The 72089-nt window shown below is 36.3% G+C and overlaps 3 protein-coding genes across 3 annotated transcripts; 1 reads left to right on the forward strand and 2 right to left on the reverse strand.

The window, feature by feature from the left end:
* Window positions 1-9859: 9859 nt before the first annotated feature.
* On the reverse strand, window positions 9860-31078 carry LOC135118365 (uncharacterized). The gene is made up of 5 exons (XM_064040196.1): window positions 30781-31078; window positions 14293-14751; window positions 13326-13493; window positions 12786-12921; window positions 9860-12375 (listed from the first exon to the last, which is right to left on the reverse strand). The coding sequence occupies exons 2-5, from the start codon at window positions 14516-14518 to the stop codon at window positions 12240-12242; spliced, it is 666 nt and encodes a 221-aa protein (XP_063896266.1). The 5' UTR covers window positions 14519-14751; window positions 30781-31078; the 3' UTR covers window positions 9860-12239.
* Window positions 31079-31434: 356 nt separating this feature from the next.
* LOC110374306 (serine/threonine-protein kinase pelle) lies at window positions 31435-36569 on the reverse strand. Its single transcript, XM_064040195.1, has 9 exons — window positions 36254-36569; window positions 35257-35550; window positions 34235-34309; window positions 33660-33816; window positions 33439-33570; window positions 32902-33028; window positions 32373-32528; window positions 31949-32151; window positions 31435-31663 (listed from the first exon to the last, which is right to left on the reverse strand). Exons 1-9 carry the CDS (start codon window positions 36371-36373, stop codon window positions 31494-31496), a joined length of 1434 nt encoding a protein of 477 aa, XP_063896265.1. The 5' UTR covers window positions 36374-36569; the 3' UTR covers window positions 31435-31493.
* A 664-nt stretch (window positions 36570-37233) lies between these two features.
* On the forward strand, window positions 37234-53630 carry LOC126056439 (serine/threonine-protein kinase pelle). The gene is made up of 10 exons (XM_064040176.1): window positions 37234-37446; window positions 37825-38056; window positions 39492-39571; window positions 43412-43495; window positions 45532-45691; window positions 46157-46294; window positions 47253-47379; window positions 51175-51339; window positions 51939-52132; window positions 53337-53630. Exons 1-10 carry the CDS (start codon window positions 37327-37329, stop codon window positions 53513-53515), a joined length of 1479 nt encoding a protein of 492 aa, XP_063896246.1. The 5' UTR covers window positions 37234-37326; the 3' UTR covers window positions 53516-53630.
* The last annotated feature ends 18459 nt before the right edge of the window (window positions 53631-72089 follow it).

Consider the following 72089-nt stretch of genomic DNA (forward strand, 5'->3'; position numbering starts at 1 on the left):
AGTTCTAACATCTTGCAGAAAAATAAGCACCCTTACTTTTCCTTTTATCCCCGTAAAGAATCAATAAGCTCTCGATATTCTAGAATAGGACATTTAGGCCAAATGACAGGTAAGAAAGAAGGTTAAAATGTAATGTTTAGAGAGAAAGAACCTTCAAAGTCTGAAATCCGCCTTTAGAAAATATGGTGATTAACGCTCATGAGAAGGTTGATGGATAAAGTCGTATAGTAACAAAGTTGATGATGATGACGAAATCTTAAAGAAGAAAATCTTAGCATGGGGTAGCTACAAGTTTTTCCCCATGTGTAGCTGTCAGCAATTAAAGTTTCCAGCGTCTAGTGAGAAATATCGGTCTTCAGCATAATCACTTTTTCGACAACGGTAGCCAGCAATCAAACTCCCAGCACAAGTAGACACGTGGTACCAAAAAAATATATCTGCTCAGCGATTTCAGCAGAGTTCTGTGATGACAAGAGATTTGTCAAAAACTGCATATATTTGATTTATTATCAGCATTTTTATCGTACCACTGCTGGGCAGGGGCGTAATGCCTGTGGCTCACACAGAGAAGGATTAAGTGTTAATCACCACGCTTACACAATGTGGTTTGGTATATTTAAGTAGGTATACATATTTAGCTAATCAAAAATTATCTCAGATATGTAGCTTCACCGCCGAATTTCCCCAAATTAAACTTCTGTTCCTATAAGACATGATCAAAGTCTGCCAACACAAAGGGTATCTTCGTACTCAATGGACAATAGACTTAGCCGACATTAAAAATGAATCAAACTAGAATATTTGATATAACTCTAATATTATATTTTACGTGATTTCCATTTATTGTGGAGAAGATAATATTAAAAGGTTCGTATTAGGTATTTTTAGTTTTGTTTACCTTGGGGTTTTATTAGAAAATGTTATAACCATAGAATTTAAGGTTGTTCAACTTTGTGGGGTTAGGTAACTTGAAAGACAGACATCTGTATTTCTAATAATAGCATATTTATAAGAGTACGTTTGATCACGATAATCTCAGGAATCACATATTACGATTACACTGATTTGATAAGTTTTCAATGCTAATTACCCCATTTATGCCCGGTTTCTGAAGTCTCTGGATATCTCTTGGTTAGTTATCGATTCGACAAAGTTATTGAATTGATAAACGCCGTTTAACTTTTGCTGCGTTTCCGAGCACCAAACTGCCAGATAAATAGTTAAGGAACCGATACGTAATTCTTAATCTGTCGATAGATGGCTCTTTTACAAATGTACGTTAAAATTATATAAAAAAACGCAATAAAAAGTTGTTCCAACTCAGACCATGTGCATTGAAGGAGCGCAACAGGAGGTAGAGTAAGGGTGATGAATATCATCCAGATGATTTACGGTGTTTTTTTCAAAAACTTAAATAAAACGACTTTCACGGATTTTACGTACTTTTGCGATAAAATCCGTACAAGTGATGTCTAATAATCGCGTAAGTGTCAGAAATCAACATGTAAAACGATATCTTTTTCAAATTTTATGTAGTTAAACATTTCGATAGGATTTCTCCTGTCCCTTCTATTCCGTGACACTAATATGATATACATATTAGAAATTATTTTAAGCACTTCGAAATCCGATTCTGACGAGCTTCTTGCATTCATATTATCTTTATTCATTGTTTGTATTTTTATAAGTAGGCATTTTAATATTAATTTTGTTCACTGGCTTCTTAAACTGACTCGACGCGACGGAAGTAACCTAAAACGTGGTATTTTTTGTGACATCTAAACGTCAAACAAAGTTATGGGACAGATAAACGGCCAAATATGGGGAGTTAACTTAAACGCCGTTTAAACTGAGTATAACTTAAGACACGTAGCTCGGAAACGCATTCGAAGGAGTTATCGAACCAATAGCGCTGACGGATAGATAAACTCTCGTTAAGTGGACCTCAGAAACCGGGCATTAGAGGAAGGTTATTTGCTCTCATTTATTCGGGTGCACTCTACTAGTTCCCAAAAAAACCACTGGCGGAAGCTACTCCTATAACAAAAAAGGATTTCCATTTTTTCATGCATATTTTATTTTACTTTGATGCGTATTGTTGGAAACAAAACAATTCAAGTGATGACGATGACGTTACAGCAGAATCCGTCACTACTGAAAACAATGATAGTTCCCAAACCACAATGTACTGAATACCATTAAAAATGAACCGTTCCCCTGACCACAGTTTAAATATATTGTCTTGTAAACAGTTGTGAAGCTACGTACTAAAGTTCGTAACAATGTCACTCACAGACGCATGTGCTCGATGCGCGACACTCAGTTCTGACAGCACCAGTAGTACCGGTTAAAGCGTGTGTGAGCGACATTTTTACGAACGTGAGTAGGTACAGTCAGCTTCAGAGTACCTAGTGCGAGTTCTGCAAGTTAACTTTCTCGATGCATAAAGATGTACTTCTGCGCAGATTTATGTCAGAGCTCAAGATTCGTGCCGATAACTATACGTAGTATTCATTTTTGACATGTTTATTTCATAAAGGCTGTCATCGGTACTTCTATAAACGCGCTCACTTACGAAATAGTAAACCTCATTATCTGGAAAAAGGAATGAACGTGCTATACTCTAATCTGGTGATGCATACGACTCTTTACTTCAGCCAAGTTATAATTACGTATCGAGCGCGTAAACTTACAAAACTCGGAATCAGCACTCTGGTCAGTGGTAATAGTTTTATAGGAAAATCGTACTTATTACTATTGAGTTAAGGTGCATGACAGTTACCACTAATGTGCAGTTTACTGTACTTTCACAACTGTACATGTTTACTCTGTGCCTTGACGCTGATTGGCTGAAATGCCATTGTTTTTCATAATAAAGGGCATGCAGTATTGTTACGTCAAAACAATACTGCATGCCGAAATGAAAAATTGAGGATTCACGCGAATATTGGAAGCGATCATAAATTCGACGCGGATTTTAGTTGAATTTGGTACTCAATAGGTAGGTACTTAAACAGGCTGTTTTGTTTTTGTAATGAAAATATAATTTTATGGTGTATTTTTTTATTCGTTTTGAAATGTCATGTGAAATGATTAAAAATCAACGTGATTTCCATGTACTACTTCTCGCACCCAGATACAAACTAGTTGAAAAAAGTGGTATTTTCTCAAACTATTATCTGACCACATTACAATCAGTTTAGTCGATAGATGAGGTTACTTTTAAATTGATGTTTAAGTATTCATAGGCATTTTTTCCAAATAATAATAATATTATGAAGTAAGTGAATATCTATACTACCATTATTAGAGTCAAAACAACCCAATAATTCACACAAACCACAATAGCAACATTATGAAACTGTAGCTCATGATGAGTCGGCCAGCCGTCATCAGATGAAATATGGATGTACCAGGAACAGTCGTCTATCAATTTATTATACGCGTGACGTATCTACTGATAGCCACAAATAATGCTTTCATAGTTTAGCTGGTATTATGGGCATTAATTTTACATTTATTAGGTTGATGGCTAGTTTCAACGGTTACTGAGAATGTCAATAATATATGGACTTTTTATCTGACAGATTAACTAGCTCATAGGTCTCAGTTAACAATATCTGGCAGAAATTATATGCAGCCTTTGTCTGGCAGATAGCATTAACTATCAGACAACTAACTGTCATAGGTATCCAGTGAATCCGTGCCGGAATGTGGCAATTTATTCAATCAGAAAAAATGCTCGAATTCACTCAGCACGATGTGGGGTATTAAATACCTCGCTCAGAGATGGACATCAGCATCTTTGAAGCTAAAAAACCCACACTGCGCTGAATAGTTCGCATGACCAGCGCGATGAGTATGAGCATATCACCCCTAGCTTGGGGAGACTTTGTCCAGCAGTGGACGTTTTTAGGCCATGACTGGGATATTCTCTCGCAGCTAAAACTACAGCTGTTCCAAGCTTCTATTAACCAGCACTATGAACCCGCTTTTAACGCTCACAAGAATATACGACCACTACATAAATCCAAAACCAACAACGTACTAATAGGATTTCGGCCAAATCCTACTTTTAGGCGTGTCATACACTATCTCGAGCTATTTGGGATAGCTAACACGTGTTGCCGTTTTGTAGTAATAGTGTGAACACCCCTTGTAAATACCTACATATGTTAACTTTGATACCTAGTATAATTAAGTCGCTATATCATTTAGAGCAGTGGTTCTTAACCGGTGGTCCACGGACCACTGGTGGTCCAATTCCAAGTGGCCCTAAATAAGCGAAAATATCTTTATGTTCTCCTACTATGTGCTTTCTGATGTACTCCTATTATGTGCTCTCTTATGTACATAAGAGATTAAATAAGAGGTTTGTTTAACTTTTTTGAATGCTGACTGTAGGTACCTACTAACTTCATGTAACACGGACAACTCAATCAAAGTACTTATACTATCCTGAAAATCTTGTAGGTATTATCTTAATAAAACTAGCATGTTCAGAACATTAAATAGAGGATATACTAGCTTTGAAAACCCATGTATCCCGTCCAACAGTGTGTAATCTACCTAAATGGGTCTCAACTCATTGAATACAGTAGGCCCAGTATTGAATCCCTACTAATATTATAAATGCGAAAGTAACTCTGTCTGTCTCTCTGTCTGTTACGCTTTCACATCTAAACCACTGAACTGATTTTAATGAAATTTGGTACAGAGATAGAGTTGACCTTGAGAAAGAACATAGGATAGTTTTTATCCCGGACTTTTGAAGAATTCTCTTGGAAACGCGATACAACCGAACTCTACGCGGGCGAAGCCTCGGGCGGTAGCTAGTTCGTGAATAAATAGTTACGTTGTATGTATTGTAGGAAACGTTTCAATCTGCTTGTTCGTGATCTGCACGCGAATGTTTCTGTCATTGTCGTAGTTTATAAGGGCGACAGTTTTGTTAGGTATAGAATCTTGGGCCTTATTGAATATTGAGAGTCAGAGAAATGTATGTAAAGAAAACATTTGGGTACGTGATTTGGTAAGTGATAATTGCAATTATTGTGTCTGATTCCATTGCACCGAGAACGACGTAGGCTTTTGAAGTTTAGTATGGGTAATTCGAAAGTTTCTTAAGACTAACTATGCTACACTTAGGTACTAGGTATTCATTTGATTATTTTTTGCAACGATACATTTTTTATTATTACCTACTAGGTCTTTAAGATATATCAAAGTTAAGTAAGTGCATGTAACTTCGAAAAGTTTCATATGAATTTTTGTTTTCGAATCGAACCCGCAACCTCGTACGTGAGACACTGGTGCTTTAAGCCACTGAGCCACTCGAGATCAAGGCTAGTTTTACCTCCATTTTCTACAAGAGCAACCATCGACCATACTATCTCAACAATACAGAAAACAGTTCATACAATACTAAGCCGACCTCTAGTTAGCTGGAATCAATCGGCCAGCATGGTGCAGTACAATCGGCATGCTATCGCCACGTCTCTACACAATGGCGCCATTGTCTATGCGGGCAATGCAATTAGATTTTATTAGTGCACTACCCTTTTTTGGGTTTATTCCCTTCCTGGATTTTCGTTGGAATTGGATTTGTTTCAATTTATACTGACGAGGAAGGGATAATTGTTTGTCAGCCTATCTAATCTTGTTTATAGTTTGGAGATAAATAATATATTAATTGATAGAATACCTATGGGCAGGCTTTTTGCAACAACTTATCTATACTAATATTATAAAGCTGTAGAGTTTGTTTCTTTGTTTGTTTGAACGCGGTAATCTCAGGAACTACTGGTCCGATCTGAAAATTTCTTTCAGTGTTAGATAGCCCATTTATCGATGAAGGCTATAGGCTATTTTTTAGTCTAGTTCCCACAAGATGCGGGTGAAACCGCTGGCAGAAGCTAGTCACAATATAAATAACTAACATTATTAATGCGCTAGTTACCTTGTATTTTATATCTGTAAATCTTTCACGCCCAAAATGGCACACGAATAATCTACAGGTTGAGAATGAATTTATAGGAAAGGTTGTATTTTCTTTAATTCTTGAAGATAACACGTTCATTAAGTGAGACCAACTAGGTTCAACATTCAGGAATTCCAATAGCCCTTTGTTTCTGGTACATTATGAAATTACCTGCAATCCTGGTCCTGTTTGTCAACTAGACAGTCGACTGAGTTGAGTAGGCTGATTCTGATTATGGTAACGAACCTGTGAAATCAGGCTTTGGAAGTTTGTGTATCACTAAGTTCCAAGGACTAGTGTCCTTTGTAGATGCCAAGTGTTTCGATCAGAAGTTTATATTTAAGGGGTTATATCTAAGGGTAAGTAATTTTTATTATATATTGAGGTAGGTTGCGGACACAAAGTTTCATTGATTCTTAAACTCTTTTTCTCAAGACCACAACTGGCAAAGTAATACCTTGTCAAAGAAAGAAACAACACCGGTGAAACAGGTGAAAATAAATACATTCCACGCTCTTAACTCGTACGAAGTTAGTTAAGCAGTTAAGCATTACCTACATAATAATTTAAATAAAAAAAAGTTCCACCTCATGCCTAGTTAGTTAGGCATAACATAATCATTTAAATAAAAAGTTTCATGAATAGGTACTTACAAGGCAACCTTTTTCGTGCCTCCGTTTAAACCTAAAAGTTCATTGGAACACCTTCAAGCTTACAAGCGGTCCTTTCCAAGGTAGTTCTCAGGATTGGTTGCTAACAAAAGGTCCTAAGTACCTACGTGCATATGGCCTATAGGGGAGAACAAAATGAGTAGCGAAGGTGGCATAACGGAAAATCGCCTAAGAAAGTAGCCCGCCAAAATGTGGGGGAGTGCGGGGGACGAGGAACGTTACTGTCTTCGCCTTTATACGCCTTCCTTGGAAACGACATTTTTTGTAATACCAAAAATCGTTAACAGATGTCTCAAAGAACCCGAACACCTCGTTAGTTCACTCGTAAATGATCGTTTAGGTCATGCCCACCGTGCTTATTTGACCTAGAAGAAAGCGCCTCACCTACCTGCATTATGGCATCTCCGCTCATCTTTCCGTACTCCGTGTGTACCTATTGCAGCTACCTAGTTTATTCCCTGCACGTGATGTTTTCTAATCTAAGTTGGGTTATTCATGGCCGTTTTTACGGCCAACGGCCTAAGCGCAGGGTCAAAAGGGCCAATGGCTATGGGTGTTGGCAATGAGTTTTGTATTAGGATTTGGATCATTTTGTTGTATGTGTCGGGTAAAATGGGCTGTGTGTATACGTTGGAAGTTTATTTTGATTTCGTACGAGTATCAATCATACATAGCGGTTGTAGGTAATTTTATTAAAAACACTTAAAATTATAGGTAAATAACCTACCTAATTCATTTTACCCATTAATAAACAGGTTACCCACAAAAACATCACGTTTGCAAATAAAACAAGAAGAACATTGATTTATACGTAATAACTAGTCGAAATTAAAAGGTCTTCAATGTTCAATATTAGAATCATAGAAATAATAAACTACGCAAAAACTAAACAAATCCCCCAATCCAATTTAATTCCAGTCCAGCACAAAAAAAAATCCGGAACACTAAACTTACATGTTTTACAAACCCAACCGTTTTGCAAGCGTATGTTGTGTTCATAAAATTGTTTGCAGCACGAGTGCTTCTGCCGTGCCCGCATAAAGTTCAGCGGGGATATAACAGCACTTGTATACGAGTGATGCGGTTATGGTGATAAGCGGTAGCGGGTACATGAGCGATAGAGGGTTTCTGTTTAGGAGTTCGTAGAAGGTACCTTTTACAGTGATGGTTTTCTTAATAATCCAAAGATTAGATATGTGAAAGGATTAGCAACCGACTTGAATGAAATATAAACACTATTGATAATATCAGGCCGTCGCTCTATGTACTAAAAATGGCTAGGCAGATGTTGATTTGATGATCAATCAAGCTCGTGTAGATTCCTTGCGTTTAAAAAGTTGAGGCTCAAAAGGTGTACTTAATTTAGTTAAATAACTATTTGATCATACACAAAACTCAAAAAGAAAAAGACACTTTTTGCTGAATACCTACCTCCATGAAAATCAAATAAACTACCTACATACATACTATGTTTATATGAGGTGCAGCAAAATCTTTACAACATAATATGTAGTTTCAGTACAAACCGCTAATCGCTACATCTTATCACCACACTCTCACCCAATTACTTTAAGTCGTAACAAGATTCTGCGGAGCTCCAAACAGCATCCTATAACATTTATCAGACAATGTTCGAACGTAGGGGAGATGTTCCTAAAACGGGTACCCTTCCTATAACGGGTAGGCCTTGCCATTCGTATATTATAGGTCTTAGTGTGAACCTGTGAGTGTAGAGCGGTGCACTACCACCGCGCCGATCACGGTCAGTTTTCTCGCGCGCCTAGAACGAGCGTTTTCGAGATTAGATGTAAAAAAAGTTTTTTGCAGAGTTTATTAAAAAAAATCGGATTATACTAGTGCTGACTACTCAAATATGGTGCAAGATACGGTTTTCGCAGTTTTGTATTATCATTTTGCATGTTATATGCTTATTAATTGTGAATAATTAGTGGTCTCCTTGTTTACTATTTTAAGGTTAAGGTAGTTGAAATTAAAAACGTGCTTTTGGGCAAAACGGGTAGGGGCATAACGGGTGACTATCCGATTTGAAATAAGGGGGCACTTCCTCAATTGATCCCACAGAAAGCTAATCGAAGACAAAGGAAGCCACAGAGAGCTGAAGAAGTACAGGAACAGCGTGAAAAAGAAATTAAAATATGTTTTCTCTGATTTTTAACAAAATTATCTGCTGGTAGGATTATAATTTCAAATGTAACATTTAATAAAGTAAAAAAGTGATCTAGACTGATCAAAATAAGAAAACTGTTTAACATAATTAAGGAGACTAATTAACGATAAAGATTTCCTGGATAACAGGAGGCTAAGATACGTTTTCTAATTCATTTATCACATATATTCATTCATTACCTGCTTTGCCCAAAGGCGCTACCCGTTTTAGGACCCCCCCGAGGGCAAAGCGGGTATTTCGAAGGGGTTTATTTTTTTTGACTTTTTTCTGAATTTTGAAGAAGATTACTAAGACTATCTTATGTTTTCCAAAGTTTATTATATAAACAACCCTATGAGTACAAATACAAGTCGCATGTAATGTTCTTGGTTATTTTATTTAACATCTTCCCTTAGCTTACCCGTTTTGGGAACATCTCCCCTAAGCCTCTTTTAAAACGAACTCATATTCAGAAAGCTTTTACGGGAAACAAGGAAATTGTGTTTCTTACATCGGTTTATTGATATTGTATTCCTAGGTTCTTTTATTTGTAGTAGGTACGTGGCTATTTGGCTTTTATTTCAGGTTTTAAAAGTAAATGTTTAAGTACCAACTTAACGCTGTTTTATGTATTGTATAAATTACTAAAATAAATCCCTCGTACATAAGCTTTTTTTTTTACTTTCACGAACTTAGGTATTTAAACACAGAAATGCATTTTAGATTATGGATTGATGAAAAACTGCCTCTTGCTATGGGTTCGTGGGTATCTGACATTCTAAAGCCGATTTTAACGTTATTATCCGATAGTTAATGCTATATGACAGATAAATGCTGCTTATAATTTCTGCCACATATGCTATGCGAGACCTGTGAGACCAATAGTTACTTATAGTTTATCTGTCACATAAATTCCTGAATATTGCTGAAAGGCTATCAGAGACTTTATCAGTTACCGATAAAACTGGCCATAAGTCTGCAATAAGACAATAAGCTAATTTACCAATCAATATTTATTCCAAGAATGATACAAAATCAATAAAATAAGATTATTACATTGTATAAAATTAATACATAAGAGGTGTGTTTTATTTAACCTAATGGCACAACTAATAAACAAAATTATGTGCTGAGTAAATATTTATCTTAACCTTTGGACGGAAATAATGTTAAAAGTAAGAGTATACTATGTTACTAAATTTTTTGAGAATATTACTGTAAGTATACTTACGGTGAGGTACACCATAATAACTAACTATAAGCGAACTATTTTCAGTTGTCAAATTGCCGATTTCGCAAACGGGCGGCAAGTATTCGGCTGGTTATCGTTGTTTAATGGTGCACCTCAGCTTTAGCTGTGTACTGATGTATATTAGTTCGTCCTTCAACTACATGGCGGCTCAGTACATCGCAGAAACCATTTTGTAGGTAGCAACCATTGATATACAAAAACCCAAGATGCACAGTCTCGAATAAAAGTAACGCTCGAAAGTGTCCCCGAACACTAATTCTATCTCCTTCTATAAGGTACAAGCAAACGTTATTGCAAGTTCAACTTTACGCGAATTGTTTAAAGTCGTTATTACAACGCGCTGTAGTTAAAGCAATAAAATTTTACGACCGAAGTGGTCGGCTAGGGCAAAGAAAATGAGCGCACAATTTTGAATGTTGCGCTCATTTGGTGAGGACGTTTTTGAGACGTTGAGTGTGCATCTTGGGTTTTGGATATCAATGGTAGGAACAGAATATCATGACGTAACAGTGTCGCTTGCAGATCTTTTAAAAAAGGAAGAACTTATTTCAAAACATAGATATACATTTTGTTCCTCCATGAGTAAATTATATGAATTTGTTCTTATGAGGCAATTATTGAATACTTAACAAAATATTTTCACCCATTATTTTCAAAGTTAGCAACATACTTAACATATGAAGATGCTTTATGAGTCTAAAGTTCTTAGCAATCACAAGAAGAAAAGAATTTTCACTTTATTATACAATACCTAGCAAGTTTGAGGAGCAGAAATTGTCGCATACGGTTTTATTGCATGTTTAATTTTAGGTGAAAAGTTAAATACGTATAAGGTTAATCACGTTTACACATTTTATAATAACACATTTACAATAATAATTACTTAAACATAATAAAAAATGGACGGAGTTAATCACAACTTAAGTTACGTTTAGAACTTAACCTAACATTCAGCCTTCTTACAACTTATAAATTATTTGGGGAATAAAATAATACAGTTTGGGGAAGTTAAGGGGAAATTATAACTAGTGGAATGAAAGTCTGAGCATTTTTTTATAATTACTACCATTTAAACCGGCTTTTATCGCTACTTACTTGTCAAGTTGTTATATTATGTCGAATTTATAAACACATTCCATTTTATTTTTCTTATGGGCAATAAATTGATTTTCCTACGTCCGTCAGTGCATTTATTTACAGTTCTATCAAATTTTAGTTCCTATTTTGGCCAACTTAGGTATTTAGCCCAAACTTTAGAAAAGTCTGCTGTTGTGAAACAATGGATTTATGTAACACGGGTAAGCTTTGTGCGATAGAACAGTTTGCCTTTTACATACAACAATTCTGAATCATGTATTATTACCCAAATATGTGTAGAAAAGTGTTAAGGCTACTAAACACATGCCCAGCGGCTATGCCGCCGGCAATACAAGTGGCACAAAATCGTTGTTTTGGGTGGTTGGTCGGGCCGGCGGCTTCTTTGTACGGCAAAGCCGACGGCTTTATATGCCGCCAGGTGCTTGGGCGGCGGCTTGCCCGGCGGCCCTGTGTTTAAGAGCCTTTAGATATCTTATCATTGTGTTTCTATTTTATCCTACAAAAAAAATCGGTCACCGATTTATCGGACGTAGGCGGGCAGCCTTACCAAATGTCCATTTCTTATTTTGGATCAAAATCAGACTTTAACATGTCGTCTTAAGGTTGATTACCAATGTGTTATTAGGATCAAAAGCCTTCAAGATTGGTGTATGTAAATGACAAGCAAAACCGGACCTTATCACCTTGTATTAAGGTTGAAAATGACTAATACAACATGATAGCCCCGTTGACTTTCTCCTCTAGTGCCGGCGCGATAGTGTCGATGTCTCGACCGACCGCCATTGCTATGAGAATGCAAACATCGTTGATGAACGAGTTCCAATATGTTAATGACAAGCAAAACCAGACCTTAACACAGTCGTCTTAAGGTTGATTACCAATATATTATATTGGATCAAGAACTATCAAGATTGGTGTATGTAAATGACGAACAAAACCAGACCTTAACGCTGTTGTTTTGAGGTTGATAACTATTTCTTATTTTGGATCAATATTTTTCTGGATTGGCTTTCAATATGTAGGTGACAAGGAAAACCAAACCTTATGACCTTGCCTTAAGGTTGAAAATGACTAATACAACATGATAGCTCCGTTGACTTTCTCCTCTAGTGCCGGCGCGATGGTATCGATGTCCCGTCCGTCCGCCATTGCTATGAGAATGCAAACATCGTTGATGAATGCTGCTATGCTTGCTGATACCACCAACCTGGAATTTAGGGAAATAATATTGTTATTAATTGGGTTTTATTTTTATTTTTGTGATTACTTTAGTGTGTCATTCCCTTCATTTTACTTGTATACGGTAAGAGGCTTAATAGTTTTTTTAAATAAAATTATAATACCGCGGGTCCAATTTTGTAAGCTGGTTTATGTATGTGGAACATAAGATGCCAGTAAATGCACGAATTGGAAACATCTGAGCATCGAAAGACATAGCTTAAATTAACTGTCAAGTCGTCAATTGATTCCTCCTTACCATTAGAAGTAGGCAATAGATAGGAAAATTTTAGAGATTGGAGTAGACTGATATGCTGACATCCGTATATACGAGTTTTGGCGTCTTCAGTTCGTTAAAGTATCTAAAGTTACCACTACTAGTAGTCTACTTCTGCTTACCAGAAGGAGAGTCCAAGGTCAGCAGTGTCGTCAGAAGACCAGGTGTTGGCTAGATCCTCGTCCGACATGACGTTGTGCTGCAGTCTCAGGAAGTACTCCGTCAGCCAAACTGCTATCGCTCCGAGGCTGAATAGCACTGGAATGTGAGAATATTGTGTTTGAGTAACTATTCTTTACAAGGTTCTATGAACAAGTGAATACACATTTCAAGAAAAAAAATCTTTTTTAATGAACTTACATACATGAATAAAATAAAGCCTATGTAATACGGGGACAGTGTAGGTTACCGACACATTTTTTTTTTTTAATCTGACCTGTAGTTTAGTTCAGCCTTTACCAACCAACAATCCCCAAAAAAAATACCCCTCATAATACAATTATAGAAGTAAAGAGGTAGATTAGATTGACACGAACGGAGAGAGATCAGGCAGGACCGACATTAACGTGCTCTCCGCACGGGTGTATCAATCACCAACTTCCAGACTCGGGGCTGCTTTGTGAAAGAGAGAAAGACCAACGAGGCAGTTGTTAAAGACCCACCTGCTAAGGAGTTACTAATAAGCAGCGGTCTAGGCGAGCACCGCGCTCTCGCTGCGGATCCAAGCGCTGCCAGCACGCAAGCGCCGCCCGCCGACACCACTGCTGCGCCCAGAAGAGCCGCTGTGCCGCACCATGCCCATCGACGAGCTGGGTGTGTGCCCGCTTTTACTGGAACAGGGTAGATGTAGAATTAGAGGAGTACCTAATGTTTCTATACTAATAATATTATGGAGCTGAAGCAGGGGCAGATCCGAGGATGGAATTGGAAGACGAGTATAGAAGTATCTATTTGAAATACTGCCGATACGTAAGTTCAGCATTCATTTTATGAAACCAAAATCGATCGATGACGAAGTATAGGACGTTTTGTGGGATATTATCAAATAAGCTTTTCTGCTCTGGGTGCAACGTGAGGGGGTGTCAGACTTTTAGTCAATAAAACCCACCATGTTCCTTCCGTAGCCCTTAGTTGTAAAGAGCACGAACTACCCCAAAGCCCCGGGAGAAACCCCACGCTGCACGTATAGCTTAGTACAGTTACCGGCACGGATGTCGAGCCCTGACCTTCACCTGCGCAGAAGCGATTTACTGCCTTATTGCCTCATGCGTACGGGTGCGCAAAGCGATCCCCACTCTTCCGCCGAGAGCCCGACATCCGTGCCGGTAACTGTAGGTGATGCAAGTTTAGCATTTTTGCTACTCTACGCGGACGACCAATGTCGCGATCAGCAGCTAGTATATAAGTAGATATGAATGTAATTAAACTATGTAATTTCTATGACCACATAAGTACGTGACATTAGTCTACACTACACGTTTCAAGATTATTATCTGCAAGAACCATTATAAGACAAGTTTTACAAGGTGATGAAATAGTACGAGTTTACATATCTACATATGAATGTAATATTAAATTGCAACAGTTTGCATAAGTTTGTAGCTTGAAAGAAATAAATTATTAACTTACTACTAAAATCATGGTTCCTCCACCCATATCCGAAGTTCAGCTCCTTCCGACCTTCAAAGAGGCCAAAACTGATCCTGCCTTCCGACTCCAAAGGGTTCGACGTTCTCCGCGCACGCGCATCGATCCAATGCGTAGTCCCCAAAGACGCCACTATCAACGCTATACACAAACACGAACCAAAAAAAGTCGCAAAAATCATCGACCGTTTAAACAAATTCAACTTCATCTTGATTTCAAACACTTTCACAGTCCAACCTAGTTCGCAATCAAACCGCTAGATGGCGTTATGTCACATTATATTTTTTCACATAGCTGTGCGCGGTAATTGGTTTGTTTTTATTATGTTTTCTAGCTATTCAAGTTGTGGGATTGTCTCTCTGATACTTCCATTGTTAGCAGCTTTGAGTACCGTCATAACAGTTTCCCTTGGTTGATCTTCGCACGGGATGAGAAGAAAATCTGAAACAATCAAAGAAAATTTAGGTATTATGCAAACGGTTTATTATCTATTAAATTGTATTTTAATTGGACTCGGATGGAGTGTTTCGTAATAATATGAAAGAAAGAGTCTTTTAATATTATTCTTTTAGTAAACATTATGTAAAAATACATTAGCACGTGATACACTTAACACAACCTCTCCGGAAAGAAATATACATACAATTTTATTGGAAGGATATCCTTAATCAATAAACAGACTTATCGACAATGAATACCATCCCATAAAGTTGAATGGGTGAAAGTAAATGGAAGCAGGGTATTATTCTGTTTTACGTTACATCTTATCCGCCCCCTTTTCGAAGATGTTGTAAAAGTTACTATCATCATGAATATTATATTGGTTTTATCGGCGTGTTTGCCATCATATAATAATGAGCTTCTCAGAGAAGCACAGCCACCAAGAAGAAGTCCTCTGTGTTATAGAAACTTTTGCTAGCTTTCTTAATTTGGTGGATCCTGGCTGACACTCGAACAACTTTGGCAGTCGTTACTGGTAATTCTGACCACCAGTCTTACCAAGAGTATTGGGCATACATAGATAGGTAGTGGACTTCTTAGATATGAATATTGCGAAGTCTTTTATAATCGAGGTCTCCGAAATTTACGTTCGCGTCATTTACGCTATCTTTAAATATATGGCAGACACAAGATTACATAAAACTACAGCCATAAATTATCTAAGATTTAAAACCGTTTTCAAACAGCCTTCCGTACAAAATAAATGTTAATTTTGATCTCACGATCTAATATTGCGTGTCGGGATTTGATCTGCCCTGCCATTAACTGCGAAAACAATTTGCGACGAAAGTTTAGTTTTATAATCATTATGGTAGCGCATTTTACGCTCTGTTAGGTTTCCAACTTAAATAATAAAGTTATTCAGTAATAGATTCTCTCTAGAGAAATAATATTTTTAGTAGCAAAATTAATTTGCTTGACTTCTTTAAAATGAACGATTACAAGAATTACGCTGCCGCTACAAAAGTGGTGTTGTTAACCCATTAATATAACAGTGAATAATATTAATATTGATGTTGTTTATGTATCACTAGTTTTTATTTACAAAATAACAGATACGTTTATTGAGATAGTATAAATCATCTTGGCAAACAATGAAAACACAGATACAAGCACATGATTTGTACAAGAATTATGCATATGCATCACGATTGCGCATATCGATAACTTTGCGATCATCGAAACATCGAGATGACATCGATCATTGAACATCATCCATTACCAACCCAAGCCTGACGAAGATTCTTTACTCTTAAAGGCAATTCTTGACAGTAATATTGACTAAGCTCAGATTTTATTTCCTATGATTCAATATGTAATGGCGTCCACGGCCGATTTCGGCCACGGCGGCTGTTCTCATTTAAGGAGATCAGCCAGCTCTCTAGCCAGCTGCGCAGGACATATTATAGTGCACGAGCATTTGCGCAGACACAAGTGCACTCCCTATTCCTTCACTCTTATAACCCGATGGGACGGCAATCCGACACGACCGGAAAGAGATCAGGCGCAAGACAGACATTTACGTGCTCTCCGATGCACGGGCGAATCAATCACCAACTTCCAGACTACGGGCTGCTTTGTGAACGTTTAAGAAAACCCACAAAGCGATTTCGGCCCGACCCGGGAATCGAACCCGAGAGAGCACAGCAGCCGCGCTTGCGACCACTAGACCAACAAGGCATTCAATATGTATAAGATTACCAAATAACAGTAGAGTAACAGGGTTCAGGTGACATTCAATCAAGTATCGAGTTTATGTACAACTCGTATGAAAATCGATCCCGACCTTGCAGAAATAGACAACTTTGATTAGAAAAATAAATAAAAATATCTAGTCACATATGATGACATTCATATTCAAGGTTAAAAAGACGTTGTCGTTGACGTAACATGCTAGCAATGTGTTAATATTCATTTATTGGAAATGAAACCGGTCATTGCAAATCGGAACGTCTCGGATTTGTAAACGGCAGACAAAGATGAATAAATCAATTAAGCAGAAATGTTTACGAATTTTTGAGTGACCAATAGGTAATCAAAATAAAACATGCTTCTGCTGTCTCATAAAGCATATGCAATAAGCGAGCCTTTCAATAAAATCATAGAATTTTTTTTTTATTACTTATTTGCTTTCCTTTCACAGACAAACGGTAAGTAAAAGATGGCACTCTGACTCTCGTTGGAGATGAGACTTGACTACTATTCGATTGAGTTATGGATCTTCGAGCATATCCCCCAATTAATGTATTTTACACCATACTAGACTTGTGTTTGAAACTAAATCTTACTTATATTATAACTCAGCCTGCCTTTATCATATGTCTGTTCGGCTTCTGAATCCAGTTATCACACTGACACGTTACAAATGAACTACTTTGAATGTCTTTACAATTTGATCGCTGACTAATGCTTGAAACTAGAACATACGATTAAAATATAGATTTTTGTTTATTTTCTGGTAAACAAGGTCAAGCCAATAAATATGAATGTCTTGTTATGATATTTCCATGTAAAAGAGATGCTTTGAAGAATTTAGCAAACTGAAGTTGCAACTTCTTGAAACTTGGCTTAGCACATTTGTAGGAAATATGTTTACCTAATTATTTCCAAGATGCTGCAACAAATGATCTACAAATTGTACATAATTTATCTGAAGAAAGCAATCTTATTGATCAAGACAGACTGGTCTAAGCAAAAGATTGAAGAAATAAAGATTTTATAACTGACTTCACCGATAGCTTTTCAGTTAACACTAATGTTCTTTTCATCATTTATTTTAAAGGGTGGTTTGTACACTACTGCGTCAGGTCAGCCTCGTAAGGTAACACAAATACTCGTAAGGTAAACACAAAATACCACAAGCATTAATGCTTGTCGAAATTCAAATCGTATCACTGCACTAACATTGAAAACATACCGCACACGAACCAACCAAGTCAATACAAAAAACAATGTGCATAGAATAACCATTTTCTACTGACTCACATTCAATGTGACAGTTCATATGCGCCCAATTCAATATTCTAAACACTAACAACCAAATAGAATCGCGATTCACACGGCGGCATCAATGTCGATTTCACGCCATTCAAAAAGAGCCCAATATCAAAATTTTGGACTACTTTCTTTCAACATGTAACACATTGTAACTACGATTTCACCCCATGCATGATATAAATACGCGGAGTAAGGAAAAATGAGCAGAGATGCCATAATGCAGGTAGGTCAGGCGCCTTCTTCGATCAAATACGCACGATGGGCATGTCCAAAACGATCAGTTACGAGTAAACTGATGAGGACTTAGGGTTCTTTTAGACATCTGTCAACGATTTTTGGTTTAAAAAAAATGATGGGGTCCAAGATAGGCGTATAAGGGCAAAGGCAGTAAAGTTCCTCGTGCCCCGCACACCCGCATTTTGGCGCGCTACTCAGGAGATTTTCCGTTATGGCACCTCCTCTATTCATTTCGTTCTCCACGTGTAAATACATGTTTAATTCATTTCTAACACTAGTATCGCATACGATGTGGGAAAGTCGGGTAAGATAGACAGTTTAATTGGAAAATGATTCTAAAAGGAATGCGGGGAAAAAGCTGCGCCTACGGTGATTCTCTGGCACATTTTCTAGAGAGTTCCTATATTGATGAAAGTGTAAGTGGAACCGACGAAGATTTATCTATACTTAAACCAGTTTTCTTTAACGCTGATTTCATATCTTCAGTATGTACACTGTACATCTAAGATTAAATACAATATTTGCGTATTCAACTCGTTAAACCATTTTGTTTTGATATCTTAACCGGTTCGAGATTTCCTGCATATGTATGTTCATTAAACCTGCTTCTTCTTACTGACGTTTATACCATAATTGCCAAATAGTTTTCGACTCTGATGAAAACATACAAAACAATATAGGTATGTCGGCGCGTTGATAACATTATAGTTATGAGCGGGTAACCCCGAATAGAGTAGTAAGTGTCACGATGAGTGATGGCAGCAGTCATTCTGGTGACAGGTGCCAACTGAATTGTGCACATACTAACCTATTGGCTCGAAATCTCATTCCATCTTACTGATTGTGTGTGATTGTGAATAAAATGGTGAGGAAACCAAATAATGGAACGGTGGACTACACAAGCGTGCCTTTATTTTTGAATTCCGGTCGTTACAACGCCCGAGATGCAACGTGACAGCCATGACCGCCGCGAGGCTCCTTCTGACGTTCCCACATCAGAAGTGGGATGTAATCCGAATGCCCACATGTGTTAAGGATTGCCCTGCTACGTGTTCAAAAAAAATTGAAAACGCTAGTAGCAAAAAAAATTATGTCTGATACGACACTGCTATCACAAGGAAGAATCCTGTGTGGAAACATCTCGTACTGCAACATAATGTTCATGGAGCTGTCTATGTAGAACAAGAATTTTGTGAACGGGTTTCGGGAGAATTTACCACATGAAGATTGCAATCCTTATAGTGCTAAATAACGACTCAAAAAAAATGGAACGTCGATTATTTAAAATGGTGTTTTTAGAAGCAGATTTCTAAAGAATTTCAGCGAAGGTACAAGTATGGTAACCACGGTTTTGGTTATGGTATCGGTTTCCAATTTTTTTTTTTAAAGTCAAGCTTGTTATCGAAGGTATGCTAGAAAATTAACCGAATTTATCTAATTTTCATGTTTCAACAATGATGGTGATTATTGTGCAATATGGCGACAAAATTACGGCCGTGAATGGAGCATCCCAGCTGCCTGCGGAGCTTGACGTGTCACCGCGAGTTTAGAGTGTCGGTGCTCGTGCATCTCCGTGGTGCCTGCGAACGTGAAGCCGCTGTACTGCGCGCCATAGCGATGTGCGCATCGTCACGCACTTTGAGTGGAAACCCGGTGAGACCGATCCATTTTTGCTGTATGTTGAGGTTATTTGTCATACGACATTTATAAACTTGAGAGGCAGTTTCAATCGCGTTAAAAATTAAAACCCCAAGTTACAATATTTCAGTTTTTGCGTCATTGATTGATTAAATGTGCATCAGACTATAGATTTTTGGTAACATTTGGCGCTAAGTTGTACCAATGACGGATACCGGGGTGACTTGAAAAAGACCCGTTGGCCTCGTGATGGCACTGGGGTCACCAGGAAGAGACCTGTGTAAAGTCTGCGGTACTGTTGTTTTTATTGTGTTAAGCTGTACCTATGATGGGTATCGGGGTGACTTGGAAGAGACTCGTTGGCCTGTGTGACGGCATCAGGGTGACCAGGAAGAGACCCGTATACATCGGTGGTACAGTTGGTAACATGTGTCTGATAGCTTGGCTAAGGGAAACCTGTGTGACAGCAACTAGCCTGTTTGGCAATGACTAGCCTGTGTGGCATTGACTAGCCTTTGTGGCAATAACTGGCCTGTGTGGCAATAACTAACCTGTGTGGCAATAACTGGCCTGTGTGGCAATGACTAGCCTGTGTGGCAATAACTGGCCTGTGTGGCAATGACTAGCCTGTGTGGCAATAACTAGCCTGTGTGGCAACGACTATCCTGTGTGGCAACGACTAGCCTTTGTGGCAACGACTAGCCTGTGTGGCAACGACTAGCCTGTGTGGCAATAAGTAGCCTGTGTGGAAATGACTAGCCTGCGTGGCAATGAGTATCTTGCATGGCAATGATTCGCCTCTGTGGCAATGACTAACCTGTGTGGCAGCAAATGGCCCGTGTGGCATTGACTTACGGAAATGTGTGACTTTAGTGAAACATTTTGTTTCGTTTGGACTTCAAACTTGTAACCACTGTAAGTTGTTGTATAACATGAGCAAAGGGAGTTATTTGAGGGGTCAGGGTGACCGAACGGAGTAGACTGTAAGATGAAACGGTACACACGAGGACGTGTGATAATGCAGGACGGCCGTGTCGGCGCGTTGATAACATTATAGTTATGAGCGGGTAACCCCGAATAGAGTAGTAAGTGTCACGATGAGTGATGGCAGCAGTCATTCTGGTGACAGGTGCCAACTGAATTGTGCACATACTAACCTATTGGCTCGAAATCTCATTCCATCTTACTGATTGTGTGTGATTGTGAATAAAATGGTGAGGAAACCAAATAATGGAACGGTGGACTACACAAGCGTGCCTTTATTTTTGAATTCCGGTCGTTACAACGCCCGAGATGCAACGTGACAGCCATGACCGCCGCGAGGCTCCTTCTGACGTTCCCACAGGTATATTAGGCAGGAGTAATCCCTGTTAAGTTTTGAATGGCTCGTGATCTGGAAGCCATGGTGTGAACAATATTGTATAACCTGATCAAAGTACAAGAAACAGTTCTTACAAAATCACATAGCATGAAGAACCAACCTATATTCTTATACTCACATTTCTTACAGCTACATAATTGGCGCCAATTACGCAAATCAGTATGCCACCACCTAATGAATCCTTTCAACCTTGACAATGGGTAGACGTAACGGACGTGGAGTACACGCGTCGCGTTCCACATGGCTGACCATGATATAAGGTCATTGTTATGCAGAACGTTTGAAACAAATGTGCAATGACATCATTTAAAGCTAGGTTATAACATGGCAAGTCTGTAAGGTCTGAAGTCAGAAGTGTGGACACCCGGATCAGCGTTGATTCAATATTATAAAATGCCAGTGATGTTAAAGATCATGATCATGAGTCAGATTGACCAATGCATACATCATAGGTAAACTAAATCAGATTCAAGAAATGAGTCAAACCCCCAACCAAAAAAGAAATCCAACGAGTGGTAGTAATGGCATATTAATTGAATATGGCATTTGTGGCCAATTAAACAAAAGATAACGTGTTAATTACAACGGACGGTTGTAATGACAAGCTGCATATTGTACCGACCCCAAAATTTCCATAAAACCTGGCAGATGATGACACGTTGAGTTCCCTTGCACCCCATGCGTCAAACCATGGTTCAGTGCCCACAACGTAAGGTCATTGTTATTACAGCCGAATGTTTCAACCGAAATTCCAAATGGAATGCAATTAAGGCTGCCAGTAAAACATTTCGGCAAAAATATTTCAGGGTTTGATGTTGCGTGTGGAGTTATTGATTTCAATGTTCAGCTCAAAGTGAGGTATCAACAAAAACATGAATTTAATGAAACTACAAAAAGTAATTCGTATAATTACGACCGTGACTTTGAATTACAAGTTTATCTGATTTTTAATAAGAACCGTAACGGTTTTTAAAGATTATGAATGGTCAAGATTTCTTTACGGCGTTAGCATTTAGGACCTGTATTTGGGCAATACAATACACGTTTCTAAACACGACACTACCCATTTCAGGTATCGATAAAGCTGTTCTAGATATCAGATTTTCGAAACCAATGTATTGATTCATAGTATTGCAGCAACTGCTTTGGTAACTTACATAACCGGACCAAATCTTAAGCCATTGTCCATAAAACAATCATGATATGGAGACATGTTTGTCATTGTTCTCCAATTTTGAGTTAATTGCATCATCAATTAGATCATATGGCTACTTTAATGGCTCCCACGTAGACATCTTTACGACGTAGCTGAACCAAGCAGAACGAATTTAACATCATGGAGTAAACGGTGATCTTTGAACCAGGTAATGTAAACAAACGAAGTTTTCTTTAGATGCGGTAGATTTGTATCGATTGTAGGCTTGATCAAGTTATGCAATAATCCATTTAAATGGAATTTCTTTTCAAGCTTTCGATGGGTTACTAATCTTGAGGCCAGTCTGCGGTGAATAATATAACCGCGAAACCAATGCTCAAATGTCGTTGGTATCTTTCTCACCTCTATCTAAGCCTGAAGCTTGATTAATAAAATGTTACAAATATTAATAAGAACTGTCATTTGTGTCACTCAAAAACCTTTAAGGCCACCTTTCTTGATTTTAAAACCAGCTCACGTAACGTATGACTAAAATTACATGCAGTTTTCCTAGTATCGCTTACATTGCGGAAGAGATGTCTTGCGACCGTTTCCTTATATGCACTGGACAGTTTCTAGATTCTCAAGTATGGGAATGGTGATCCAATTTCTTGTTAGTTTTATCTGGATGATCTTATGTTTTTTGTAGATTTGGATAGCCTATTCTAGTAAGGTATTCGTCATCGTGTAGTAATGTTTGTTTAAGTAATTCAAAACTCTATCATTCTTTGCCAGTTTCTCAGTAGACATCAGTTCTAAAATCATCATTAAGAGCAGTTGTATTAGGTACAGCAGCAAAGGATGAGTTCAATCAACTTAATGATGTTTCACAAATAACAGTACCATTACTAACCCTGAACAAAGTAAATTATGATCCAAATTATACGTACAAACCTGTACCATCCATTGTATCGTCATGTATTTCATAACGTATGACCTTCCCGTCTATAAAACAATACATATTGATGCCCCTATTATACTTGGCAACTATTGTGAGCCTGCAAAGCTTTTACACGGCAATTTTAATTACATTTATAACAGCAATTACTGATAGATATTGCTACAACACGTTAGTGTTATTGAAATTCTTTGGTAATGGATTTAACACATTCTGGTAATGAATTGAGATGGTTAATGTTAACAATTATTTTAGTAGCGCTTGGAGTATAGAGAATTTATTTAAGTTTCTGAAGGGTTTTAGAATAGTTAGTTTAGTTACTTGTAAATATGTATTTACAAAATGTATGTTTTGACACTGATCTTATCCTTCAATACAATTTCTAAGCGAGATGGATGAAATGAACCTTAAAAAGTGTGTACTACTATTATAAATCTGAAGAGTGGGCTTGAAACCGCTAATCTCAGATGAACCTTTCAGCGAAAGATATCCCATTTATTGGGGTCCATTTATTCGGATGCGCAAAGAAATTTCCACGGAGACGGAAGAAACCGCTGGCGGAAGCTATTTCCACATTAGCCATACAAGAAACAAGGAAGTCCAGTGTCAATAATGATTTCTTAACTTCGCCTATTAAATGAGCAGCTTAGCACCTCTTAGGTAACGAGTTTCCTCAATCACAATGTTACTTCATTTCCATCAGCAATTACAAAATCATTTCCTTGGGTGCTTTTCTCAACTAACTTCCTCAGACCATCATTGTTAGTCAGTTCAAGTCTTTGTTCACTCAGTCATGCTTTCAGTTAACTTATTGTATAACTGGTCATAACCAGTTAATTATTCACAGTGAGTTAACAGTTCTCACAGCAGTTAAACATCGGTTTACGGTATATTTTGTTTGTCGTGCTTTAACTGAAATGGTCAATTTGGCTTGGATGTAGTTCTTCATAGTAGTTCTTCATAGTAGATAGTAAATGCATTTCAATGGTTATATAAACCAACGATCGGTTAAATCGTGATAATTTCAAACGGATATAGGGATTCTTTTATCGGCCAAAAGTAAAGACATGGTTAACAGCGACAATAAAATCAATTCACAATAATATCTTGACGGAAAATAACGCGAACCAAAGATCAATTAAATGCGATAAAATAAATGAGAAAGCTAAAGTTATTACAAAAGCAAAAGCCACTAACAATAAAATTATAAGAAAAGGTACTGCCATCGACTATCAAGCAATCGAAACGGAGAAGAAGGCTTCACTTAAGATGAAACCTATTAACGACCAATCAAGATAGCAAACACGTATTTATCAACAAACTAATGTCATATTAATCGCTTTACGCACAGCAATACATTAACCTCAATTAGCTGAAGATTCTAACTTGCACGATGAATCCGCTCTCATTGTTTTTGCTCCATTCATTGAAGTCTCGTTCAACATGTTGTGTACTTGTTGAATCAAGAGCAAGTGTAACGGAGATGGAAATACAAACCCATCTAGTCATGAATTGGTATGTAGCGGTGATTTTGTCCCAGAGGAGTTTTAGGAAAAGATTTTCAGGATATTTCACCAGATTGTAGGCCATTATTCCAAATGGGATTTGGATTTGCTAAAAGAGTCAGTACTCCAGATTCCAAATTTTTCGGAGCCTACCATTCGAGTTGCTTTAAATTGTGCGTGCAATGTGACTCAAAGTAGGCCTGGTATTATAGACAAAAGCACTAGTAAACATAAGGAACAAATCCAATTTAAAAATTTTCAGGAGGATGGAAACGTTCTTCATGGGTTTTTTTCATACGTACCGCAAAAATACATCCCTATCCAAATATGGATCACTTAAGTGTACCATATTACGTACCCCAGACGAATAAATCACATTACAATTCTATTGCAATCGAAGATATCTATCTTCATAAGGTCAGTTCACCGCGGAAACAGTTCGTTCAGCCAACGAACTCTTACATAACCATCGCAATTTACCTTATTAGGCACACCTGATCCCCGTTCAATGAAATCGGGTGAAAACATCGTGAACCAACGTTTCAAATTTAATGAACGGCAAGCCATTGGAAAGTATTACTGGATAAATTTCTAAATCATTGCTGCTGTATTATAATTTCTTTTTACGTCTATGTTTAAGTTGGAAAGCGACAACTTTAAATGGTCCTTAGTAGAGTGTCTTTATGGTTTTATGGTTTGTATAGGAGTGGTGCAAAAAGCATTTTTTATGTTGTAAGTCTTGGTTTCAGGACTTAATTATCACTGTATCTTGTTGATTATCTCGTTCATCATCTTTCACTTAATTACTCATTCCTGTTGTATGTACAGTTCTAATCCATTCTCATTTTGATAGCTATGTTTATTTCTAAAAGCAGTTTCAAAATCCATTTAAAGTTGAGTAATTCATTCATCCCATCTCGGTATAGTTTCTGCAAATACAATTTTGCTTAATCGTGCTTATTACCATGCTCGTGTATTTTTTCTTCTCTGCCTAATGCAAGCTAAGTAAAGATAAAAGCTTCATTACAATTATGACCAATTTGTGGAGCAATGTATTTGTTCTTGGACAGTGCATGTCTGCAACCTGCACATACAATTGGCGTGTGATTTTTCTCACGAGCTGCCTTCACTGTTTAGAAGACTATTCAAATTGAATTAAGTAGTTAGACTTCGAACATTGTTTATGTTTTTTGCGTTTGACTCTTTAATTATTGGGAGTCTACAAGATCGTATCGTTCTTTCTTACCTGGTGTTTGAGGTGTATTAGAAGTTAAGGTTTTTAAAAAAGGTCCTACTACTTGGGGAGAACCTTCTTGACTTACACTATTTGGCTTATGTATGTACTTCTACTGTAGACGTAATCAGTACCAGTTTAGGAGGTCGAATTATATGGAAGCCACATTTCATAAAAACCTCTATTTAGCAAATTACCATCCATCTGCTAATGTTCTTGACCGATTTCTTTGTTCATTGACAAAAAAAAAACCGCGAAACTTCGCGTCAACAATAACGCACACGTAATCTGATGTTTAGCGAACGTTTAAGTTACAACATAGGAAGAGCAAAAAAATAAAGAAATTAGTTCGCTTTGTGGACAAAACTAGTACCATGACGAATTCTTGTAAACAATAGTCAGTGTGCTACATTTTAAATTACAAAATTCAAGCGATTATAAACTTTATTGCTCTAGATTTTAGGTACCGTTCGTATGCACTTATATTTTTTGCGCAACGTTGAATTTTATATTGCAAACGTTAAGAGTTAGTTGTCAAGATGTAAAAACTCGTCGCCGGAGATGTGTAATGACTAAAATAAAACAAACAAGGTTGTTGAAAACCTTTTTTGGATGGCACAACTCGTAAGGAAACTGCTGGCAAACACAGGGAAGTATTTTAAAGCCTTATCGTTTCTTCTGAAGGAAGAGGTGTCCATTCGTAACAGCTAAGTCTCGAAGAGTCACTTCAAGAGCCTGATCAAAAAAGGTTCAAGGAGTATATATTTTTGAACATCAAACTCGCCTGCTAACTAATCAAAATTAAATTATAAATTTAAAAAACCCCCGACCCAAAAAAAGTACGCAATAATTATGACAAAAGGTTAAAAACGCTAAACCCTATAAAAAGCAAAAAATAACTTTTAACACTACGTAAACTAAATTTTGTCGTGTCGGGGGACCGCTCTAATTCATGACTTTAGATACGTGTTTTTTTTTTAAACGAATGTTGTAATTAGGTAGGTATTATTTGATTTATGTAAGTATTTATGAAGGTAAAAAGCGGTCCCCCGACACGTCAAAATTTAGTTTACGTAGTGTTAAAAGTTATTTTTTGCTTTTTATAGGGTTTAGCGTTTTTAACCTTTTGTCATAATTATTGCGTACTTTTTTTGGGTCGGGGGTTTTTTAAATTTATAATTTAATTTTATTTCATGCTTTTTAAAGGAGCTCCTTAATTTTTCCTTCTTTCATTTAATTTATTTTATCTTAAGATGGGGTCGCTATATGCGATCTCGGCCAAAGGAAGCTGTTTAACAATCCTCATGACAAACTGGCTCTGGGAGAATTGCACAGATTGAGAAACAATAAAGATTAACCTTTGGACATTCTAGATTTTCAGCAAAAATATAAATCGGTTTATCCGTTTCATTCCGGCATTCCAGGGTTTCATCCGCCACATCCCATTTCCAGCATCAGGTTCTCGTCAATCAGAAACATGAAGAGAACTCGTCAAGACAAATTCAACGAGCCCAAACTCGATGGGTTTACTAAAAGGCAGTTCAGGGTTACGTCTTCTACCTTCGTGCCCTAACAGCAGACCACCTCAGTGGTTCCAAAAGACATTAGTGTTTAAAATTTCAGATATCACATATACTTGCAAGTAAACTGAGCGTGTAACATTCCTATCACATCTAGCAAACGAGCTGAAGACCTTGAAGACCTGAACCGATTTCCACCAAACATAGCTAAGAACACTCCCGACTGACATACCTTTTAAACAAAAAAAACCGCATTACAATCGGATCATCCGTTTGGGAGCTACGATGCCACATACACACACACACACACACACACACACACACACACACACACACACACACACACACACAGACACGTCAAACTTATAACACCCCGTCGTTTTTGCGTCGGGGGTTAAAAAGTAAAACCTTTGGTGAAGGATTTGTAACCGATGTGTCCCGATGTCTCAATGGACGGACGATCTAGCCAGGGTCGTTAAGGAGCAGTGGATACGGGTTGCTGAAGACCGAGCAAATTGGCGAATCCTCGGGGAAGGCCTTTAGCCAGCAGTAGACGTCTTATGGCAGAACCGACGAGCCACGATGAAAAAGAATGAGAAACGATGTTGGTTTCTGTTGTTCAAAAGAACAACACTCAAGTTATTTTTATGAACTTGAAACGTCTATACGCATTTTGAATCTCGAACAATGGAAGGAAAACAGAATATCTACTCAAGGAAGTACCTACATGCCTGTGTTGTGATTAAAAAGTTACGTCATAATGACAGATGAGTTTCGGTGGTTTTATTGTAATCACGAATGTCATTTGTTATTTTCCATAAAGAGGAAAAACATCATTTGTTTAAAATGCGCCCAAATGACGTATACATCTCGTTTGTTTTCAAATACAAAGATGTTTAAATGTGATTCTCAAGGTGGCAGCCACTCAATACATATTACATACCTACGTAGGTTCAAATAAGTAACTAAATGCATTGTAAGGAAAATCGCATGGCTTAGTTAGGGTATTGACTGTTCCGAGACAAACAGCATACAAATATTTCAGGAAGAGTACCTTGTTGTTTGTTTCAGGCGGTTGAATTTAAATCTTAATAATAAAAACAAATCGAGCATTAGTTAAGAATTCAACCCATACCTTCAATAATAGTATTCATTATAATTCAAACAGTTAATAGAAAGTGGAAAGTAAAAACCATGGTGAAAACTACTTCACGAATATACGCCCATATTAAACAGCTCATAAAAGTTAACTATGGCTTTTTGTAGGCAGAATGCATCCAGTTAATTTGCAATTTGTAATATTCAACTTTAAGCTATGTAAGCAGATTATATAACTTAAGACCAACCAACAGGATCCATAATTGTGACATAAATTACCTGCATAAATGCATTAAAGTATTGAGTTTTGAGACACATTATGAGCTAGTACTGCTTCAACAAGTTGTATCTAACTACTGCAAAATAGTCAAAAGCGTCTACTATGCACTGCAACTCGTGTTTGATTCACTGGTAAGGGAGAAATAGCAGTGTGAGTTTAAGTAACTTCCGGAAAGTAGCCCGGAGTTTGGTGGTGGTACAACTGTGCTGCAAAGACATGAAAAAAATATACATATAAATGCCAGAATACGATGAGTAATTAATTAATTGAATTTACCAAAAAACTTTTGAGTTACTCTATCCAGCAACAGAGCAACCTTTCAGATATAATTTCCAAAAATCAGACCCTGTATGTAGATAATTCATATGTAAAGTATGTCATAATAGTTCTCTGAAGTACTTAACAGAAAGTAGCTATAACTGGAACAGGGAAAAATTATCATGGAATCTGTTAATTACTTTTTTTCCTTTAAGAGAGATATAAAGTATGTACATTCAAGAGATACAAGTGTTAATAGATGTGTTAATTATATTAGTATATCTGTTGCACTGTTGAACACGAAAAGCTTCTAGTTATGTGAAAAGAAAGAATGTTAGATATTCTTTTCAATTTTAAACAATGTTTCTTGAGAGCACAAATATTGATGAATACATCCAATTGTGCTAAAGGTTAGCCAACACACAAATAATGGCAATTCATTTTTTTGTTTGCATTATTATGCCACACACAAACACTTAATTCTTTGGTTAAGTAGGATTGCTAAGAATCTTCTTCTTCTTCTTGGAGTCGATGGCAACTTAAAATTTTGGATGCCCAATATTTCGCTACGCATACGGCATTGTCAGTAGCGTTATAAAGGTCATCCACTATGCAGCTGTCGGGGCATAGTGGGCAGCATAGAAGGTGCCTCATGGTTTGTGGTAGATTGAGAGAGGGAGAGGAACACCCAAGAACTTATGGATGGAAATTAGGAAAGCGGAAAACAAACTGGCAAACTCCAAATTCGAATTTAGAACACATAAGAAGAAGACAAACACATAAACTTGATGCACACATACATAAACAAATGAATATGAGTGGTGCTCTAATACTTTTGGTATTCTGGTCTAATACTATTAGTAGGTGAATACCTTAGCAAGTTTTACTTCTTTGTATTAGCAAGGTCATTCAGAACATCTCAAAAGACTGGTACCTAAAGCTATCGTTGCAATGTTGAATGAGTGGTGCAATCAATTGTTTCATTACAATATTGCAATCATTAAACTTCAATGAATGGCTTAGTAAAAATAGTTTTAAAAGTTCAAGAGCTCGTAATTTTTAAATGGCCAGTGCCAAATGGATATCGGTCAAAAAGTGGTCATAATTTAGAGTTATTTTTAAGGTATTATCTTATTTTTTTACATAACTTACAACTTTTTAATATAAGCTTATATGTACAAAATTAAACAATTCAATTCAATCCTTATAGTAAAGCATTGAAAGCTGAAAAAAAACTAACTTGCTTACTGAAGAGGTAGGCTTTTAATTTTGAATTAAGAACTTGTAAAATATGGCCTACAACAAACAGTGGAATGCTAAAAGAGAAAAAAAATGCACTACTATACGTCATATGGTTCTACAAAACCTGTGATTTTGTTTATACGACTAACTTAGCTATAAAATAAAACTACCATAGAACATAGGTAGACACATTGACCCACTAGAGATCCCACAAAAGATACGCGTGCCCAGTAATTACAACGAGATACACATCTACTATTTCAAACAGCAAACGCACAATTTACTTATAAAATAAACTAAACGCTCATAACTTTCGATAAACCTCCGACTAGGCAGTTATTTGCACTTTCTCAAGTCAAATATTACGAACAAAATAACGGAATATCTTACTTGCAAATTACACAACATAACTTGAGAATTTGACATTGTTATTATATTAAATAGTATCGTCTCCTGGTTTTATTTTATAAAAGTTGTTATCCTTACCTTTGAATCACGGCCTTGTTTCAAAAACTTTCAAGTAAAGGATATAAACTTGTTGACACAAAAAGTTAAACTTGATCACTTAGCTTCACTTCGTTTTAATTAACTTGTATTAATATTCACATTACATTCCAATAAAGAGTAAACGTTAGTTATGTTATTTATTAAAGTCGTTCCTTTTTCGTTGTTTTTACACTGAATTTATTAAGATTTTAACACAAACTTTCGAAACTAAAGCAGTCGAACTTTCATGCGTGCGTCAACCATTGCGTTCGGAAACTCACTCAGCTTGTCAGCCAATGAAATTGATCACACAGTCTAGCCACGAGCGAGCCAACTCGAAACGACCACAGACTCAATAACCTGTCTGGCACTTTTTTATATCAGCAACATTTAAGATTTAGTAAGCCCGAATAATGGACTTGTATACTCATAATATTTATTGCTCAAAATTTTTACACATAGAAGAACTTCCTGTGCCGTGATTGCTTAGTAACTGCATGCAAAAATCGATTCTGACTGACGCTATTGACTCATGACGCGATCACCAGTAACAAATTACTTTCATGGCAAGAATTTTGCGACGACTGGAGCGGGAAATTCAAATGTCCTATAAATGCTGCCAATGGATCCTCATAAAGGATAGGAATAAATACATTTTCATCGAAGAATTCAGACTTTATTTATGAAAAATTCTATCTTCAAACATTTTTTTTTTAGTCATTTACAGGTAATTCCATCTCATTAAGTTCTTTAAACACATCGAGCATGGTGGGTCGTAGTTTGTGGGGGGTCTTGGTGCAGTGCAGGCCGAAGTCGATGAAGGCGCGGCACATTGCAGGGCTCGTGTGCATGGAACCGCGCAGCACCGGGTCTTCTAGAGTCGCTGGAATTTATTTATTTATTTTTAGGATCAAAAAACATATGAAAGTGATGAAGTTCACAGTCATGTTAAACCGTACCATTACCGCAGCTAAGAAACAAATTGTTTGTATTATTATAACTATGTGATCTTTGGAATAATATTTATTAGTAATCCACAGCAAACATAATGTAGGCTTGAAACGTCGCACAAGTCGCTGCGCAAGAACCATTTTAAGGGGACTGTTATGTCAGTTTTAAGTTAGTTTTAAATTACCATTGTATTTGGCGAGAACTGTCCTAAACTTACCCATATCAACATCTTTCTTCAGCAATTCCTTTATGTGTGGTAAAAGCAGTTTTTGGGGCCTTGTCACGTCGATCACGCGTAGTGCAGTAGCGACCTCAAACATCACCACGCCGAAACTGAACACATCGACCGCTGGGTCGGGTTCACGATCGCGAAGGTATTCGCCAGGAAGGTACGGCCATGAACCGTTTGGTTTTTTGCTCCTTTGGATAGAAATAAAAAATATTTGATTTTGGAACAGTTAACAAACCGTCCAAGAGCGAGTCTGGCCAGCTCATTGTAGGGTTCCGCAGTTTTTCAGGTAGGTATATTTTTCCGACCACATGATCTCAGAAAAAATCTTGAAAGCCCGAAGTACCTCAATGTACAGCGACTCCTTTTGGAATATTGGGTTACTAATTGGTAAAAGAAAAATAATACATACTTTGGTACATTTCCATTGTTCGATTTATTACTATAGACAGTAGCTGCACCGAAGTCCCCAATCTTTGGTGTTAGGTTTCCATCCAATAAGATATTGGCTGGCTTTATATCACCATGGATGATCGGATCCGGCATTGTATGCAGGTGCAGAAGTCCTCTGAAATAAATAATGGTAGACATTACAAACTACATAGACATATTGAGTGAAACCAGAAATCCTGAAGAAGCTTAATTTTTTGCGCGATTTCAGTGTTGCCCAGGCAGGTTAGGTTTAAGAGGCTGAATGCACCCAAAACACTTTTGTATCGAGAAAAGTTTTCGAAAACGTGTTTTGAAATTAACAGGATACTCAGAAATATGTTCAAGATTAATATATATATTTTCAGCGTCAAAAACTGTTTAAATTTAGCCAAAAAAATTTTGGAGGCAAGCCAATTTCGGCATTCAGCCCCTTCATATGGGTTTTATAGATCAGATCAATATAGCGTAAAATCAAATGGCAAAAGAATAAACAAAGACTGTCAATTCACCTAGCAACTCCATGCATTATGTTATATCGCTGCAACCAAGTGAGCGGTGGGTGAGTCCTGCCTTTTAATCGTTGTAGCAACGATCCTCCCGGCATGAACTGGCATACTAAAACACATTCGTCTGAATCTGAAAAATCAAAAATTAATACATATTTATCAAAAACCATAAACTGTCGTGAAGGTACTGGTAGAGGCACATCCCGCTCGCCGCTAGTACCTATATACCTCCGAGCGAGTACCCGTAGAGCGGCAGTATGTTGTCGTGCCGGTACTGGTTGAGGCACATCTCGCTCGCCACTAGTACATAACTCAGTATGAAACAAGCTTACCTCCGAGCGAGTACCCGTAGAGCGGCAGTATGTTGTCGTGCCGGTACTGGTTGAGGCACATCTCGCTCGCCACTAGTACATAACTCAGTATGAAACAAGCTTACCTCCGAGCGAGTACCCGTAGAGCGGCAGTATGTTGTCGTGCCGGTACTGGTTGAGGCACATCTCGCTCGCCACTGGTACATAACTCAGTATGAAACAAGCTTACCTCCGAGCGAGTACCCGTAGAGCGGCAGTATGTTGTCGTGTCGGGCGTTATTAAGGGTCAACTCGTTCAGCAGTTCCCTGCTACGATCGTTGTGAAGACGCTTCACTGCCACCGTCAAGTGCTTCCACTCGCCTGCGAATATCACATTTCTATAGATATACGCGAACGAAAGTTTAGAAGAGAAACAAAATAGTGCGACTCAAATATAAGTAGGTAGATACCTTTGAACACCTGTCCAAAGCCACCAGATCCCAATAGATTGTGTTCAGACCAGTTGTCGGTAGCCTCCTCCAGTTCCTTATAGCTGATCTTAGGAATAGCGAACACTTGTCTAGTCGTGATCTCCCCTGTTGATATGCCATATGTTTCTGTTGATATCTGTAGGATTTTTAGAAGGAGATTCGAAGATTAGGTTTGTTTCTAGAATTCTGGAAAGGACGGCTTCACTGTCTTCACTAATACTACAATTTAAACCGATCAACAAAGATGAAATTGGTGTATCCACCTACTAAAGATAAAAATAAACATTGGCACATTTATCTGCATTACATATAAATAGGATAATTTTATGTATGCAGACAAAAAAGTAAAAACAACGCGGGTAAAAACCCACGCTTATCGAAAAAGCGTTTCATTCAGATTTGTCAGAAGCTTAATGAGTCCTAGAGGTTAGAGGTCAAATCTCGACTCATGTAATAATATATTTATACCACTATTTGACTGCGTAGAAATAATTATCATTGAGTAACAATTGAAACGTGCGCTATTAAAATTAGTGACCATATAAAGTGCTTACCTCATTAAAGTTCATAGAGTCGTTGTTCATCAACGAAAAATGTTGTAAAGATGATGTATTGGGCAGCTTCTCACCCTAAAAAAAACATATTTCAGACTATTTGTCAGACTTTTGTTAACATTTAGATTTCTATGGGTGTAATAGGTAATTGTGACTAGCCGTTACGACTGTTGGTAATGATACCTACGTGGTGTGATGTTCTGATAACAAAAATTTTGATGCCAGCTAGGTAAGGGCTTAGTGGAGGTGGCTTAGTTGAGAAAGGACGAAGTATATTTGGCTACCGAGTGACGTTTTACGCTTGTGTATTTTTTTCGGGGCCTTGCGAGATAACTTTGGGCCTCAAGATGATGTGTAACCCTTTGTATTCACAAAACATTGATTCCTAAAAACATTATCTCCACTGATGTTTTGTTACTTTTAACCCTGAACCGGACTCCGATAAGCTATTTAGCGTGAATGAATATTAAAAGTAGATTGTGTTTTTGGAAATTTAAACATTATTCAAAGTGGATTAGAGATGGTTTTCAAACGTAGATCATCCGCTTTGGACATCGTTTTAATAAGGAACCATCTATGTACGTCATTTTATTGCCTATTGTTTTTATAGATGCAGACTGTGGGTGGTGACAATTTCATAGAATCAAAATATTATTGTACCTAAATTCTGATAAACATGTTGATCGAACCGAACTTCTAGGTATAGGTATCTATTGAAGAAATGGATTTTAAAATTAATTATATTTACTATTATTCTCAATTTTAGTATTTATTTACAATTCCCACAATAGATAAGGAAGCATTAAATAAGTGACGAGACTTGTTTCGAAAAATGGGAAAACCCTGATTAAATATATTTTGTTGATATGAATGAAGTATTTGAGCAGCGAGGGGGAAGGGGGATGTGATATAATACCTCTTTGGCACCCCTCCTGCTCTAGTTTATCATGATTGACGTAAATGTGAGAGAAAAATAACGAATTGGATAATAGTAATTTTTATGTATGCGCGTTCGCACTTACCCTTTCTATTTGCTTTACAATCCAAGGAATTGAGTTAATACTGCCATTTGTCTGTTCTGAGCCCTTATCCATTTCATTTTCTTTTTCCATTGCATTTAAACTTTTTTTTAGTTTAATAATTTTTCTGTGCAAGTCTTTCCTCACGACAGGTTTTAGGCACACAAGTGCATCCAGGTATTGCATTTTGTACAAATAAAGAAAAAGTTCTTCTACTTTATGGACACCTTGTCCCCATTTTTGTAATAAGTATTCTGATGGTGATCGCTCTTGTCCATGTGCTGTTTGTTCCATGTACTAAAATAAAAAAAAGTAAAAAAAAAACATAATTTATTATTAAGCAGTATTTAAATATAAATATTTTACTTATTTATGAACTCGATTCAGTAGGTAACAGTGGCGGACTACCGGGGTTGGAAGGGGAGGCCCATCCCAGACCTCCGGTCTTGGGGCCTAATGCCTTCACGTTCTCCTGATCACAATCCTAAAAGCTAAATGTGCTTAGTATCTACATTTTGAGTCATCAAACTACCAAAAAAAAAATCGCGCTCCCTACGTTGTCGACCATTTTTACATTTGCAGTGATTTCAAATTTAGTTTTGTCCTAAGAATAAATAATATTTGCGCTCGCTTCACTTGCCCAACGTTATCATTTCTTTTTTTTATCAGTCTTCACTGTTCGACGTTAAATCTAAAAAAAAAGTCAGTGCTAACTGCGTAACATATTTTTTTTAAACAGGGGTCATTCCTGGGCCATTCCTCATTCAGCTGTTCCTTCCCGGGCCTCTGACATCAGACAGACTACGTTAGGTACTTTGGTATTTAATATTGAGTAACACACAGTATGATAATTTTATTGTTACACATTAGTATTTTATGTGTTATTAGGTATTAAAAACGAGATACTTATTGAAAGTTCAAAATTCCCACCAATACGCCCCATGTTTATTAAAATTCGGTGTACACACATATAATAATCTTATTGATGACAGGTACTCACCGTAATTTCAAAAGGAGAATACTCCATCCAAATTCCTGCAAGCTCCTTCCACAAATTTTCGAAATCCAGGAGTCTGCATAACTCCCTATTTATTTCGTACGGCAATTCATTAGTGTACATTTTTATTTATTGTCTCACTTATTTAAGGGGCAGCAAAGTCAATTTTATTACCGAATAATTCGAATTGGATACTTTTTTTCCAAAAAATATTACGTAAAATAAATAAAAATTGCGTTTGTTATGGTCTCGCAATTTCTTATGTATGAGTAACAGGGAGTCCCGCGTCTGCTGATAGAATACTGACTGACAGTCGATTATGATTATCACTAGTCATGAGTCAACCCTACGAAATGAGGTCAATGTATGACGAATGCAGGTTCCGTTTATAATTATTTTAAAAATTATTTATTAGGGTTTTTTTTTGGTTTCGTTAAACATTTTACCTACACATCATACCTTCTGTTAATATGTGTATCATTTGAAAAGCAAGTTTTCTATTATGTAAGATTGTTCTTAATAACATTTTCTTTTATTTACTTGTTCGGTGAATACACATATTAGGCGTATGTGTCCGGGTAAATCGTTGTAACACATTGTATTAGGTAGGTCTTGATTTTATGTTTTACAGTTATATGCAAGTTAAAGTTAATTTCAATGGATTTGGTGTTAACTTACAGACCCCTAAAATAATGTCACTAACATTTTGTATTGTACATATCACGTTTCTTGTGAAAAGAAAACTGGACGACTTATATCGCAAAACCGTACAGATTTAAATACTTTTGTTATTTTGGTAAGTTTTAAGTAAATAAAACGAATAGAGTGCTCATGCTAATAATTAATACATTCCACGCATGTGACCACTCCAGTTTATGTTATAGTTTTTGAACGATATTTTGAGTGTCACTACTGTCATGTAATGTAATGTCAACGTCAGTTGTGTCATCGGCAAGTGTCATTGTCAATTACATGTCAGTGACAGGTGACACTGACAGTGTGCAACAAGTGATTTTGTGTGGTGGTTGTGTTGATGACCTATTGCGGTCAAATTACGTAGTTTTGTGGCAACAAAAATGTACATTTACGAGCTACCTTTCGAGATTAATAAGGAACTATGCAGACTCCTCGACATAGAAGACTATTGGAAGGAGTTAGCAGGCAATTGGATGCAATATTCGGCGTTTGAAGTAAACGTAAGTAATGATCATAAATTGCAAAGATTGGGTATTTCCTCGCTGCAAAACGTCTTTAAAACGAGCTTTCTCGGAATTTCCAACTGCTTTAATGTTATGTGCGTCATGAGGTGCTAGAGAACATCCATGCGGTTAAAGTATGACAAAAAACCCAAACGTAGATTATTATCTTAATTACCTCATATGTATATCTGTTCCTATCACTCAATGTTCATTGAAACCCACGCTGCGAATCAATTCAATAGTTTAAACTGATAGATTAAATTGTATTTGAAATATGAAAAAAAAAAACAAAAAAATGTACTCTATGCAAATTAGACCATTTATCTTACCATGTGTTATTTTTATATATTTTTATCACAATAAATAAATTTTTAGGACATAGAACAAACAGCAAGGCGCCAGGCCATATCGCCAACTAACCAGCTATTCACAAGATGGGGTCAGCTGAACCATAGAGTAGAAGAACTTTTTATTTTACTATACAAAATGAAGCACATGCCAGCGCTAATCTGCCTGAAGCCGGTTGTTAACAGTGACTTCCATAAATTATTAAGTAAACATATAAACTCTAACAGTGCGAGGGAAAGGAAAACTGCTGTTATTCATGGTAGGTATCTTGTAATTTTTTTATTTACAAAAAACCGGTTTGAAAGAAAGAAGGTATAGTTTCAATTTCACATTGTTAAAGTTTTAAGTACTGTACTGTATATAGGACATTTGAATTACTTAAACAAAAACTTTTTTACAAAAACATAAAATCAGTTTTAATAATATACTCAAAACCTGAGTCTTAAAAATAATAATGTACTGTTTCCAAGTCTGACACAAACTATGCTGAATAATACATTAAAATCGTTACAACCAAACACAAAAAACAAAAAAATACATCCATACACACGGGCCGAACTGAGCACCTATTTTTAAGTCAGTTAAAAAATAACATCATGTATAGAGGTGTCAAGAAATGAGTTCATACATTGAACTCCTGATAATATAGGTGTATCACTAGGTGATTAATATTTTAATAAAGGCCCATGACAAAACAAAGATTATTATCATTATATCATATCAATATTATATAGCTCTATAGTTCAGTTAATTTATAATGTTGATGTTTGTGTTCAGTTTGGTTTAAATGATTAGACAAGTTAATGCAAGTTTTGATGAATAGTTGAAAAAAATAATGCCATCATGCTGTAGTGTGTGATATTTTAATTATTATTTTATTGCTATAAACTAGCAATGTAATGACAATCTTTTATACTAATTCAATAGTGTAATGGAGGTATAAAAATCCTGAAATACATAAATCTAAAAATCTTAACTTTTCAGTAGGAAGAAGTAGGATGCTTTGCAATGTTGCATTCCTAGAAACAAAATATATTGAGCAGAATTGCATTTCTTACTTTTTCACCTCAAGGTGTTGATATGTAAAATCTGTTACAGTAACATAATATCAATATCCAAAGGTGGTTGATAAAAAATTATACTAACAATGTTGATATGTATTACATATATAAACAGAATATATTACATAACAACAAGCAGACCGCAGATATATCAGTATGTTTTTTTTACTCATTATCACTGTTAGGCTCAGGAATTATGCTAATAATACTAATTTTTAATGTGTTTTTGTATGTTCACACCACTTAAATAATTTGAAAAATGTTCCTAATAAATCTAATAGGACCAGAAAATTTGATGGTTCAATATGAAAGTGCTAAACACTTTTATATAAAATATTTTTATTGGCTTAAAAAAATTACTCATTCGGAGGTATGTATAGAAAACCTTAATAATTCTTAGCATAGCTGTCAGTAAAGTGCCCAGAAAACCGCCACATTGCTAACTAAACAAATTTTTTTAATTACATGATATTATATTTACAGCTCTTAAATTGAAAAAAAGAAACCTATAACAACCTTATTCTACCTGCCCTGTTCCCAAGCCATTTGGGCATGGCTATTACCTAACTTTTTATATAAATATTCAGTATGAAGATAAATACTAAAAAATATTATTTAATTTAATAATTTCAGATAGTTCATATAAGAAGAGTTCACAGAAAAGTGATGGCAACTTTGGTTCAATTCCTCTGCCTGTTATGTTGATTGAAAAGGTATGTATTATGTTTATTAAATAGTAATAAAGTCACACTATTCGTAATTAGGCCATGAGGATCCCAGGACAGTGTTGTATAGTACATAATTTCTAAAATCTAGAGGCACAAAACCTCTACAGTAACATCCCAGTGAAATAATTTTACAAATGGGTTAAGTAACTCAAGACAAGAGACTCAAAACTCTAAGGATCAAGAAACAAAAAAACTCATAAAATTAGGTATTGTAAATAGTAATAAAACTTAATTGAGTATTAGAGTACAAAGTTTTAATTTCATAACAAAACAGCCAACAGGTTGTCCAATTGGACACCCTGCTTTAAAACCTCTCTCTATTAGTTTTTGAATATAATAATTTTGAAACCCACTGTAAATCAATTAAAGAACTGCAGTAAAAAGTAAGCAAGAATCTTTATTATTATTTTTCTTTAAACAATAAAAGAAGGTCAACCCACCAACAAGTTACCCATCTGGCATTAAAACCTGTTTGCTCAAGATGAAATGAAGGTGAGAAAGTGGTATTTTGAGTCTACCTGAGTTGCCAGGTTAAAGTATAGATACCTACTTGTAATATTTATTTATATTTACATAATAATATTATTTACATAAAGGAAAGATCTGTTTGTTTCGATTGCATAAGCTCTTAAACTACTACTGAAGCGATTTGAAAAAATATTTCACTTTTGGTAAGATATACAACCATCTTTAAACAGCAAATCCTACTAGATATGTAAGTAATGTTTTAAAATGTGTAAGTTTGTGAGTGTGCGTTTTTGTTATTTCATCACGCTCAAACGGCTGATAGAATTTTGATGAAACTTGGCAACAATATCGCTTACGTATCAGAGTAACATAAAGGCGGCTTTTTATCCGTGTACGGGAAAAAGTTACCTTGGAACGAGGGTATAACGTGGGGATCAGCCAGTTACTTATATGTATGAAGTAGGTACAACTCTTTGAAGAAGATTACCCAAATAGGTACCTATATATGAGTATAATGTATGTAGTAAATAATTTTCATTGATACTTGCAATTTATCCTGCTTTATTTATAAATTCATTTTACGCAAACTGTACTTACGTCTTCAGCGATAGCCAGTGTGTCATTGATTTCTACAGAATCATACAGGAAAGAATTGTAGGCTGGTATTCCCTTAGCAGAACATATACAATGTAAGATATAGGTAAATGGCGTATATACTCATGTTATGTATGTATTGACGTATTTCTAAGGAAATTAGTGACAAAAATATTTCTTCGAAATACGATAAACGATTCTGGTATTTTGAAATTCGCACACAACTGTTTCTTCTGGTCTACTCGTTCTAGCAAACAGAAACAAATTGTGTGCCAACATTTGTGAGTTTGCTACTTCTGTGCGCGAACAAATTCTAGCTGTAGGTACCCGTACCCAAAGGGAAAACGGGTCCATCTCTCACAAAAACTGTATCTCATGAACCGTGATAGTTGGACAGTTGAAATTTTAGACAATTGAATTCACGGGTGATGTATTGCTGTCCTGCTATAAAAACAAATACCTACCTACTGAAAACTAGAATAAAATAAATATTTTTATCAGGCAGCCCCATACAAAAAACTTTTATGTACGGAACCCATCGCGTCGTTTTCGTTCGCAAACAGTTTTGGTGAGATTGAAAGAGCTGCTTTGCTCTGCTTTCAAATTCTATAATGCAAGTTCCGTTGTAATAATTCTTATACACGAGAATACCTATTCCGTAGAATTATTTTAATTATATTTTATAACCAACAAGAATTGATAGTAAAGCTTTATTCCGCGAATAGGTCAGGTCAACGGCTGTGGAATGACGCCATAGGCATTCCCAACACATACGTTTATAACTATTAATGTTTTATATTCTCTAATAGACATTATTTTCCTACAAATACTTATGTGTCTTCGATCCTTAGGTTGGCTGGGTGATTAAACCTGCAACTTACTCGGTTAGAATTTTATTATTGTCCTCAAGAAATAATGAAACAGGGGGATGAAATAGCCGCGAAACGCTTCGAGAAAAGATGTTACGGCCGTGCCCGCTTTGCTAGAGTCTTGGCTGGGGCACTGCCGTGCCCCCAGATATTTATTTGCCTACAGTTCGCGGTTAGCTAAATATTAAGCGTCTGAAAAAAGTATTATAAAGATAAAATATAATCTAAGTCACTCTCAGATAATGTAGCTTCCCAACAGTGAAAGAATTTTTCAAATCGATTCCGTAGTTTCGGAGCCGATAGTGTACAAACAAAAAATAATTTTCTCATTAATATCTCATTTTAATTCCGCCCAATCAGTAGTATCCCTGTCCTAAGAAATTCTATTGTTTATATAAAAACTTCTCCGCTACGCTTTAGTCGAGTGTCATCCTTAGTAGGTGCACTTTTTTGCAATTTTTGTGATCTCAAACAGTAAACCGGTTTTGATTACTTGGGATTTATCGCTAATTTTCCTGTTATGTTTTCGGAATGGCCTAAGGAAAACTATTAATGCGTTTTACTGGCTTATAGCCAATTAGATTGTTTTGTATAAACAATGATGTCAGTGTGTTAGGGATGTTAGCTAGTAGATTTATTTTTTACAAGAAATTTTAATCCATCTAAACTTTATACTTCACTTTGGACTACATTTTTTTATGTTATACAAAATAAAGTGTCTTTATCTTTGTCCCTAAGGTCTCCAAAACTACTTATCCAATTTAAATAAAAAACGGTCACTGTTGCGAGCAGTCAGAACTATCCCCGAGTCCCGAGTAATAAACGCTCGTTATCCGGGTTCGGGCAGTAGATCCAACTGGACGCGAGTGAAACTGCGGGAAAACATATGGTTTCAAATATAATTTTGAACCACATTTTTTTTCTTGTTGGGATATTTTTGAGTACCTAAAAGTAAAAACCAAAATTTAAATTCACCATCGCTGACCACAAACCACGAATGTACAATACTATAAATTAACTATGATGTAGGTAGGCTCTTAATAAAATGAAAACATTCCCTCTTTAGAATATACAACCACGAAATCCGACCCATAAACATTGGGATCAAATATTGCATCAGCCATCTTTACCTGAGTTTTGGAATTTAATAACCTGATTTCTGGTTTAAGGCTGATTAAAAATAATAATTATTAAAGAGTTTGTCTTTTTCTTTTTTGTTTTGGTACAAATATTAGTGTATATAATATATTTATGATGATTATAATAAACACAGTTGCATGCTTGTTTGTATCATGAAGAGATAAAGTATGTTCAATGACATCGTTATTATGAATAGGTACATACATTACAAATGCAATATTGATTCTCGTTATTTTTTAAGCGAATAATGCAAGTAGATAATGGCAGGTTATATATTTTGCTAACAATGTAGATATAATTGACAGTAATGTCCTTAGCACAGCTTATTCTTAGATTAGACCCAAGAGTTCATTCCTCCAATCCATCGTCAACTTTTCTTTTTTTTTTTTCAAAATACATATTGGGATCGGCCACCAGTCCAGTTACCCTATCCAATTAGGTACTCCTTGGTAAGACTGATTGTCAGACTTTCTTGTTTTTGACTGCTAAAAATGTTCAAGTCTGAAATCACCAACCCGCATTGAGCAAGCGTGGTGATTAATGCTCAATCCTTTTCCATGTGAGAGGAGGCCTGTGCCCAGCAGTGGGACGATAAACAGGCTGTAACAGTAACAGTGAAGATGTTCAAGTAACTGCTTGTACCAAATAAATATACACTCGAAACTCGGAGGAACTCGTCACGATGAGTTAAATATGTCAATTGATCTAGTGCGTATGTAGTATGTCTAATATTTCGTTTTGTTTCTAATTCCAGGGTGTCCATCTCCCAACTACAAGCAGGATACAAAACGGCAATTCACCGTCTCCAAACTATGAGACAAGCACGGACATAAGCAAGGTAAGACATTTGTGGTCACACTATTTTTATAGGAAACTAGCTTTCGACCGCGGTTTCGCCCGCGTCCCGTACCCGGATGGTGACAAAAACTATCCTAAAACCTTCTCCCGGGTCTAAGTTACCTCCTCTTTTCAGCCAAATCGGTCAAGCCGTTTTCATGTTATGTCATGACAACGGAAAGCGGGTTTCATTTTTATATATATAGATTATCAAATGACCCCCCCTCTGTGGGTTAGCAGCGTAAGGGAGTGTCAGACTCTTATTGACTAAAACCCATCATGTTCCTTCTTAAGCCCTTTATGTAAAGTCAACTTCAGGTGTGTAACAGTTTTATAGGAAAATCGTACTTATTACTATTGAGTTAAGGTGCATGACAGTTACCACTGATGTGCGGTCTACCGTACCAGGGCAGAGGTAACTCGTGGTCGCACTAGTCATTCACTGATCCTATGATATCATTGTTGTTCAATGAATTTCAATTCAATTATTTAAATACATATTTGTAGTGAATCATTCGGTTCAATGGCTTTGTGTTTGTATGTACGTATGTAGGTAAAGTATGTGATTTTGTACTGGTATTGTTGTGGTGTGATGAGTAATTGAAATTCTCTGTATTTTTGTAGTTGAATTGCGTTGGAACTAAAATGCTTAAAGTAGTAAGTATTCATGAAAAGTTAAACTTCCTGCTTTTAAGGCCCAAGTTTTCAGAATATAAATGGCAGCTTTCTTACAATACTTGTTTACTCTGTCATTTTAATTCATGTCCATTTTTCTAATTTCTAAAATAGCATTTGGCTATAAGTTACTTCAATAAAGTCAAGATTATCCAACATTTAATATTAAAGAATAATCGGTATATATGTTACCGGCCGAACCCGATTTTAGGACAAACCAGTTTTGCCTAGGCTCAACTAGTTCTTCCTATACGCGTTAGGATTAACTAGTATAGCCTAGTCCAAACTAATTTGTCCTAAGCCCGATAGGACGGACCAGTTTAGACTAGGCAAAACTAGTTGATCCTGATATAAGTACGCACACTCTAGGATAAACTGGTATAGCCTAGTCAAAACATATACATATCTAAAACTCTAAATAAATAGATGAACTAAATAAACTACTCCGTGTTTAGAAAAATAATCATCTTTATTAAACTATATAATGATTCGTCGTTATGGATAAATTGATAATACGAACAATCATACTACATATATGTAGCAAACTAACAAATAATAGCTTAGTATTTTTTTTTAATAGAAGCAATAATCAAATCTCAAATTAAAATTGTTGTCGTTAAAAGTTATGGATAATAATCTATAATATAAAAATGAATCGCAAAATGTGTTGGTAAGCGCATAACTCAACAACGCCTGGACCAATTTGGCTAATTCTTTTTTTGTTGTGTTTGTTATTGTCAGGAGAAGGTTCTTATGAAAAAAAAATAGGGTAAAGTAGAGAAGTCAGTTGACGGGAGCGAAGCCGCGGGCAAAAGCTAGTTGGTAATACAAACAATCACATTATAGCAAATAATACTGTTTTTTTTTTAAGAAGCAATAATCATACGAGTATTATGATGTTTGTTCAGTTACTTTCCGACCTCGCTACATTTGTTTATTGCTTAGACTAGGCCATACCAGTTTATCCTAGAGTGTGCGTATTGATATTAGGATCAACTAGTTTTGCCTAGCCTAAACTGGTCCGTCCTATCGGGCTTAGGACAAATTAGTTTGGACTGGGCTATACTAGTTAATCCTAACGCGTATAGGAAGAACTAGTTGAGCCTAGGCAAAACTGGTTTGTCCTAAAATCGGGTTCGGCCGGTAACATATACATAGTATGAAACAAATCTCTATCCAAATCGATAAGTAAGACACAATTTTACAGACACATTACGTAGTAATGGAAACAAGAAATCCACCTTAAAAACATCCCAATAAAGTTCAAAATCGTTCAACAACAGAATTCCACCATTTGTCGAATGTGTAAAAAGTGTTTAATAGATACATAAATAAATTCTATTTTCTATCTCTGAAATCCAGACATCATCAACGCAAGGCGAGAAAGGCAATGAAGATGACGAGATCATGCGCAACGTGTCTGCCGTACCTCGGATCAGTTATGAGGAGTTGAAGGAGGCGACTGGCAACTGGTCTGATAGCAACCTGTTGGGGAGAGGCGGGTTTGGGCAGGTTTTTAAAGGTATGGTATATCTTTGATTTACATTTTAATTTTTTAGTTAGTATTAAAAAGAACTTCTTCAATAATAATACAACTATGTAATACCTTCTATAAATATAAGAAGTCGGTGGTGAAATAAACTCAGGACATCCATTAGACACCGACTTCTAGGCTGATGCACCAAAAATAAGTTTTTTTTGGCTTTTTAGTGTTTTTGGAAGTCAGTTAAATTTTTTTGGAAAAAAGTTTTTTATTTGGTGAGAAATTATCGAATGACCCCTTCCGCTGTGAATGCAGTGGGAGGTAGTGTCAGACTTTTACCTACTAAAACCTATCATTGTTCCTTCTGGAGCCATTTGTGTTTGCTATGTTACCCAGGGCTGCTGTTACTCTTAAGGCCAATCCCGCAGTGCGGCAGACAGTATAGATGGCTACGCAAAATACATTTCTCTTTCCTCATATACATAATAGTTATGGTGTTTTCAGGTGAATGGAAGCATCTTACAGTAGCAGTAAAGCGTCTTCGTGACAATAACGACCGAAACAAAGAACTTATTCGCGAGATGTGCCTCAACCAGTACCGACACGACAACATACTGCCGCTCTACGGGTACTCGCTCGGAGGTAAGCTTGTTTCATACTGAGTTATGTACTAGTGGCGAGCGAGATGTGCCTCAACCAGTACCGGCACGACAACATACCGCCGCTCTACGGGTACTCGCTCGGAGGTGTTTGTTTCATACTGAGTTATGTACTAGTGGCGAGCGAGATGTGCCTCAACCAGTACCGGCACGACAACATACTGCCGCTCTACGGGTACTCGCTCGGAGGTAAGCTTGTTTCATACTGAGTTATGTACAGTGGCGAGCGAGATGTGCCTCAACCAGTACCGGCACGACAACATACTGCCGCTCTACGGGTACTCGCTCGGAGGTAAGCTTGTTTCATACTGAGTTATGTACTAGTGGCGAGCGAGATGTGCCTCAACCAGTACCGGCACGACAACATACTGCCGCTCTACGGGTACTCGCTCGGAGGTAAGCTTGTTTCATACTGAGTTATGTACTAGTGGCGAGCGAGATGTGCCTCAACCAGTACCGGCACGACAACATACTGCCGCTCTACGGGTACTCGCTCGGAGGTAAGCTTGTTTCATACTGAGTTATGTACTAGTGGCGAGCGAGATGTGCCTCAACAAGACGACAACATACTGTATTGTTTTCATGGAGAACAAAATGACTGGTGGAGATTTCATAATAGAAAATCTCCTAGAAAAGTAGCGTTGCCAAAATGTGATATTTGGAGAGCGGGGAACGTAACTAGCTCCGTCCTCATACGCTTTCTTTGGAACCCACCCATCGTTATAAAACCAATTCACCAATCAATCAAGACCAATCTTTAGCAAATGTTTCAAGGAACCAGAACGCCTCGTTATTTTGCTAGTAACAGATCGTTTTGGACACGCCTGCCTTACGTTATTTGACATAGGCAAAGGCGCCTGACCTACCTGCCTTATGGCATATCTATTTATCTTTCCTTCATCCGTGATTTATTTGTAATTTTTTTTATTCATTTGTTTTAGGCCCAGAAGCGTGTTTAGTTTACCAGTTAATGGCTGGCGGTTCATTAGAACAGAGACTAAGGGGTAAAACTCATCATCCACCATTGTCATGGTCTCAAAGATATAACATAGTTCATGGAGTTGCTAGGTAAGAACTTTTGTACATACCATGTTTTATTTATATGATAACAAAATTCTAATCACTAACGAATAGAAATATTTTTTCAAGAATATCTTATGTGTTTTTGAAAGTCAATTCCTGTTTTAAATGCCATATTTTTGCATAGATTTGTCAACCTACATAATTGTTTTTTTTTTTTTTTATAAAATATTTTTTTGTTAATTTGTAATATCATTGCAATGAGTTAATCGAAGCACAAAGCTAGGTATATACTCTTTTGAATCCCAGATATTGAAAAATCCCAAAAATCTTCTGTCCTTGAAATCGGTGAAATGGGGTCACTTTTGGGAGTGCCGTCTTATGTAATTAAACGCAAAAAAATGATTATTTACCCTGACTTCAAAAAACCAATTTGACTTTTCCTTTATAAAAATACTAGCTTTTGCCCGCGACTTCTTACTAGCGTTTGACCAATAGATGGCGGTATATGTCCGGAATAAATTTTATTTTTATTTTTGTATTTCTTTGTAATAAAAATTATCCTATGTCCTTTCTCAAGTTCGAGAATATGTCTGTACCAAATTTAACACAGATCAGTCCATTAGTTTAGGCGTGAAGAAAAGACAGACAGACAGAAAGACAGACAGACAGAGTTACTTTCACATTTATAATATTAGTTAGGATTCCTTAATATAATATACTAGCTTCCGCCCGCGGCTTCGCCCGCGTGTTGTATTAATAAAAACACCCTGTAGCGAAAATAACAAAACTTCATTCATACTTCGATATGAATAAAAGGTACGTTTTATTTTTAAGGTTAAGTCCCCAATGGGTAAAAACCCTATTACTAAGTCTCCACTGTCCGTCCGTCCATACGTAGTGATCAGGATCTAACTAATAGGTAAGATTATAAAAACTTCATAAAACGTATGTTTTGTTTATTTTATGTAATTACATAAGTAGATCTTATTATAATACATTCAAGTCGTGATGGCTTAGTGGGTAAAGAACCAACCTCTCAAGTATGAGAGCGTGTGTTCGATTCCAGGTCAGGCAAGTACCAACGCAACTTTTCAAAGTTTGTATGTACTTTCTGAGTACATCTTAGATACCAAAAATCAAAATCAAAACTCATTTATTCAAACTTGGCTGCAAAACAGCACTTTCCCAACGCATAAGTTGGAATTAACGCATAAGTTGGAACCAATGACTGTGTTTCGGATGGCACGTTAAACTGTAGGTCCCGGCTGTCATTGAACATCCTTAGCAGTCGTTACGGGTAGTCAGAAGCCAGTAAGTTGAACACCAGTCTAACCAAGGGTATTGGCCTGCCCGGGTAGCTGGGTTGAGGAGGTCAGATAGGCAGTCGCTTCTTGTAAAGTGCTGGTACTCAGGTGAATCCGGTTAGACTGGAAGCCGACCCCAACATAGTTGGGAAAAAGCTCGGGAGATGATGATTATGATACGTTCACAAATAAGGATTTTGAATTTAGTAAAAAGTTATAGGTAGCTACTACAATATACTCCTGTAAACTATATTAAACGATTTATTTCGGTCAGCATAAACATGTAGAGTTTGCGATTTAGAAACACGTGAGCAAGCCACATAGAGCTGACCATGGGAAAAACATGGCGAGCCCAAATGTAACCCTGCTACCTTTAAGGGTTGTCAAAAAAAAAGTGTTGTTGTGGAAAATGCAACTTTTAACGGAAACTGCAGCCGTTTAAAATTAAATGGCAAGTTTTTGGGTATGATAGGGATACGTGGTATAAGTACATTGTGTCCCTTAGCTTCTCGTAGACTCGTCCGTATCATTGGAGAACAGTTCTTTAAGCAACTCTACAACTAACCGAGCAACACATGCCTGCAGCTTCCTCTTTCCATTTGAGAGCATCGCAAAATCTACCTTATTCATCATTTCTATTGTAATAAGGTTGTGGGTTTCATAATAAAGAGACTCGTCGTAATCAAATGCAGCTTTGTCGAATACCCCCCATGTATTTCTCGAGAATATGAGACGTCGCTGTTGTGCCCTTTCAGCAACAGCGCGTCTGCGAGATTCAGCTGCTTCAATAGTTTCTGCTGCTCTTTGGGATGCCATGCGAGTAGCCTGCTGTTGGCGCCGAGCTAGGGTCTGTTCGGGTGTTTCATAAACTGCGCTGGGATGCCAGATAGTCAGCGTTCTGTTGTCGGCGGACTTGTGACTGAACTGGTGTCTCATTAACTCGTTGAGACGCCTATCTGGCATCAGCATTCTGTCGACACCGATCTCGCGACTGATCTGGCGTCTCAGAAGCACGTTGAGATGCCAGATACTCCGCATGTTGTCGACGCCTATCTTGAGACTGTTCTGGTGTTTCAGCTGCCCGTTGAGTTGCCACATACTCAGAGTTTTGTTGTCGCCGAGCTTGAGACTGCCCCGATGTCTCAGCAGCTCTGTGAGCTGCCTCACGTACCGCCTGTTCAAGCCTTCGCAGTTCTGCTTGTAACGTCTCGTTAACTCTAGCTATTTTCATATGTCTAGCTTGATTGCTTTGGGAAAGATTTGACTTACGCTTTCCCGGCATACTTCTTATTATATTGCACTTTTAATTAAATTAATAAAAATTACAACAATACATTTTTCATTTCTGGTGCTATCCAATTGTCAAATCTATGTATATTAATGATTTTGTCAAGGAGTACGGTAGACTCGATCGAAACCTTATAGGTATGAATAACAAAACATAAAGAAATATTGATTTTGAATCGACAACATATATCCGCAAAATTCGGGTTATGGAGAATTTCGTTAAATTCCAATGGTCCTGACAGACAAAGCGCAGTATGATAGCCATATTTGTCAATAGATATAGATAACAGTAGATAGATCGACCATTATGTGATTTCTGGTGAAGCCAAAAACGAAACACACTTTTTTATGTAGAGGTTATAGTATTTAGAGTTACGTATTAGTATTTATAGCGTTTCTTAATTTTTGGAATCAATTCATAAAAAATGTTAAACATTTTTAAAGTATCGCTTGTTTTGTTACTAAAATTTGTCTTTAACACATTCTAGTTCCAGCCAGTAGGGCCAGCTACATGCCTCTACAGTGGTCAGGTTTTGGACTCTTATCGCATAAAATTATGTGTCACCTATTGCCTATCTATCAAACGGTAGTGGGTTTCTAAATCTATGACAGCATCCATGATAAAAAGATTGACATCTGCGTACTAATAAAAAAAACCGGCCAAGTGCGAGTCAGACTCGCGCACGAAGGGTTCCGTACCATTATTTATAAATCGTACAAAAAAATCATGTTTGTTGTATCGGAGCCCCCCAAAATATTTATTACATTCTAGTTTTCAGTATTTCAGTATTTGTTGTTATAGCGGCAATAAAAATACATCATCTGTGAAAATTTTAGCTCTCTAACTATCACGGTTCCTTAGATGCAGCCTGGTGACAGACGGACGGACAGACGGACGGACGGACAGACAGAGGAGCGAAAACAATAGAGTCCCGTTTTATCCTTTGGGTACGGAACCCTAAAAACAAAAAAAATACAGGATTCAGAAAAAGAAACAGCAAAACTCAAAAGAGGCCGTCTATACTAATTTAACAAAATATTAATAAAAATACGGTTTATCCCTGTTGACCGGGATAAAAAGTAGCCTATGTGTTAATCCAGGGTATAACCTATCTACATACCAAATTTCAACCCAATCGGTCCAGCCGTTTTTGCGTGAAAGAATAACAAACATACATCCATACATTCTCACAAACATTCACGTTTATAATATATGTAGGATTTCCTTAAAAATGTCTACCATTTCCAGAGGCCTAACATTCCTACACACAATGGCCGGTACACCTCTAATACACGGGGATATAAAACCAGCGAACATATTGCTGGATACATGCCTAATGCCCAGGATCGGAGACTTTGGACTGGCGAGGAAGGGACCTTATGGGGATGAACGGTCTGATGTTAAGGTTTCCAAGTGAGTTACTGTTATTTATTAACAATATATAAACTTATATTACATATGTACATAGGTGAAGAGTGCTTTTGCTTATCTGAGCGCGCGTTATGTCCAATAAAAAAAAACAGTTTTCGATAGCCCATTTATTGGATTAGGTTTTTTTATCAGGGTGCGTGGGGTAGTTTTCACGAGACGCGGGTGAAATCACTGGCGTAGCTAGTTATTTTTATGATTAACTAGTACAACATAATGTTTTTGCATGCTTTGTATAATTTTCTCATGTATCCTAAATGCTTGTGCTGTCCAAAACTATGTATAGCGTATTAGGTTCATTCTGAAGAGTCTAAATAGAGTTTCTTGTCTTTCCTTCTCCATAAGACTCTAAAACGTGCAACTAGCTTAAAATGACAAAAGAGCTGTAATAAAAGTTGAAATAACAAAAAAATCGTTTTATTTATATGACTATTTCTATGATTTCATCCAAAGATTATCTGCATTTTTTTTAATTATTGTAGGTACTCACTCATATCTGTTGATTACGTCCCACCAAGTTTCTCCTATGATGTACGTACATATATCTGTGTATCTGCCATTCTAAAACAAACCTTATCCCGCAGAGTATACGGCACAAAACCCTACCTCCCCGACGAGTACCTCCGCGCCCGCTCGCTCTCCCCCGCCGTCGACGTGTTCAGCTACGGCGTCGTCATGCTGGAGGTGGCCACTGCCCTGCCTGCCATCGACAAGGCAAGACCCGAGCATCTGCTCAGCATGTACATGCATCAGCTCTATAACCAGGGCTTGGATATGGGTGAGTTTGTAGGCTATTTTAGACCTTATTTCTTACAGAAAAAAGTTCATTTTTGTTTGGGAAAGCACGGTAAACTGTAGGTCCCGGCTGTCATTTGAACATCTTTGGCAGTTGTTACGGGTGGTCAGAAGCCAGTAAGTTTGACCACCTGTCATACCAAGGGGTATTGGGTTGCTCAAGTAACTGGATTGAGGAGGTCAGGTAGTAAACTGTAGGTCCCAGCTGTCATTTGTTCAGCTACGGCGTCGTCATGCTGGAGGTGGCCACTGCCCTGCCTGCCATCGACAAGGCCAGACCAGAGCATCTGCTCAGCATGTACATGCATCAGCTCTATAACCAGGGCTTGGATATGGGTGAGTTTAAAGCTATTTTAGACCTTATTTCTTACAGCAAAAGGTTCATTTTTGTTTGGGAAAGCCCGGTAAACTGTAGGTCCCGGCTGTCATTTGAACATCTTTGGCAGTCGCTACTAGTCTTCAACCAGTCTTACCAGGGTATTGGATTGCCCGAGTAACTGGGTTGAGGAGGTCAGGTAGTAAACTGTAGGCCATGGGAGTCATTAGGACAGCTACGGCTTCGTCATGCTGGAGGTGGCCACAGCCCTGCCTGCCATCGACAAGGCCAGACCAGAACATGTGCTCAGCATGTACATGCACCAGCTCTATAACCAGGGCTTGGATATGGGTGAGTTTTCATCGAAAAACACGATAAACAGTAACATCTTTGGTAGTCGTTAGTGGTAGCCGGAAGCCAGTAAGTTTGACAACCAGTCTTGCCAAATAGTATTGCACGGGTAACTGGGTTGCGGAAGTCATACAGAGGCAGTCGCTTTGCTCGTCGCTCTTGTATAAAGAGCGCCCTGTGGCAACGTGTAACGCAATTGCTTGACAAGACAAGTCGGACTGTTGTCGCACTACACTCTAAAGCAATGCCATCGTATATGTGGTACGAAACCTGTGATATGACCCTGTGTGATATTTTATATAAAAAAATAGGTTATTACCTATACATCTCCATAGTTAATTTTCTCAACCTTCTTTCAATTTAACACACACTTTTCGTTCCACCAACCAACTTTTTCGTTGGGTACAGTCGACCCCAATTACTCAGCACCACTTATTTTATTCCTAAAAATAAAACAAAAAAATATATTTTTAAATCTTATATTTGATATTTAATAAATAAATATGTATATAAATTCCAGCGACCCTAGAAGATCCGGTACTCCGAGGCTCAGTCCACGCAAGCCCCACTATGTGTCGCGCCTTTGTCGCCATCGGCTTACACTGCACCAAGTTCCTGCGACAACAGAGGCCTACCATGTTGGATGTGTACAAGAAACTTAAAGAAATGGAAGTGCCTAATAATAATAATTTTACTTGAGATTTGATTGTTGGGGTGGAGTGTTAACATTATTTGAAATAGAAACTGGGAAATAAGAAAGAGTCAAAAACGTTTACTAAAGCTACAAGGAGATTAAGAATTGACCAAACAATATTTAACTGTCAAATCGTTCAAATACGACTCTCTTAAATGCGAACAAAAATGTTCTGTCAAAAATATTGTTAGCCCTCCATTAGCTATTTACTCTGTGGCATTTTTCAAGTAGATTATTTCTGTTGTACATATGTATAAACACCAGCATGTCAAGCTACTACAATTTCTCAGATTTCTTTAATAGATTTTTAACTTTGTCTATGTAGCATAAGGTCCAATATTAATTGGGATTTCACAGATTTGTAGCTTGATGTGCTAGCGTATGTATTTTAAATTGTGTCTTCCAGTCAAATCTAGGTGTAAATGGAAATGTAAGTATTGTCATTTTAAGTGCCTGGTTTGTAGTGTACAGTATTATGGTAAATGAGATTTTTTAAAGGGATGCGCCAAATAACTTCGCATTTCAGAAGTTAGTTGTTCGATTCCTTATGCTTATCATGAGAATATTTACTTGTCCGAAGATGACTACCATTGACTTCGCAATAGTAAAAATATGATCAAAACGGTATTTAGCATCCGTGAGGCGTCAAAGACCTAACTTCAAAAATACAAAGTTATTTGGTGCTGACTGTACTTATGTTAAAGTTCGTGCCAATATAATTATTTAAACTTACTGTAGCTATAGTATTTTTATTTGCTGTTAATTTAATTTGACCTTGGCGAGCTTCTATGCATTACAAAAAAATAATTTCTATGTGAAAACTGTAAATTGCTTGTCCTAAAAAACACACTGTCTTTGCTCAACTTTTTATATTTATTGGAAACTTATATTTCGTTTCGACCGTCTTTTTAGCTTGATAAAAAATTTTAATACGACAAAATTATGGTCTTATCAATAATGTTTTTTTCAAAATTTCTTATCTATTTTTTTCTACTTCCTTTTTCTTGCGCTGCATGAAATAGCAAATAGTCAAGTTTGTAGCTTGAAATAAGTAATAGAATTTATAGTAATGAGTCTTTTAACAATTTGTATTTCGAACGTTTGTCATTTGTTATACCGTGGAGTTGTTTAATAATAATTATGTACAGCACAAATAAATGCATAAATAAATATATTTTTTATACGTTTTTGTATAACTTAGCGATTTAGAATTACGTATTGAATGTGTATTTTTAAGTTTAATTTTCGTTTTAAGAAATTGATGTTGTTTTGATGAATTCATGAATTGTTAATAATTCAAATGAAATGACTGAAACATTATGTTAGTTAAAAAATATTAATAATATTTTTTTAAGATTTTTGTGTTTTACTTGTAGTTAATAAATATGTCATTATAATTTCTTTCGTTGTAAACGTTACATATCTATTTGTACATTTTATTTATTAACGATAATATTGCCTTAATTAAGTGTACGATCTCATAATATTTATGAAGTTAATCTGCATTTTAATTATGGGTTGAATGTGTTAATCAATAAACGAGTGTTATTTTCTAATGAAGTTATTTCATTTTTATTATTAATGTAGGTAACCCAGTTTCATACGCATATTATAGGAAGTACTCCGTGCACCTGGATAAGAAGAAAACAGATAAAAATCGAAAATACAAATATTTATTGGTCTAGCGTAGGGCTGCCATCCGGGTTACCCCGGATTTGTCCTCGTTTGGAGCCCATCCGGGGGCCTTCCGGGCGGGGTTTCAAGAAGTGTCGGGGCTAAGCCCGGTCACTTTTTGCTTTGTTTTTTTTCGGCTTCGTCCGGGAAATGTTTGTCCGGGTTTTGCGAAATTCGAGATGGCAGTCCAAGTCTAGCGTGAGTCAAAATCATGCTTCTGGGGGAAACTTTCAAATTCTTAACAGCGAATGAATTCCTTAGAGGTACTTAATCATGTACTAGGTCTGTACTTGAAGTACTTACATAGGTACAAAGTAATCCATATCCAGTTGCGGTCGCTCAGTGAAACCGCGTAACGCAAGAAGTAGCTAATGTAGCCATGTGCTAATTTGTTATAAGTACTACTTACCTATTGACCAGATACATACTCTTACAGATCTAAGGCATAGATTCTAAAATGTCTTAGCGGCCGATCTAAGCTGAATAGTTATCTCCAAAGTTGTTGGCGGCACTCTACTCATTTCCGAGAACAGTACTACTAGTAGGTAGGTACTTCTTGCACACTTCCTACGTCAGTTATCAAAATATTATTTGCGGTCGGCGCAGCATGTTTTCTTCTTCCATACTCTTCTGTCTGCCAGCTATGCCAACCTTAAAAATGGTCTTGCGCGATAGGTATTACAAGCCACTATGAAGCTTGGAGTAAACTATGGCTTACAAAAACTACCTAGATGAGTTTCGGTATTAACCTAACCTAACAGGAAACAACTTCACAAAGATTCGGTACAAAATACTGTGGTGTCGGTAAATTGGATTAGGGGAGATGTTCCTAAAACGGGTAAGCTAACGAAAGATGTTAAATAAAATAACCAAGAACATTACATGCGACTTGTATTTGTACTCATAGGATTGTTTATATAATAAACTTTGGAAAACATAAGACAGTCATAGTAATCTTCTTCAATATTCTGAAAAAAATCAATAAAAATAAACCCCTTCGAAATACCCGCTTTGCCCTAGTGGGGGTCCTAAAACGGGTAGGGCCTTTGGGCAAAGCAGGTAATGAATGAATATATGTGATAAATTAATTAAAAAACATTTTTAAAAATATCTTAGCCTCCTATTATCCAGGAAATCTTTATTGTTAATTAGTCTCCTTAATTATGTTAAACAGTTGTCTTGTGAATGTTACATTTGAAATGATAATGCTACCAACAGATAATTTTGTTAAAAATCAAAGAAAAATTATTTAAATTTCTTTTTCACGCTGTTCCTGTTCTTCTTCAGCTCTCTGTGGCTTCCTTTGTCTTCGATTAGCTTTTTGTGGGATCAATTGAGGAAGTGCCCCTTATTTTATTGGTGTTACATGATGATCCTCAGGTTGAAGAAGGATTGTAGATTGTGATGGAGTCTTGCATGGTGTTATAAAATCCTTAAGAATTGGTGTTTCTGCCGTTATAGTCTTGCATGGTGTTGAAAGTTCTTCAATATACTGGCCTACTGGTGTTGAAGTATGAGGTGGACTTATGGCTTCGTCAAGAGGTTGCGGTCCAGTTTCATAACTTCCACATCCCACGAAGCATTTGAAGTTTCTCTTTTATATTTATTCACCCAATTAAAAAAAAAAACAAATTAGGTATTTTTTACATTTGAGTCAGATAAATAACGGCACTTATCAGCTAAATACATAACATAAAGTATTCCAGGGCAAATCGGATAGTCACCCGTTATGCCCCTACCCGTTTTGCCCAAAAGCACGTTTTAAATTTCAACTACCTTAACCATAAAATAGTAAACAAGGAGACCACTAATTACTCACAATTAATAAACATATAACATGCAAAATGATAATACAAAACTAAGAAAACCATGTCTTCCACCATATTTGAGTAATAAGCACTAGCATAATCCGATTTTTCTTAATAAATTCAGCAAAAAACTTTTTTTACGTCTTGCCTCGAACACGCTCGCTCCAGGTGCGCGAGCCGACTGACCGTGATCGGCGGGGTGGTAGTGGGCCACTCTACACTCACAGGTTCACACTAAGATCTATAATATGCGAATGGCAAGGCCTACCCGTTTTAGGAGGGGTACCCGTTTTAGGAACATCTCCCCTACTGGTAGGACCCAGGTACTCCTTATTTGGGCAACTTATTTCATCACTGCTCTAATTCAGTAGTAAAAACAAGAATTTAGGCACACAGCGACAATAGCAAAATTACAAACTATTGTTAGAAGTTACATTTTGTAATTAAAACATACAAAAGCGAACCTTGGAAGGGGAAAGAGGACATTTCGGAGGCAAACATACTGAAATATTTGTTCAATTGTACCTACTAAAATGTAAACAGTTCTGCGTGCACGACAGAATAAAATACGAAGATCAACATCAGACTTCGGTATAGCCTCATGAGGATAAGCAACGCTTGGGATAGCCAGTCTGTGGAAGGCTTACTATCTTGTTATTACCTAAGAGTTCCTCATCTCGATATTCACATTAAATGGATCCCGAAAATCATTTCCTTTTTACGGGTTGTCAGCAGCCAGAAAGTCTGACAACCAAGGGGTATCAGGTAACTGGGTCGAGGAGGTTACATACCCTAAAATCAGCAGAACCATTGGACCATCAAGCAAAGTGGGTCTTCTTGCGCAGTTTTGTGGCTTTACATATTCAATCATTCCAATTTTCACTAATGGCGACTGACATCAATTACAGCAGTCTATTTATTTCTGTTGCAATGTTTTCCTCGTAAAATCTGGTTCTTACTTAATTTCATCTGAACTAACTAGGTACTTACTTAAACTTTGCCGTGGACTTCGGATAAGTTTAACTCCGACTCCAAGGTACCACTGATCTCAATGACAAAGTTCTAGGTAGGTAATTCAGCCTGCCTGTCCAGCATTCATGCACAAAACTAATGAAAAGATTTAAATTAAACTTGTATGCAGATAGGCTAGAGCCTGAGAAATACATGGGCAACTTTTTATTCGATAGCGGGAAATAGCTCCCTTGGGACGTGGGTGGAGCCGCAGAGAAAAGCTAGTGATTTATGAACAGCATAATTGGTGCCTGCCTCCCCGTAAAACGACTGTCATGAAACATAGAAAAACTGTGAATGAAGTCTAACTGCTAGTGTAAACATTTCTGAAAACCTTATTTTTGGGATGGGAAATCATCAGAAAATTTCTCCCACTGTGGGTGCATCTTACTGACTAAAACCCACCATGTTCTTTCTTAGGCCTTTTATGTACCTACCAGAACCGCGGTAACTCTTTAACCGACTTCTTTGAACTATCAGCAGCACGGTAGAACCAATATGAAACCTAAGAACCTTTTAAGCAAATCCATGTCAGTTTGATATCATTGTCGAAGACAGAAATTATGTTACGTAGTCCGAGTTACTCTTACGCAGGAATTAGAACAAATATAGGAGACACTTGAACACACATGAAACCACATGAACACAGGGCTGTACTCGATACATTTAAATACTTAAAGAATTTGTGTATGTTAAGTATTTAATCAAAAAATATTGTTGTGAAAAACATTTTCTATTAATTTAATTTTCTTAACATTGAATGACTTATCATTTATTTAATTTCCTGTGTCATGGACATGATACCAGATTGAACGGAATTTTTGCTCTTATTAAACGGTATGGTTAGATTTAACTGTAAAATCTTCGTGTTATCCTCCTACGAGATGCTTTAATGCCTGGTTACCTTTTTGCCCAGTAACATAAGCAAATCACGATAGCTAACTCCATTAGATAAAAGTAAATAATATATTTAGTAGATATTGTCTCATTAACCAAATGACAATGTCAGTTTGGCTTATTGTTTCTTTTAAGTTTAACAAATAAACAAGAAAGCATCATTAGCATTAATTAACGAAGGTGCACAATATTTATATTTTTTTTATCCGTAAATTCTTAGTACCGTATTAAGAAATAAGAAACCCCATTAGTGTTAGCTAAACTAAATATTATAAAAAGGTTTTTACTGTTTCTTTGTTTGTATGTTTGCTTAACTTTCTCCAGGCCATACAGGTACCTGGCCTATGTTTTATACGAGATCGAAAATAACAACCCCAAAACACAGATGAATAAGGGAGAAACCAGCAGCTGGTAAGTATTTTATTTAAAGAAAGCCTAGTACCTAGGCGGAAATAAAAATTACATTAAAACTTATTTTCTTTTCAAACCCCCGACCTAAGTACACCCCTGACCCTACAAGGCAGCTTGGTATAGCTCGCAAGACCTACATTGTCGGACCACAAACGATATCCCGATCAGTTCTCACTCGATCACCTCTTCAAACGGATCTCTCATTGTTAATCAATAATTAAATTCAACTTTGGATAAAATATGGAAACCTATAATCAAGAACAGGTAAGTTTTATGTGTTTATTTTGGAATAGGCGGTCTTTTCAATCGTTATATAGTTCATTATGTGCAGCTCAACGAAATGCACTTAAATTGATAGGAGCACGTGGTTTTTGAAGCACACTTAGACGTCCATGGTGGTTCATACATACATACGTCGAAGAAGATATGTAGTCCAATCATCCCTCTCCATGGCTTCCACTGATAGTTCTTTTAATATCATAATTATTGCTAGTATCAACCTTATTGCACATAAATCAAAGCAAGATAGGATCGTAGATGCAGTTGCATGCAAATGCAGGTAAGTTAGATATAGGAAATGTAGGGAAAAAACCGCATGGTCTTAAGGGTGTAGTTATAATTAGTTCCCAACCTCTATTAATCCTTAATTTGATAACGTAACATCTAACCGTGTCCTAATTCTAATGTGTTTGAATAAAATCTTGCCTGAAATGTTCCGGAAATGCTGTTGTTGCCTCGTTGATCTAGAAGCCACATAGCTAGCGCGACTGTTGTACACGGTTCGAGGTTCGATTCTCGGTCGAGCCGAAATCGCTTTGTGGGTTTTAAGAAACTCACAGCGCAGCCCGGAGTCTAGATGAATTTGTACACCCGTGCATTGGAGAGCACGTAAGTTATTGTTGGTGAACCTGAACCCTGATCTCCCCCTGTCATGTCAGATTGCTGTACCAATAGTCTTTTAGAGTGAAGAAATAGTGAGTGTGTCTACACAAATGCTTGTGCACTATAATAGATAATAATGTCCTGCGGTCCTGGCGGATCTCCTTAGCGAGAACAGCCGCTGTGGCAACAAATGAATAGCTCATATTTTTAACCTCATTGCAAGGTGAAAATGCTCATCGTTATTGAATTGTACAAATATGAGTCAAACTTAAAGCCTGTTAGTATTTGTTCAAGTGTTATGCTTGCTATTGTAACATCGTCTGTACTGTTTCCAGTCAGAGATGTGGTAACCGACATTAGGTACCTACAATTCATTTCTGAAGACAGTTTAAAAGGTTACGAATCCGAAACGTTGTGTTTCCATAGATATTTCATAACATTTGAGTGTATTAGAATAGAATTGTTACCTACATTTATCGTAGGATAGGTTTCCAAATATCTCGTAAGAGCTAATTTATCAGTTTTCTCCAACCCGCGTAAACATTGAGGTTCTGGTAGACTGCCTATACCTCTCTTTTTTATGGTTTGCAGCATAGAGTCTATCTTTTCATAAGATTATGCTGGCCTGGATCATACTTTAGAGAGACTGGATTACCTTATAAATTGATGTAATTAAACGTTTTGTTTTTACCACTTTCAGGTTGGTTCTCCATTGGTGTTTGATCAAGGCAGGTGAAAAAGAATTTGTAAGAAATAACCAAAAGATATCTGATCTGTTTGTTTGTTTTATGAAGTTCCTTATGTCAAAGTATCTTCCTTTATGTTCTTGTAGTACTAGGTAAGGAATACCTATAAGAAAACTTCACTTTATTTAACTTTTCAGTATTATTACCTATACATAGTTATATGATTTTGAAGGGAAATTACAATCCCTTTCGATTGTCCATAACAAAACAACTTTTGAATTAGATATTAATTGATTGTTACTTATTAATTGTAATTCTAGGTGACTTATTATTTGTATTGAATGAAATATTGGAGAAGGAACACTAATCTGACACCGGACCACATGACAACATGAAGACGATGACGGCGTTTTCAAAAGCGAAAAACGGCGTTTTCAGCAAGATTATATTGAAGAAAGTAAACTGTTAAGCGAAGTTGGTTTGTGACCGTCACTAACGGGCAGTGATGAGAATATTTGCTCGTTTTGATGATCGCAAAATGAACTCGCTTGACTATATTCTACAGTCTACGAAGGTGATGAAGAAGTTTTCAATATGCGGCTGTTGGACAGAAGGACAAGAAACAAGTTTAGAATAAGTTACAACCTGATCCTTGCGGCTTCCTATTCGGACCCTTCAGTCATCCCGTCTGGAGTGAATAACTTTCCGCACCTGGATAAAAAGTAGTTTACCTATGTCCTTTTCAGGCTCTAGCTAAGCTATCTATGTACCATCTATTTAAATAGGTTTAATTGTTTTGGATGCATGTATTTTACCTATGTATTAAACATTTTATGATTTAGAAATTTTATAGCTATTTAACACAATTATTTGGAACGTATTATCTATATTTGAAACTTTGTTATTTGTCATTGTTGCTGCATTATACACTTAATTTTGCAATTTCACTTTTTCCCTTAGTAATAAAATATTACAAAACCACAGTCTGAATTTTATTTTGAAACCTAACATTCTAACTAAACATTATAGTTAATGAGTTTTGAAAACAGGGCTTCTAAAAGTCATGGGTTCGAGTCCCATACGAGTAAAGCCTTCAAAAATTCGGTCCTTTAGAAAGAAGCAGAAAGAAAGAAAGGCTTTTAAGAAACAACCCATGTTCAAAAGCATACCTACCCAAAACTAAAACCTGGAAAACATCTGTAAGTATAGCTTTGGGGATTTGCCGTTAAAAAATTCATTATCGGTTCTTGAGAAGATGAAACCTGAGAAATTAGGCCTGTAATCACGAATCTGCCTTGACCAAGCATGGTTATTGATACTCAATAATCCTCTGTATGAGAACGAAAGGGCCGCAGTCCTGCAGGGACAGTAGAAATACCTATAATTCTGGTAATTAAATGATTAATCTGGAAGTAGATTAGGCTTTAAATATTCATCAAGAAGTGATGGAGATCCTAGTGAAAATGGTTAAAGCAAAGAATAGACAATACAACACAAAACTCATTGCTTCATTGCAGAGCGAAGGAGTAATTTCTTACAGAATAGTAACGAGCATCGATTAAGTCTTTCTTCGTAAAATCTAGATTTCGAACCTAAGCATATACAAATATTATCAGATTTTCTTAATATGTCATGGAGGTTATACTGGACTATACAGTCACTCCATGTAAAACACTGTTACCTACCTCTTATTTACATTAGATTAGACTGGAAACCGGTACTTAGCCAAATGTTATTCTGAAAAGACAATCATATACCTAAGGGCTGAAAAGGTCTTTTCTTTCCATAGGACTATGTATTGATGAGAAGGAAAATACTTAGCAAAAAAAAACATCTTCATTCTCATCATGGGATTATAGAGTCCTAGATTTTGAGGAAACTTTAATGAAAATGTTGATACATACGTTACAGTGACCCACTTTCCATAGTTTATCTCCATTTACACATTTTTATTCAAAGATAAAAATACCAAATAATAATTACATAGGTATTTATTAAAGGACCAGCTTTTTTATGGCACCGAAGGACCAACTTTTGCTATCCCTGCAAAGTACAATATTTCCGTATTACAAAACCCCCGAATAACAGCAAAAAAATTAAGAAAACCAAAATAAAGCTTTTGTTATAAAAGCAACTAATTAAGTAATGAGGTATTATTTACTACATGATTAGAACTTTCTACCTTAACACTAATGACAATGAAAACAGATCGATTAAGGAAACCGTTTCGGCTACTAGGACCAAAACAACAACTAATTACTGCTGTCTTATTGTTTATTTTTATATAAAAAGGTTTGGTTTAAATAAATATGTATCAGTTCACTACATCATCTTATCGTGTTAACTTTAACAAGGTGTAAAGTCATACTTTAAGTTGAGTTTGAAAATTCTCGTTTCGTGAATCGTGAGTTACTTTATTTCAACGCGCTTATCTCAGAAAGTATTAGTTCGATTTGAAAAATTCTTTCAGTGTTTGATAGCCTATTTATCAAGGAAGGTTATATAGGCTACTTTTCATCTGAGTGTGTTAAGTAGGTTCAATAAGACGCGGGTGAAACCGCTGGCGGGAGCTAGTACATTTTACCAGGGTTTTTTTCAGCATATTCTTGATGTGAAATTAAGTAGATATTGTATCACTATTTTTTCAACTATAGTTTTACAATGTGTAGTATAATTACACAGAAGAAACTTCGCGTTCTCGATATATTTCTGATGGTTTTCAATTGAATATAAGTAGGTTCTGTTTGGCTTTTTTTTATCAAAGCCATACAAAGTCTGCTTACATTTGATTAGAAAATTAAACTTCGGGATTGCAAAATAAGTATTTAAGTATATGGAGTATATTTCTAATTAATTGTTGATACTTTTGAAATCTTGTTGTGATCTTAAGTAGGATTTTTCCGGCTTATTTAGTAACTAAAAGCCGAAATATTCCTGCTTATAATTACGGCAAAAGATTTCTTCTAAACCACTGATGTTACAAAACATTTTTTTTGTATTTTTTACAAAACATATTTTTTGTCTTTTTTACAAAACATTTTTTATTATTTTTTTTTAACTAATTAATTATTTCAGCATATCTGATTGTCTTGCTATCGGTATAAGTAGATTTTGTTTGGATTTTTTTGAAAAATATTTAAACCCGAACACTTTCTACTTAGTACCAATAACAAGCATATTTCATAATTGTTCGAGAATGGTGGCTTTTGAGGTGCAAAACAACTAAATGCAACTGTTGTGGATATAAGTAGATTATGTCCAGCTTTTTTTCTAATTAAAGCTTGGCAAATTCTGCTTAGATTTACGACAGTTCTCTCACATTAGTGCTGAACTACCCGAATGTATGGAACGGGAAGTGAATAGTTCTATACTTTTCCCAATAAGGACGAGGTTCTCAATTTGACCAACTGTATTTTTTGTGTATACTTCGTCATATGGTTGCAAAATGAACAACTTGCAGACACCGACTTCTAAAGCCATGTCAAAAGTTTTTATTTTTTTCTAACTGACTGGAAGGAAAATTTGCAGTTTAGGTATCCTCAAAGCATGATCTAGGACAAGATTGTTTGTATGACAATGTTTTTGTTTTTATACACCACGTGTCTTCGTGATCGATCTTGGTAGTGGTTATAAGTAGATATTGTCTGGCTTTTTTTAAATTAAGCCATTCAAAATCTATTTATCATCAAGGCCAATGAACATCATCAATTTGAGGCTGAAAGTCTGAATAAGTATAGTAGGCTTAATTAGTGTAAAGTTGGTATCAATTCGTTATCATTTTAAGTACGTTTCGATCGGCTGTTTGTTAAATACAGCCCTTCGTTGCTTACTTTAGTTGATGGCGAACTATGTATTTCTGAATATCCGAGTTTAGCTATATTTTGATGTTACGTGTTTTATTTATTTATGCTTTATTGCACTTATTTTAGAAAGTTGATGTTTACAAACGTCCTTATATGTAAGTTATTTTAGTTTAAGTTGGTTTATTCCCATGGTGTGCTGTCCTATTTTTAAGAAGTGATTGTTGCATATTACATCTCACTTAATTAGGTACCTACCTACTTGTAATTTTTAATTTATTTCTTGTACAGTTAACCCTGTTTTATTTTTGGTATCACCGAATTAAAATATAAGAATTAATAAACAACATTGAAACTCGAGTAGGTATATACCTAATTCAATTTCTACAAAGAGTTGAAGAGAGGAGAGAGTAAATAAGCTCAACCTTTAATCCCAGCTCATCAAAGGGTGTCAACGACACACCAATTACCTATTACCATTCAAGCAAAGCAATGGAAAAGTTCCCAGTGCCCAGATTGCAATACAGCTTCTAGAATATACCCAGTATTGTGCGATGCATCGAATCACAAAGACCTCGGGGTTCCCAAATAAGGAAGTTAGCACTTATTGTGCACCAAGCCTAATGGATTTAAATCGACGCACGGTGTGAATCGGTCCGTAGCTATGTTATGTCTATGTATATTTTGTGTAGTAGGATTTGGAATTTAAAATTGTTATTAAAATGCTTTTAAGTCTCTTTTTCTTTGACTTTTTGATTAAAAAATTGACTTCTTGACTGATTTTTGACTCGTTTGATTTTCTCGATATTTTCTTTTCAAATTCAAAATGAGAATACTTGTTCATATTAAAAAAAAAAACTGTAAATTAATTCGAAACTTTAAAAAAATATATATTTACCAAATGTAAAATGTCTACTAAACCTATGTTAATAACAATGAAATAAAACTATTATATCAATTTACATATATAGTTTATTAAATCAACTTCAAAATAAACGAAAGTCTAAATCCATTCCCTTTTTAAAATATCCGGACCAATCAAATCTTAATACGACAATGCATTTTTAAATGAGAAAGGTCAGGGGTCCGATGTCAATCTTATTCATCCTGATTCAATGTAAAAAGGAACGTCATAATTTATTTCTTGTGGCTACGGTGACCTTACGGTATAATCCATTTGAGAAGGCCCTTAGGTAAACGATACAATGTCAAGTACCTAATCATTCGAAAAAAAAATTTTAAGCAGCATTTTGGTACCTAGGTATAAGGTATATTTGAATTTTATGGAAAAACTACCTCTACCTATAGCTGTTTTTTTTCTTATCAAATGAGCTACGGGTTTTCAATCACCTAAGAAGCCCGACTGCCAGAGTTTTCTCAAATACTAATTAATAAATTGGAATGCTAGCTTGTTGGTAGATACTTCTACTTGAGGAAATGTCTTCTGCCTTTTTCATTCATGTTTCTAGCGAACTACTTCCCGCACGTAGATAGAGAGTACCTAGTCTTTTTGTTATTTAAATTAAATAACTGCCAAGTTTCATCAAAATCCATCCAGTGTTTTTTTAGGGTGGAAGCAGTAAAATTCCGAATCTTCTGGTGTAGTTTTTCGCTTCTTTCTTTTTACTACTTTTAGTTAAAAAGGACCACTTTTGTTCAGTAAATAAATACTTATTCGAAATAATATGACGGGATCGTTTAACTGGTGTATAGTGAGCAAGTTAATTGAATTAAATTCAATTAAGTACTAAGAATAAGCGAGATACTTCCGCCGGAAATGACAATATGAGTAGGATGTTATGGTTGACCAAATTATTTAAATTTCTGAATTCGGTTATAAGCAGTAGAGGAGATGTTCCCAAAACGGGTAAGCTAAGGGAAGATGTTAAATAAAATAACCAAGAACATTACATGCGACTTGTATTTGTACTCATAGGGTTGTGTATATAATAAACTTTGGAAAACATAAGATAGTCTTAGTAATCTTCTTCAAAATTCAGAAAAAAATATAAAAAAATAAACCCCTTCGAAATACCTGCTTTGCCCTCGGGGGGGTCCTAAAACGGGTAGCGCCTTTGGGCAAAGCAGGTAATGAATGAATATATGTGATAAATGAATTAGAAAACGTATCTTAGCCTCCTGTTATCCAGGAAATCTTTATCGTTAATTAGTCTCCTTAATTATGTTAAACAGTTTTCTTATTTTGATCAGTCTAGATCACTTTTTTACTTTATTAAATGTTACATTTGAAATTATAATCCTACCAGCAGATAATTTTGTTAAAAATCAGAGAAAACATATTTTAATTTATTTTTCACGCTGTTCCTGTACTTCTTCAGCTCTCTGTGGCTTCCTTTGTCTTCGATTAGCTTTCTGTGGGATCAATTGAGGAAGTGGTCCCTTATTTCAAATAGGGTAGTCACCCGTTATGCCCCTACCCGTTTTGCCCAAAAGCACGTTTTAAATTTCAACTACCTTAACCTTAAAATAGTAAACAAGGAGACCACTAAGTATTCACAATTAATAAGCATATAATATGCAAAATGATAATACAAAACTACGAAAACCGTATCTTGCACCATATTTGAGTAGTCAGCACTAGCATAATCCGATTTTTTTTAATAAACTCTCCAAAAAACTTTTTTCACATCTAATCTTGAAAACGCTCGTTCTAGGCGCCCGAGCCAACTGACCGTGATCGGCGGGGTGTTAGTGCACCGCTCTACACTCACAGGTTCACACTAAGACCTATAATATACGAATGGCAAAGCCTACCCGTTTTAGGAAGGGTACCCGTTTTAGGAACATCTCCCCTAATATTTATTTTGTGAGGAATTCCGTCATGAATGGTTCATCCAGATTTTATTGAAAACTATAGATTATATTATTGATGGAGTCAAAACAATAGGTAGGTACACATCAAACTTTTACTTCTAATTACCCAATCTAAAGTAGGTAAGGTAATTATTTTTTATCATGTAAAGTATATGATTATTTATCGTGTAAAGTATATATGAATATTAATTTTTCAAGATTATTCTATTCTTCTAATTAAATAAAGCTTAAGAGCTTAAGAAGCTTTTTAAGAGTTTGTTTCAAGTTTTCAACGTCCTAAGCCCAGAAAGTACCTACTAGTCTGATTTGGAAAATTATTTAAGTGTTCGATAGCACATTTATTGAGAAAAGCTATAAGGGACTATTTTTATTCGGGTGCATAAAGTGTTTCCCCGGGACGCGAGAAAAAGTTCTGGCGAAAACTTGTTAGGTAAAAAATTATGTACAAAAACGCCAAATAACCATCCCTTATTTCGCAAAGTCTGTATGTTAATTCCATCCCTGTACTCACAAAGCAATCTTTCAATTCATAGGTTGTCATTCTCAATTGCAAAATGCCCATGTTAATATAGCTTGACCTAAATAAGAAAATCGATTCTCAGATGCAAAAAATATATTTTCATATACATAGAACTGCAGTTATAGCATCTATTTCCTTGCCTTTGCATCTGAAATTCAAAATACGTATGCTGCATTCTTGATGATAAATTATTTTCAATGTTTAGGTAATAAAAGACATGCTTTTCAGAGAATAATGAATGACCAGTATCTACCTACTAAAGCTCTATCTTTTATAAGAGATTAAATATGGAAATTCCATAAATTCGTCTGCGATTTGAGATCTTTGGAAGTTTTTATGAGGCTTTTTTTTGCTGGATAAATCACGAGATGATACCTCCATTCGTGAGTTCAGTAGGAAAGAATGTCAGACTCTTACTGAAAATCGCCTCCGTTAATTCTGAAGCCTTATTTTAATTCCTATATAACATAGTTAAAACAAATAAGTTGTTTCGGATCGAAGGACCATTAGCAGCCAATGTAGCAGAAACAAATACATTGATCTGATAGAAATAATAGCTAATATGTAAATTATATTTTTATACGTTAATACTTTGAAAGATTGGTATAATATGACAACTTCGGGCACAGCGCGTGAAAGTTATTTTTTTTTCAGTATTTTTTTTAACATGGGGAAATTCCATACCTACCTACAATTACCCGAAATTATTCCGAATTTTCAATTAATACTTACTTCTTTTTAGTATAAATTACTTTAATAAATCAGTGACAAAAATAACATAAAATTGACAGTAGGTACATGAAATAGGTTAAAAATATCTAATCATATATAATCCATACTAATTATAAATGTGAAAGTAACTCTGTCTGTCTGTCTGTATGTTACGCTTTCACGTCTAAACCACTGAACTGATTTGAATAAAATTTAGTACAGAGATAGAGTCGACCTTGAGAAAGAATATAGAATAGTTTTTATCCTGGACTTTTGAAGAATTCTCTTGGAAACGCGATATAACCGAACTCTACGTAGGTGAAGCCGCGGGCGGAAGCTAGTAACAAAATAATTTTGGGTAATGAAACGTACGAAAATAAGATTGTACTTAATCTCTGTGTAAAATAGTTTTTGATTAGGTACATACCTATATCAAATCAGATCACATCGGCAATTTAATACATCGCCAAAGCGCCTACGCGATTTACTTCAGCACACTGACAGAGTCCAACTAAATGAGTAGCTTGCCTATTATAAAGCTGAAGGAACAAATGTTTAAGATTCAGTTTTAATTGTTAAGTTACTCAACAATTCTTCGAAAAAATAATAACATAAAATCCTATAATAAAGTAAGACTTAAACCATAACTTATGAAGGAAATCCTTTTGTTTTCCTCGAGATATCAAATAACAATAAAATTTCCTCCTAAGTTATACCTGGTATAAACAGCAGGGTTCATATTTAAGTAGTCGACTTAAACAATTTGAATAACGATTCACAAAATAAAGGGAGTCCCACACCTCCCCGCGAGAGCTCAATGGAATAAGTAGATAATGTGGGCTTCACTATTTAAAGCTAATCAAAGTTAGTTAAGGAGTAGTCAGCATCCGTGCGCAGGCGACGCGCGTCGTGCGCAGCCATATTGGCTCTCATGCAGTTTCATTTCAAATAGCGAACGTGGCGGTCGTTCTAAATTCAAGTGTTCAGTTTGACGTTAAGCAGTGACAGTTGAAAATGGATATACATACTTTATGCATCATCTTTTTTATTTTTTATTGATGGTGAGTTAGAATTCTTTGTGGCCTGCATGTTTAAAGGGCAGTGCACTTATAAATGTTTTCAGAATTAGTTCATCTTTATATTTCTTTGATAGCGTCTTTAATTCTAATTGCTAAGAAGAGAGCATAAACTCTACACACCTAAATATTATTTTGTAAGCTAAGTTTCACATATTATGTATGATTTATTATAAGTTAACTGTAAGATTATTCCTTTAAGTTTACATTAATGCGCTCCAAATGCTCTTGTTTATTTTAATTTTAATCACCAGTTGTTGACAAGACGGTAAACAAAGGGCAATCTCAAACTGTATGAGTATCTTGTAAGAATGTCATGACGCTCAAAAAATTTTGAAAATATAGATACCCAAATAAGATATTCGAATAATTTGTTTGCATATCGCTACAGGCTTGTTAATTAAGGAAAACTAAAAGATAGACGAGAGACTTTAAATCGTAAACAACTAGAAACTCATTTTTCCTTTTCCAGGCCTTTGCCCTACAGTAGGATAAACAGGCACATACATTATCACAATACTTAAGAACTTTCCTACCAGTGAATACTATAATTCTTCGCAGCGATAAGTATAGTACAAACATGGAGAGGTCAAAAAGTCAGCTGTATATAAAATAACATGAGAAACATTAATAAACGTCAAAATTTACAATATGAATGCTTCAAAGCGTTATCTGAATGCGGGTGTCTAATGTCTGCTTCCAATAATCGAGCTATCTATTGTTTAACTTACTGGAGATAGGAGTTTGAAATTATTTGTATGGAGCTTTTTTGGTGGGAAATTATCAAATGACCCCTCCCGCTGTGGGTGCAGCGTGAGGGAGTGTCAGACTCTTACAGACTAAAACGCACCATGTTCCTTCTGGAGCCCTTCATGTACCGGGGCTGCGGTAACTCTTTCGAACAATCCCGCAGCCCATATGGGGCTAATTTCAATCTTCTATCTCTAGTTATCAAATTAACAGATTGATATCATATTGGAACGGGCGTAAGGGAATATAAACAAAGTTGGAGGGGTGTAATATGAAACATTATCGACAGAGGAATTTAATTTATACTTATAATGTTTGACTTGACTAACACATCTGTTTGAGCTACTTGTTTACTCTTCTTTCTTTTTTTACTCGACTTTTAATAAGGGTTATTTGTTTTCTTGTCTCATGTTACTTTAGGGTTAGTACTTGCATGCTTGCATTTATAATGTCTCTATTCCTAGTTAATTAATTTACTCCTATATATTTGAATTCTCCATTATTGCAATCTATATCTTTAGGTACTTTCTACTTATGACCTTTGTTAGTGGATGCCAAGTACAAAAGGAATTAGACCTGAACCTGAGACTCTTATTCATAGAGACATTTAATTGAATGATAACGAAAACGAAACGAACGTGGTTGAAGTTTTTGAAGATACTAATGTAAAATAGCATGCAGAGGTAAATAAAACACATTTAGAAACAATTAACTCTCAAAGAGAAGACCAAAATCAAATCAATAGCAATCCAAAGATTCGACGTCACTCACGCTAAAACAGAAAAACAAGGAAAAATATTTTGAGGATAAATAAATTAATGGAATGCTATGTCCATTCAAGTTGATCCACAATGCTCCACGATTGTATGACGTGATCACACCATTTAGAACATTACAACGACTGTTACTGTGAATCATTCATTAATCAACTTTAGTTAAAGTAGACTGCAAACTTTTAGTCGGCCGATAGTTTAGGCTCATGAATCGGTATGAAGATGAATATTACGCACATAATTATGATCAGGTCGGTATCAGACCGACTGAAAACTTAGATTCATCGTCATCAGTCTTTTTATCGTTCCACCGCTGGGCACAGGCTTCCTCTCACACAAGAAGGATTGAGCATTAATCACCAAGCTTGCTCAATACGGGTTGGTGATATCAGACATAGCATAGGCCACCTTCACCTTTTAATCAGTAATTGTTGACCAAGATAACTTAGAAAGTACATACCTACATACTTAGAAGAGTTGCATTGGTACATACTTGCCTGACTTGGAATCAAACCCACAGTCGTACTTGAGAGGTTGGTTTTTTACCCAGTATGAGGTTTGAATACCAAACTTTGATTGGAATAAAGATTGTGTGTCAACTATCGGCCGACTGTTTAGTCTGCAGTGTGGTGGATGGAATGCTTAGGCTCGCGGTCGCTAATTTGCAGTGGTGTTCTACAGTCGAAGAATGTAATTTGTGAGTCTGCTTGGGTGTTCTTTGGATTGTTGGCTTGCCAGCTGTTTT

This window comes from Helicoverpa armigera, chromosome 21 (assembly GCF_030705265.1).
Source record: "Helicoverpa armigera isolate CAAS_96S chromosome 21, ASM3070526v1, whole genome shotgun sequence".
NCBI lineage: Eukaryota > Metazoa > Arthropoda > Insecta > Lepidoptera > Noctuidae > Helicoverpa > Helicoverpa armigera.

Excerpts from the sequence above, each read along its gene's own strand:
- LOC126056439 (XM_064040176.1), top strand. The coding sequence starts at position 37,327 with ATGTACATTTACGAGCTACCTTTCGAGATTAATAAGGAACTATGCAGA. Across the intron at positions 38,057-39,491 it reads GAAAACTGCTGTTATTCATG|ATAGTTCATATAAGAAGAGT; the intron begins GTAGGTATCTTG and ends TAATAATTTCAG. Across the intron at positions 47,380-51,174 it reads ATAGTTCATGGAGTTGCTAG|AGGCCTAACATTCCTACACA; the intron begins GTAAGAACTTTT and ends TACCATTTCCAG.
- LOC135118365 (XM_064040196.1), bottom strand. The coding sequence starts at position 14,518 with ATGAAGTTGAATTTGTTTAAACGGTCGATGATTTTTGCGACTTTTTTT. Across the intron at positions 13,494-14,292 it reads GAGGAACCATGATTTTAGTA|TAAAAGCGGGCACACACCCA; the intron begins GTAAGTTAATAA and ends ACCCTGTTCCAG. Across the intron at positions 12,376-12,785 it reads GACCTTGGACTCTCCTTCTG|GTTGGTGGTATCAGCAAGCA; the intron begins GTAAGCAGAAGT and ends CCTAAATTCCAG.
- LOC110374306 (XM_064040195.1), bottom strand. The coding sequence starts at position 36,373 with ATGTACACTAATGAATTGCCGTACGAAATAAATAGGGAGTTATGCAGA. Across the intron at positions 34,310-35,256 it reads TTGTAAAGCAAATAGAAAGG|GGTGAGAAGCTGCCCAATAC; the intron begins GTAAGTGCGAAC and ends TGTTTTTTTTAG. Across the intron at positions 32,529-32,901 it reads ATAATGCATGGAGTTGCTAG|AGGACTTCTGCACCTGCATA; the intron begins GTGAATTGACAG and ends TATTTATTTCAG.